Source organism: Nymphaea colorata, chromosome 3 (genome assembly GCF_008831285.2).
Source record: "Nymphaea colorata isolate Beijing-Zhang1983 chromosome 3, ASM883128v2, whole genome shotgun sequence".
Lineage (NCBI taxonomy): Eukaryota > Viridiplantae > Streptophyta > Magnoliopsida > Nymphaeales > Nymphaeaceae > Nymphaea > Nymphaea colorata.
Genome location: NC_045140.1, coordinates 7549837 through 7621925, shown reverse-complemented (window position 1 = coordinate 7621925; position 72089 = coordinate 7549837). Strand labels below are relative to the sequence as shown.

The following is a 72089-nucleotide window of genomic DNA, read 5'->3' as shown; positions in this document are numbered from 1 at the left end:
TGTCAAAAGTCTGAAATGCCCTTATAACGGCCTTTGCTAGGTGGGCTAGGAAAAGGGATGTTTTATTAAATAGGAAGCAACAAATGTATCAAAAACAAGACAAATTGATCACAGAGTATATACTAGCTTCAAGTCAATTTGTGATGAACTAAGAGCTATTGGAAAAGCTTATTAGATCAAGAGAAAGTATTCTAGATTATAAATGAAACATGGATCATGGTATGAGGCACTTATGACATCTATGCTTAAACTATCGATCCCTGATTACATTGATGTTGTTGCTTTACTTGAAATTCATGGGACGAAGAAACATCTTCATGGAAACTAGTTCAATCACAATGTTGTGTTTTTAAGCCAGCAAGTTCAGACTTCAAATAACTACAATAATAACAATAGAGGACAAGACCACATTCAAACCAAGAGGAACAAAATACGTGATTCATTTCAAGAGGTCTTAACTCCTGCTTCTTAGTCCCAATCCAATAACTTGTGTTCCAACTTAGGTCAGAACTCTGTTCAACAATAGGAATAGGAACCTTGTCAATTTTTTTTGTCTCAACAACCACACAACATTCAAATGCTATCATCAATTTAATTAAGCCTATCAGCCAGAGGACCTTCCCAATGCATTCACCACCTTGCAAGTTGTTGACCCTAGCGATGAAGATTTGTGCCCCGATATAGGAGCTATCACTCACATGACCGATGCTCTAGATAACTAGAAAACCTGGTTAAATACAATGGGTTGGATTTAGTTATGGTTGGTAACGGTCAATGCTTGAATATCACTCATATTGGAACTGTTGGTATTGATCTTGGACATCAAACACTTTCTCTTGATAATGTTCTAGCGGTTTCTGATATTAAGAAGGATCCTATTTTTGTTAGTAAACTCTTGTCATCTATGCCTTTATGCTTTTGAGTTCATTTTTTATTCTATTGTGATCGAGAACAAGCAAACCAGCTAGGTGATTGCCAAGGGAACTGGACCAAGTGATCTATATGCCCTCAAGGCCAACACCAAGCTGGTGTTCTTGTCAGCTCAGTTTCAATCTGCTTCCTTAGAAATATTGCATAGTTGATTCGGACACCCATTTGCAATGATTCTTAATTTTCTTTCATCCCATGGGAAGATTAGTTTGAAGTTATGTTTTATTTGATGAACAACATACTAGATGTCCATGGCTTTTTACCTATTGGTGCATTAATCTTATTTTTTTTAAAAATGTTAAATTGCATAGGATGATGGACACACAATATGGAAAAAAAATATTAAAAACATTCTAAAGTGACAAGGGACAAAAGTTTAATTGGATCATCCTTATCTCTTATCTTAAAGAGCATGGAACTAATTGCATCAAGGCATATTCTAAAACACCTGAATAGAAGGGGGTGGTAGAATGAAAGCATATGTCTCTACTAAATTTAGATTAACCTTTCTTTTTTCTAGTCAGCTACTTGCTCATTGTTGGGTTGAAGCATTTATTACAACAGTGCTGCTTATAAATAGACTGCTACCTCCCTCATTGAGCATGCAAAGTCCTTATGAACGCTTATTTAAAAAGGTGTCAGATTACTCAAGAATACCAAATACAGTACCTATCAACAAGCTTTTTCTCATTTGGTTGCCAATGTTATCCTCACATTAAGAGCTATAACGAGCATAAAATTGAATCTAAGCCCATGTCCTATGTGTTTATTAGATATAGTGACCACCGTAAAGGTTATAGACATCTTTATCATACAACAAATCCTCTCTATATTTCATGGCACAATGTGTTTGATGAGCATCTTTATCCTTTCCAATCATCCAATGCTAAGATGATGTCCACTTCTAGTTCCGCTGATGACCTGGTGACTTTCTTGCCTAATACAACTCAAGAAGTTTTTGCCTCGTCCATTCTAGTTGGCCCTTAAGAAATAGCCCAAATGCATGTTATGTAAACTATAACAACATCCATTAGAACCAACATCCCAACCATTATGTTTATTTGATGTGTCACCACCTTCATCACCTCCTCCTTTACCATCGCCTTCTCCCTTACCCAACATTACCACTAGGTTTGTTCATCCTACGACAACTATATCACAAAATGGTATAGTCAGACCCAACCCTAGATATCTCATCACTATCCTTGTGCCTCCCAAACGTAAACATTGTTATATAGGCTTCCAAACACCCAAGGTATTATCAGGTGATGAAAGATGAGATGAAAGCCTTAATTAAAAATAAAACATGGACATTGGTTCCTGAAGATCCATCCATGCATGTTATTGGCAGTCAGTGGGTTTACAAAACAAAATTGATAATTGATGGACAAATGTAAACAATTTCCTCATCATATTTGCATATAAATAGATTCTTGTATGGGTTGGAATAGGCTCCAAGGGCATTGTATGGCTGGATTGCTCTATTCTTTTTCCTCTAAATTTTCAAGCTAGCTCCACAATTTCTTGTTTATTTGTTTGTCGACAAGCTGCAAGTATTTTATTATTATATGTAGATGTCATCATCTTAATGAGCAGTTGCAAAATTTTATCTTAGACATTTTCAACAGCAAGTCAATCTCCCATTTATCATGAATGACTTAGATGAGTTACATTATTCTTTGGTATCCAAGTTCAGCGCAATGACTTGGGGCATGTTCCTAAATCAGCATCGATATGTTTTGGATATTCTTGGGTGAACTAAAATGCCATCTTGTAAGCCCACAAAAACACCCATGGTTGCTAATATCTCTAGCATGAGTACCTCTGATGAAGCCTTCTCTTATGTCACCATATACCACATCTTAGTTGGGGTGTTACAATATTTGGCTATAACTTGCCCTAGTATTTCATAGGCAGTTTAATTATGCCTCAATTCATGCATGCCACTTTTGGGTAACAACTTGAGGTGGTCAAACACATTATTCGGTATGTTCATGGTACTTCCTCCCATGGAATGCATTTTTCTAAATCTAAATATCTATCTCTCCGAGCATATTCCAATGTGGATTGAGCTGGTTGCCTAAAAACTTGACGATACACTACATGTTACCGTACTTTTCTTGGCCCAATTGTATATTTTTGGTGCTCTAAGAAACAACACAATGTTGCTAGATCAGCATGTAAAGCTGAACGTAGGACACTTGCTGCTGCTGCTGCCGCAGAATTAACATGGTTGGTGTTTTTTTAATTATATTGAACTTTTTTTTTTATCTAAACCACCTCTTTTACTTTGTGACAATTTATTTGCTCTGCAAGCCACTATTAATCCTTCCAATTATTCTCCTATGAAACACATTAAGCTGGATTTCCATTTTGTTTGAGAAAAGGTGGCCCTCATATCATTAGTCACTCAATGTATTCCCTCACCTAAGTAGCTGGCAGATTAATTTAACAAGCCTTTTCCTTAAACCTCATCTTACTATGTTTGTTTATTATCTTGATTTCATACAAGATCTGAGCTTGAAATTGAAGGGGAATGTTACCACACACTTAGTGGAGTCAGTTTCAAATATGAAAATTTCAATAAGGGTGATAACAATGAAGTTAAAGCTGATAATTCAGTTACCAATCTTAATAAAAAGGGCATTCAAGTTGGACCAGACTTGGTGAATCAAAGCACGTCATATATTATGGAAAGCAATCCAGGCAGGTTACAAGATATGAAAACTCATTCAAGGCAATTACTCTGACTTTAAAACTAGGGAAGGATAAAATTTCTAATATAATGAGCAATTACCTTCCAATTAATATATACAATTCAAGAAGCTAAGAAATACTCTCACTCTTGTCTTTTGGGTGAGCAACCGTGGACGTAGGATTTCAAAAATCTAAACCACATAAAAATCTTATCTTCCTTGTTTTCTTTCTTAGTATTAATATAAGTAAAGACATTTTTTAGGGGCTGGTGTGGGCAATTGCTCATAGCAGCCAACACATGCCTCTGCTGCTGCAATGTAAGGTGTGTGTGTGTGTGTGTGTGTGTGTGTGTGTGTGTGTGTGTGAAAGAGAGAGAGAGAGAGAGAGAGAGAGAGAGAGAGAGAGGTAGGAGTAGGAAGCAAATGTTAGCGAGCCTAAGGGCAAGGTAAAGATCACTTTAGAGATGAAAGGAGAAAGAGACAAATGAGCAAATATATGCATCTTTGAATATTTATTGTATTCTCCTCCCAAACCTGCCACGAGCACAAGATTGTCAATGCATGATAAGTAAAAAGCCAGAGATCTCGAGAACGGTAGAGAAGATGGACACCGAAGTAGTAGTCAAAAGGTCACATAAAAAAACACCACAAAAAAACGATAGACTTATTGAAATGAGAAAAATATCAATAAAACATTAAATATCATTAGTGAAAACTTTACTAATGTTTTCAGACGAATGCCAATCGAGATTATGTAGTGAAACTATTAGCAATTTTTTACATGAATGTTAGTATGACAAATATTTACTGAGTTTAGGCAAGTATTAATGTAGGTTGATCTTGTTTGGCATTCAATAATCGTTAATGAAAAGATGTCTAATGCATTGATACCTAAACAATCTCAAATTCTGCCGGTGGAAATAGTTACATTAATTAGCATATGAAACATATATCTAATAAACAAATTAACATATGATAGTGCAGTTCATTTTGTTACTCAAAATATGGTTCCACTAAGTTATGATTAAATAGTATGTAAATATGCAATTTCTCATGAGTTAAAGTGTTCAAAGTTATCAACTATACTGTGCCCAATGGACAACTCATTCAGATCACATTTATTCATCTTTTGTATTCACAACAACTTCTTTAGTATTTTTTTGACCTATTGAATCTTGTCATATACCTCAATAATATGTTGACAAAATGTCAAACACACATGCCAAATATTCTTCTGCAATAGAACCTTATGGTTAATTACTATTGTGTTACCTACAATACAAAAATCACAAAAATGAATTTTAACATGCATATGCATTTAACCTTTTGTATTTAAAATTATGCACTTCTCAGTGTGATAGATTCAACAATATTACATTGGTCCACCTAAGTAAACTTCATGGGCTAAATGAATTGTAAGATGTACCATGATGTCAAAAACTGTTGCTGGGAATATCATCTCTAATCGACATAGCATGAATGCAATTTGTTCCTTCATTCTTGCAAGTTACTATTTGTTATAGCCTTCCATACATAACCTTCTAAAAAACTGACATAATTTGACTAACTTGAGATTGGCTTTTGATAATTTGGCATAAATCTAAATGAATAAATTGCTGAAGAAGTATACGGAAATTATGACTCATCAAGTTTAAAATTTTTGAGTCCTCTTAGCTGTATCTTTCACAATATATTTGTTATATGGAATTTTCAAAATTTTCAACTCATTATAAATGATATTTTTTTCTGTTCTACCCATACAATAATACATAGCATGAAGTATCCACCTATCTAAATCATGTTGTTGGCACTCATTAAGTGATTGTCATATGTTCATTTCTTTCAAATGTAGCCAAACATTCAGATAACCTATTGATTTTTTTGCTTAGGTTCAATAATGTACTAATGACATTGACACATTTTCTTCAATGTACATAACATTTTTTTCATTTGTATGTGAACCTTCCATATAAACTTGAAGTCTCGCCCATATGATCATCTATCAATGTCATATCTCATAACAATTCAAACCTGAATACTGAAGAGGAGAATATGAGTTGGCCTCATTTCCACAATATTGTCAAACAAATGTCTATTTTTTGAAAATTATGACTTATATGGCGATGTCCTGTATAGTACATTTTCCACTATGCTTTATTTTGCAACTGTGTCTATATTTATTACAAACACGACACACTAGTTTGCCTTTGTATTCTATCTTACCAAATAAGTATATCCTTTAAAGTCATTTATAGTCTACAAAAAAGATCCATGCAGATGAAAGTATTCCCTCCTACATACATTAAGTATGCATACCACATTGATCTATAACATTTTTCAATTCATTTGCATTCAGCTATAGAGATACAATCTATCTAAAAGCACTTAAAACTCTTAGTCCAGGGATGAGTAACTATAACAAAATATATGGTTTCATCATACACATCCAAGATGGAAAATTATGTACAACTAAAGGAATAAGCCAAATACTATAAGTTGAGCTCAAGGTGCTTAATATATTCAAACCAATGTTTGCTGAACTCAATCATATATTCTAAACATCTGCTGCAAATGACGGGTGCATTTCATCAAAACTCTTTTATGCAACACCAACTACTAGACATCTCAACACTCCATACTTAACGCAGCTTTCACAATCTCATGTCATTTGTCATGCAACTTCAGACATTGTGAAAGTCTCTTTAAACATGTTGTAATGGAGAAGAGACACAAAGTCTTCATAGGTTCTAGTTGACCTTTTATAGATGTCTTCTTGTCCACTTGATGGTCATTTTCTTTCCATCATGATACACCACATCTTTTATCTTTCATAAACGACTCATTCTTATAAAGCATGTAATTATTTGAGCATGTATTTATTTTCTCATAATGAAACCCCAAGTCCATGATTATTTTTGTAGCCTCATACACAATTTTACACAATTTGCATTCTTGGAGGAACAGTTTTGAATAATAGTTCAAGCAACATACTAAAGTTTTGTTGCTTCAGCCACCTAAATCTTTAGATGAAACAAATGAATTAAGAAGCTCATTTTTGTAAATCTGATGTAGTGCCCTAGATAAAGTTGTTCTTTTGCATCTCCACTCAATCTTTCAAACTTGTTGTTATCTGATCATTTTTCATTAGCATAGTTAGGAGGCTTCTCAAAAAACTATTGATCTTCATGCACATCAAAGATATCTACAATCAATTCTTGCATGTTTTTAGGTACACCATTAGTTCCCCTAGAAATGCTAGTGAACATATATCTACATGAAGCCAAAATACCTAGCATGTTTGACCACATCTGTGACAGTTTGAGATCTGAAATGATTGGATTTCATGCAAGGAGACCTTATTCTTCCATTAGCTATGACATTATATGCATGATGTGGATGAAAGAATGAACCTCATTCAAATATTCAAATTTGTTTTGCTCTTTGTAATCTAACTTTAATCTTCCATATTCTATGGTGTTCGCATCCCCAAAATTTTTTTGTTTTTGGAGTGCTCCAAAAAATGAGGTTTTGTTTTGAAATGAGAGAGAAAATGACTCGTCCGTCGGTACGACGATCGACCGTTCGTGGCACCTTTACCGGGAGTAATCAATCCAACGGTTATACTTATCTTTGAAGCATCTCGTTTTTGCTTAAACATCTTTTTCATTCTAAATACGGTGTAGTGTTTGAAAAAATGTTGAAGATTTGATATTTCAAATTTTTGAAAAGTTTCGAAGAGTCTTTTAAGAATGTAAAACATTTTGATTTGAGAAAATCTTGAATTGAGATTTTTTTACAAATATTGTTTAGAAACATTTGAAAAACACTTTTGGAAATCACTTTGGTGTTCTCTTAAGACTTTAAATATGTTTGAGGTTTTACTCTAATTCGTTGCTACCTAGCTGAAACTCCATCCCATCATGCTTAAGTTCTTTTAAAGAGGTGTCTGTGATCATTTGTGATGTTAAGTGAATATAAATGTATGGATGCATTGGTCCTATATGATTAGAAGAAAATCATTCATGCCTACCATGACATTCATCTAAGAGCATTCCTACCGCCACATACATCTAAGTTTCTCATTTCACAATTGTCATAAATATTTTTATGAAGAAAGAAAAGTTTTTTGAAAATATAATAAGGTTGTAGACCATCAAGCATGATTCTAATATTAGGTTATTACTTAAGTTTTGGTCTTAGTGAAGTCGGCAAATGAGAAATTAAAACCTTAAATCATAGGAGAAAAATATTTGAAAGAATGAAAAAGAAGAAAGACTTTAATATGAATATAATAGGAAAAGAGAGAGAGAGAGTACACGTAATATATATATATATATATATATATATATATATATATATATATATATATATATATATATATATATATATATATAAGTTTCATGAAAAGGAAGTATCAAATCTAATGGAGAGAGAGAAGAAGATTTTAGAAAAAGAGAGAAACATAGAGATTTTAGAAAAAAATAGATTTTTAGAAAATGAGACTCTAGAGAGAGATATGTATATATATTCATGTGTACGTATATGAGAATTTATGAAAGAATGTGTTAAATCATAGAAAAAAGAGATGGTCGTGTGCACATATACGTATATGTCTTCATGGGAAATGAAATCAAGGAATAACTTAAAAATATTCGACTTCGATTTTTATGTAGGCCAGAGAGAAACTTGGACTCATGCAAGAGCCCAAGATAAGTCTCCAAGACCGCTTTGAAGAAAGTTTTTGTTTTTGAAAATTTTTTAGAAAACATAATATATTTTTTCCACCATTGGAGATGGAAGAAAATCAAATATACATGAAATGGAGAGCCACGTAGGAAAAACACTCGTTGGAGTTCCTAATTGTGTGATTAAAAAAAAAAACTACGCGTGAAAATGACATGAAGATGCACTTTAACATATACAAATTTGTGAAGGGATTTCCTGTGTTGGACAAGCCATAACATCAAAAATCAACATAATAATGAAAAGATCCTAACCCTAGACACTCATTATCGCCGTACATTTGCTCATCAATTAAGGAAAGTTAATGCATAATGCATGAGCATCATTTCAACCATAAATGATGAATGAAGCAATATAACAAGCATGTTTTTGGAGATAAATAAAGAAATAAGATTTATTTTGTCTTGCTCATACTCCCGGTGCACTCAAGAGTAACTCTCGACTCCTGATAAGAAATCTTTGAAACTTTCTTGCATGGCCATGGGGAGATGGCAATAAGAAATGAAAATAAAAATGGAGGATTAGATACCTTGAATATAGATGAGCCACCTCCTTTCAATGATCTTAGAAAACATCGCCTTAGATGAAGCTCCAAGATGATGAAAATATCCCTCTAAGAGGTCTCCTTGTGTTCTCTTGAAGAGTTTGAACTTAGAAAACATTGCTCTTAAGGTTGGAGAAGAGGAAGAAGGGAAGAAGAGAGAAATGGAAAGAGGGAGTTAAAGAACAATCTAGATTTCAAGTGGAGAAGCAATTTAAGTTCCCCAAGGGTTAGCTCATGCCCAAGAGAGAAGACTGTGAGGGTATTTATAAAGAGTTTTGGAATCAAAATTGAAAATTTGACTTTTTTTTTTTAATTTAACAAGATTTTCATGGGAATTTCAAGTATTTTTGAGTTATTTTAAATTTTTTTTAAGTAGACTTTAACCAAGTGGGGTTGGCCATTAGCCCTGCAAACACCCATTTGAGGTGTGGGCAGGGCTAATGCCCACCCAAGAAGGCCAAAACTGCCCCCAAATTTTGAACCAAAATAGGGCCTTTCTGCGAGCGCAAGGATGCGGGCGCAGCATGCTAGCGCGCGCAATTTTTTTTAAAAAAAAGTCTAACAAAACAAAATGAAATGAATTAAAACAAAGCTGTTTAATAAAAAAGCATGTGTATAAAATGGTTTTTGTTACAAATGATGAGGCCAACTCCGTTCTTAGTGAATCCGGGCTAGTTTTAAATATGGATTGTGTTTAATTGGTCGCCGAGACATTCTAATGAGTGATTTAAGCTCAAAAATACATTTTTTGCATGAGAACGAGACATATAACAAAGGAAAGGATTGTACAAGAATGAGTGCATGGACACTCATGGAATCAAATTTTATCATTTTGATTTCAATTGTGGATTTCAAGTTTGAAATGCTTGACTTGGATTTTGAATCTAATTTGGATCTGAAAGATGGTTTTGGATTTGAATCTCATGTCTAAAGTTGTGTTTTGAATTTGAAGTTTGTGTTTGGGTTTAGACAAAGGTTTAGAGATTCATTTTAGATCGATAATCGCAAATTTGTTTTGGGTTTAGGATTTGGCTTAGGGCCTATGAATTAAATTCAAATGAAATAATTGAGGTTTGAGTGAAAATGAAATATACCCCTTTTTTAAAAAAATTGGGGTGATGACATACGGTCTTCTATCTAAAATCCCAAATCAATGAACCTTTTGGATACATACAAAGCCAAATATATGGAAATTTAAAGGGAAGAATATTAAGTCAATTCGAGAAGTCTTATGGATGAAGCCGTCTCACTTTCTCAAGATTAAGAATACATATAAAGTCTTATGCTAAATATGCTTATGCACATACAGCCATATATACACCATTCATTGCCTTTGCTATTATATCTCATAACTTCATTTGAAAGAGGGAGGTCCTAAGGATAAGACCATTTCACACTCTCGAGATTAATATTAACAATGAAACAAGTATATAAAAGGACATTAATGCATGCATCTACGGATAGTTACTTGCTCCATTCTCTGCATAAAATGGATACAAGCTCATGGATTCATGTGCTCATTCTTGTCTTCAGAGGAAACATAATTTTTGCCATCTTGTTGCTTCCTCATCAGTGAGGCCACAAGTATTGGCAACCCACCAAAATTTGCTCACATACGAGAAACATATGAAGGCTTTCAAATATTGTAATATATGTAATCAATAAATACGTAAACATCATGTATATAATCTTAACATTCTTTTGCATCATAGTAGGCGTGCAAACCCAAATAATTTCCCCAAGGGACGAATAATTATAGTATGAAATGATCAAATGCTTTCATACTGTGAAATAGAGATAACATCTATTTACACCCTAAATTTTCTCAATTTTTTTTCAACACCAATTTCAAAATTTTCCAAGAAAATTACAGAACCAAAGTTGATGTCCGCCTAATCCAATTCTAGATCCAAGTCTAGGAACCAGTTGCAAAAATTCAATGAATTGCAAAAATTAAGATTATTGTCAAATTTAGGCAAAATCCAGTATTAAGTTTGAGGTCGATGCAAATCAATATCTAACTTAAATTATCATCAAATTTAAAATTCTCATTAGTATGGATAAAATCATGTTCGAAAACAAAGAGAGAAAAATAAGTTGTTTTGACTTTCACACAATCTCTCTCTCTCTCTCTCTAAAAAATAAAGGAATGACTCCCTAGAGTGATGATTTCCTCAATTTTTTTAAAGACTACTTAGCAAAACAATTCACAAGAATCCTAACCTGGATTTAGCTCAGTTCAAGCTCAATTAAGTTAATCCATTCCCAACTCAAGAGAGTCGAAAGATTCTTTCAACCTCGTCACGACATGATCATGACTAGATCGGCCATTACCTAGACCAATAAAATAAAAGGTGGCTCAACTGAGCATATTAAATTCAAAAAAATTTCAAATTAACTAATCGGTTTTGGTATTCGAAGAATAAATTGTTTTTCATCCTGACTAAAAGACTTCACTAGTTTCAAATTTCGAGAGAATTGAACAAATGTTTTGAAAAAACAAAAATTAGGACAGAAAATTTGGACGTCCCTATCCTTGCAGGTTCCAAGGATGGAACGGAAGCATTCTGGTTCAGTTGGAAGAGGAACCAGCCATTCAAGATGCTCCCCCTTGCTCTTCTTTTTCACTTGAATCCTAACCAGCTGGTTAAGGACCAAATCTCCATGGCTGACAAGAAAAGACTGTTGGGATTTCTCCCCATAACGCATATACAAAACCAAACGTATATACCCTTAACAAGATCATGCTCATGCTAAATCATTGAAATAAACGAAACCTTAAACTAAAGCAGAAGCGTACCTGAATCCATCTGATCTGGTGCACGGGAAGATCGCAGCAGGGTCTTCCAGGGTACGTGCGGCGCACTTGAGGTCTCTCTCAGATGGGGAAGAGAAAAACCCTAGAAACTAATGTTTCAGGCAACCATTGCACGACCACAGGGACCACTACCATTTTATAATAGGACAATTACGGATTCCACCCATCAAAGAGTCCGTAATTTCGTACTGGTATCTATACATTTCAAAATTACCTCATACCATCTAAAATAACGTAATATCCCAAAATGCAATCACTTAAGCGGATATTTACGTTAAGAAAGCCATAATGTCTGAAATTCTTCATAGACATATGCTGGCCCACCAAATGATCTTACAATCTCCCACTTTGGCCAAATATGTCTTAATACATTCAGACATTACACAAAACCTTAAGAGCTCATAACTGCTATCTTATTAAACGTCATTTCACCAATCTCGTCCATGATCATATCAACAAAGGACCAAAGCGGCTTTCGCTATATCAAAATTAGCTAAACCTTCAATGATCACAAATGTTAACATAACCAACGACATAGATCTAATATGGATGTAAAGCATGAGAATTACATGTAATGTGATTACAACATGTCTATTCTCAACTGGTCCAAGTTTAAAACCTTATGGAGATCAAAACATAAACACAGAATGGAACCAAAGAACTTTAAAATTTATTCTGTAGAAAACTGAATATGTGTCCATACATTAGATCAAACAAAATACAAACTCCCACTAAACCAACACATCATCCAAGGGTAACACCCCATACGAACAACATGTTCGTGAAAGACCTTATGTGTTAAACCCTTGGTAAGCGGATCCGCAAATCATATAGTTTGTCCCAATATGCTCTAAAGACATCTGACCATTCTGTATCCCATCTTTAACACCCCAAAAAATTAATGTCGATGTGCTTCAACTTTGACAAACTGTGGCTGTTATAAGAATACATGACTGTTGAATTATTGTCACACAACAACCTTAGTGGTCTTTCTATACCATACATAATACGCAGCCTCGTGACAAAATTCTGCAATCACAAAACCTGATTGGATGCCATTATCTTGGCACCCAGCAAAGTCAGAATCTGAATACCCAATGATCTCTCACTGGTCTGACTTCCTGTATGTGAGCATAAAATCTTATGTTCTTTTTAAGTACCTCAAAACTCTTTTGGCTGCTTTCCAATGACCCATACCAGGATCACTTAAGTATCTACCTAACATTCCAATGATAAATGCAATATCCAAACGAGTACAAACCTGAACATACATAAGGCTTCCCACAACAGACAAATAGGGAATCATTTCCATTTCTTTAGATTCGATTTTACTTTTATGGCACTGTTTGAGACTAAAGTTGTCTCCTTTAACAACTGGAGTATTTCATGGTTAACAATCTTTCATGTCATATCGCTGAAGCACCTTATCAATGTAGACCTTTTGTGATAATCCAAGAATACACCGAAAACGATCTCGAAATATTTGGATCCCCAAAACAAAAGATGCACAACCAAGATCATTCATGTCAAACTTTGTTGACAAAAAATTCTTAGTTTCATACAATATGCCTACATCATTACATGCCAGCAATATATCATCGACATATAAAACCAGAAAGATAAATTTGCCTCACTGAAGTTTTGGTATACACATTCATCAACCATATTAGTTTCGAAACAAAATGAAACTATAACTTGATGAAATTTGTAATACCACTGACGGAAAGCTTGCTTTAGCCCATAGATGGACTTCTTAAGTTTGCAAACCATTTTCTTTGCATTTTCTGAAGCAAAATTTTCTGGTTGCACCATATATATCGTTTTATCAATGTCTCCATTTAGAAACGTTGTCTTAACATCCATCTGATGCAGCTCTATGTCAAAATGAGCCACAAGTGCCATTACGGTCCTGAAAGAGTCTTTCGACGAAACTGAATAGAAAGTCTCTGTATAATCAATGCATTCCTTTTGAGTAAAGCCTTTTGCAACAAGACGTGCCTTATACCTTTCGATGTTTTCTAATGAATCCCTCTTGGTTTTAAATATCCATTTACAACAAATGAGTTTCACACCTTCAGGCAAGGGAACAACATCTCATACGTCATTGTCCATCATGGACTTTATTTCCTCACTCATGGCATCTATCCACTTATGAGATTTAGAACTCTTTATTGCTTGCTGGAAGTTAATAGGATCATCTTCCATTAAGCTCTTATCAACATCATGTTCTTGGAGATAGACAAAATCATTTGAAATTGTATTTCTCCTCTCTCTAATGGATCTCCTCGGTGGCACTTCTACTTGATTTTCTTGAGGTTGTTGAGTTTATTCTTCAATAAGGAGATCGACATCATTGCCTTCTTCTGAATATGTTGATGGAACAATGTTAGGAATGAATACTTGGCTATTACTTACAACATCTGTATGAGTGGACTCAGGTCCTTCCTCAAAGGCAATGTGTTTAACCTAATCACATCCCCCAAACTCAATATCCTCAAAGACATGAGCATTTTCCTTTTCAAAGAAAGACTTACTGAATGGATTATAAAACTTATAACCCCTTAATGTTTATTCATTTTCCCTTTATACATACAATGCAAACATTAAAGTCTACAAAATCAAAAGGACTCAAGAATTCTTTTTGACATAAGCATTTATATTCTCTTTTCAGAGATATGTCCTAAGCGCCAATGCCACAACATAATAGAATCATAATTTGCTAATTTTACTTTTAGTACCACTAGACGTAACATGCAAGATTTCATTATATGAAGCAACCATATCAAGCAAATAAAGGTTATCGCTACTAGACAAAGAACCAGTGGCAATCAAATTTGAGTACAGAAACAACTTAAATTTATTTCCTCCAAATGAACAATAATAACCAAATTTGTCCAGTAAAAAAATAAAAAAACAAATTCCATCTAAAAGACGGTACTGCATAAGTTTCTGTCAAATTCAAAAAACAACCAGTCTTTAACAATAACCCAAAAAATCTGCTATGGCTTCAACCTTCGCCTTCTTGCCATCGCCCACATAGATGAATCTTTCAGCATCAATTGGCGTTTGACAATTTAGGCAGTCTTGCATAAACACTATGTGAGTAGTAACACTGAATCTACCCACGAAGTGTTTTTGGGTACTGAAGTTAAATTAACCTCCGAACAAACCCAAAGTTAGAAGTGTACCCTTCTTTTCACGCCATGCGTGATACTCAGTACAATCCCCATATGACCTTCACCCTTGCAAAAGAAGCAGCCTAATAGGCATTCCTTGTGCTTCTTTTGTTTCTTAACGGATGATTGGTCAACTGCAATTTCCTTAACAGTCTATCTTTTCTTACTTGAAAAAATCAAATCATTTAATCAGGAATAGTACTCAAAATTTGCAAATATCATATAAGTAGAACTCACTGTACAAAGAACAAACCAAAGCATGCTCACAATCAATACATGTACAAAGATGAAACAACAAATATAAATGAATTTAAACACAATGGCCCAAAACCCATCACAAGGTACCGGTGCAACGTTAATATCCAATCTTTGGATTGAAATATTAACTTCAAGTGGTATTCTTGGTCAACAATGAATATAGATAATTAACCCTGTCAAACAACGAGTCTATCTTTGGATTGACTCGCTATTCACATGGAAACCTAAAAAATTATCACATATTCATTGCCCTGTATACCTTAAACTTGACCAAACAACAATACTCCTTTAGGCTGATCATTGTCCGCATGGATCAAGTATACTATCATCTAATGTTTAAAACAAGCAAATTCGTACAACAGAGGTCACTTTGGCGACATAAAATACAAACTTACTCATTTGAAACAACAGACATGGCCAAAGATCAAATTCATAATTCAAACATTCATCTAAAGCACATACACAATTTTAATAACATGCAAAACATGATACATGAATTAAAAAAATTTACATACAAAATTTGTCCTACATTGAATCCAAAACCAAAATGATCCAATAAAAGGGGCCCAAAAGTGTCCAAAATTTACAAACCGGTACCATAATCGTGCTTAAGAGGGTCAAGAACTACTGAATTGGCCTTAAAATGGCCCGTACCATTCTTAAACCACAATTAGAACACCCACATGCCCCTACATAGGGCTGAACCAGTCTAAAAATTGGACGTACCGGTCAAAAATGGACCGTATCGGTTCTAAAACCCACTGAACCGGTTAAAATTGGCCAAAAAACGGTTCCAGAACTCAATGAATCGATCTGAAAAGCCCTGAATCGGTCTAAATATCAAGTGAACCGGTCTGAAATCCACTGAACCGGACTGAAAACAACTGAACCGGTCTGAAAATGGTCTGAATCGGTTCTAAAACTGAATGAACCGGTCCTTGGAGCCATGAAACAGTTTGAAAATCAACTAAATCGGTTCTGAAAATCATGAACCGGTTTGAAAATCAATTGAACCGATCTGAAAAACAACTGAACCGGTCTAAAAAAAGGATACGAATCGGTCTGAAACTGAATGAACCGGTTTGATTCTTTACCGAACCGGTTTGACAATAATGGACCCGACCCGGTTCGAAAAATCAAACGGGGCTCGGGCGCGAGGCGGCAAAATTTTTTTTTTTTTAAACTGATGGATCCGGATCGGGTCTGTCAAGACCCGACCCGGTCTGACCCTCCCGCTCGACCGCGCGAGCGATCACAGGCGTCGTCTCCACCGCTCGCCTGCCGAATGGCAGGCGTGCGGTGGTGATCCTCCGGCAGGCCACCCAACTGCGTGGGTGGCCGCCGGCGAGTGCCGCCTCAACGGCCGGCCGTCGCCACTGCGATGGCCGGCCATCGCCCGCCCAAAACCGGCCGATTCCGGCCGGTTTTGGCCCTTGCCTGATTTTATCCCCTTTTTCTGATTTCCGCCCCTTTCGACTGGAATGGGCGGCTGAAACGGCAGCGGGCAAGCCGCGGGTGGGCACCGGTAGGTCGTACGGCTCCGTCCGACGACGGCGAACCTGCCGGTGGCCTCCCTCCCCAGTCGTCGCCCATCAACGGAAGGCCAACGCCTTCCATCGTCTCCCCTTTTCCTATGTGTTGTTGAGACGGCGACGAATAACCCACCGGCAGGCCACCCAACGGCGTGGGTGGCCGCCGGCGGGTGGCGCAAGGACGCTAGGTTCGGCCATCGCCTAATGGCCGGCCGACGCCCTTCCTTGCACCTCCATCGCCCTTCCCTATTCCCCCTTCCTGTGGCTGCAATGGAAGCCCAACGACTTCCGTTGCTTGCCCAATAATTTTTTTTTTTTTTGAAAAACAAAAAACTTGCAGTCGAAGAATCAAAATGGGGAACATCTGAATGGGAATAACGCACAAAATCATCAACAATCAACGATTTAACGAAGAACATAGGCTTTGATACCAAATGTTGGGATTTCTCCCCATAACGCATATACAAAACCAAACGTATATGCCCTAAACAGGATCATGCTCATGTTAAATCATTGAAATAAACGAAACCTTAAACTGAAGCGGAAGCATACCTGAATCCATCTGATCTGGTGCACGGGAAGATCGCAGGAGGGTCTTCCAAGGTACGTGCGGCGCGCTTGAGGTCTCTCTCAAATGGGAAAGAGAAAAACCCTAGAAACTAATGTTTCAGGCAACCATTGCATGACCCCAGGGACCACTACCATTTTATAATAGGACTATTACGGATTCCACCCATCAAAGAGTTCGTAATTTCGTACTGGTATCTATACATTTCAAAATTACCCCATACCATCTAAAATGATGTAATATCCCAAAATGCAATCACTTAAGCGGATATTTACGTTAAGACAGCCATAATGTCTGAAATTCCTCATAGACATATGCCGGCCCACCAAATGATCTTACAGAGACAACCCCTTCATGCTTGCTTGATTTCCAAGCTAGACAAGGAAGCCAAAATGGCAAAACTGATTGGCAAGGGAAAAGGTGCCTCTTGCATGCAACCTTTGCCTCCTCTCTATGCCAAAATCGTGGAGATTGCTCCATGGTTCCTTGGCTTTCCAAAAAATCTGTCTAATGACTTGGTGCCTATATAAACCATCATTTACAAGCAGAAAAGGACCCTTAGCAACCCCTTGGCGGCATTCTCTTAAGCCCTCTCTCAAGATTCTCTCAAGCTCCCACGCCATCCTCTCAAGCTCTCTCCAGGCTCTCTTGCTCCAGCCTAAGGGCCCAAGAGACTCTTGGCTCCCTAGCTGCAACAGCCATCAAGAGGAAGACGTCAGCCTTGGACATCAAACTTGCTAGACGCCAACTTAAACTCAGGCAACGTGCCATCAGCCCAAGCTTCCTAGGCAGCTCCTGCTCCAGCGAACCTTTGGCTCCAAGGTGTGTTTGAGGTAGGCGTTCATAACTCAGTTCAAAATCCAAGTAGTCTAGGTAACGGGTAACCCCTACTCTAGCCAACTTCCCCTACTCAAGCATCTTAGCCCAGCCAAGTGGTGACGTTGCCCAATATGCCTCAAGCCCAAAACCAGTTTCAGGCTAGGCATCCTTACCTTGGACGTTTCCAGCGTAGGTGCCAAGTTGTTTTCAGCCTAGGCGTCCATAAGCTTGAGCCGGTTCCAAATTGCTCAAGCCATTCCCGCTGCAACCAGATTCCAATCCCCTAGACAGCACCCTGCTCCAGCTGGTTGTATGCTCAAGGCGCCACAAGCAACCGCGTCCCAAGCCATTTCAGTCCAGCATAACTTAGCTGCTCAAACCGTCTTCAAATCGAACTCCACCAAGGTACTCTCGAGCTGCCTCTCGTTTGAGCTGATTCCTGCCACAACACCAAGTTCAACCCAGCACCCCTCTTCTGCCTTGTTTTGGGCAGCAGTCTATAATCAACTTTGCCTCAAGAATTAAAGGCAAATCAGGTCGGTTATCTCTCTACCTTGCATGAAATGTAGTTATATTGCCATGCATGTATAAGTTTTCCCAAAAAGAATGAGGATCAGACCTCATTTAGCTGCCACAAAGTGTCTGGTTGCTACCAGGAAAAGAACGACGCCACCATGGCCTGCTTTTCAGTAGCCACAAAGTGTCTGGTTATCTCTCTACCTTGCATGAAATGTAGTTATATTGCCATGCATGTATAAGTTTTCCCAAAAAGAATGAGAATCAGACCTCATTTAGCTGCCACAAAGTGTCTGGTTGCTACCAGGGAAAGAACGACGCCACCATGGCCTGCTTTTCAGTAGCCATGATGAGGTCGATGCCTTCTTTCATCAAAATTTAAAAACCAGGGTTAGAATACCCTTAGTTTTTAACGTTCTAACACCTAAATCAATGGGTTCCATTTCTGTTATTCAGTTTGATTTTCAGCTTGCCAAATGTTGGTTTGAGGTCTTGGCCAAGCCATTTAACTCAAGGATGGCATTTCTCTTTTGCTGTTCTGAAACAGCATGATTTTGATCATTCTAATCTGCATAATTTGTGAATTTTTCTAAGCATTACTTTGTTTGAAATGATGGACGTTCATGTATGCCTCTACATGGGAATGATGAATGGAAATGGCAAATGAATTGTGGGGTTCGATGCTGGGATTTCATTTGTTTTTTAAAAGCTGGGAATGATGTCCAGCTGGGTTAATACGAAAATAATGTGTGTGCATTCTCACGATCGTCTAAACCTATTCGAACCAAATTCTGTTTTTTCAAAAATAAAAAATGATGTTTTCAAAATCTAATTTAAAAAATCTCATTCATGCACCATTAGAGGAATACCATGGTTTGGAAAAGAATGTTACCCTTTTATCTATGTAATTGAATGAATGAATGCAAAGAGAGAGAGAGAGAGAGAGGAATGAAGCTTGGATGTTCTCTTGAAAGTAAGTTAAATTGGAACTCACAAAACTATTTTATCAAGGATTGGATCTACTCCGTGAACGAATCTGATCCCCTTTAAAATAGAACAAATCAAACAAAATGGACTCATTTCAACTTATCTCATTTCTGAAATACTCAAAAAAATTTCTAAGATTTTTTAAAGAATCAATATTTAACAAAGTCATCTAGTTGGGTTTCAAAAGAGCCCCTAGGTCCAAAACAAGTGCTTTAACCAAATCCAAAACTCTTAGATAAATCCAACTATCGTCAAGAATTATTTGAAAAAAAATGAATTTCCCAAGATCCCACCACTTTCCAATCAGTTACACAGATGTGAAGCTATTTTCAACTCAAAACCAATCGTACAAACATACCAACCTTGAGAAATTTGATCCAATACCAAGAATTTTCAAAAGTAAGGTTCTTGATCTAAGAAACCTACCTTGCCAACACTTTATGCAAAAAAACAAGTTGAAATCAACTTGTCCAAACTCAATCCCATTTCTAAAACAAAGAATCAATGCTCTATTCTAGAGAAAATTGCAAATTTTCCTCACCTAAAGAGAAAATTTTCTCAAAATCTCCAAATTACTAGTCTTGATCACTCAAACTCATCTTCACCAAAGTTCTAAACTCACTTTGGCATCCCATTTCCAAACCCAAATTTTCTAAAATTCAAGCTCATGGACATTATCTCCAAAAGCTTTTCTTGATTATAAGAATAATTTTGGAGAGCGTCATACATTTTCCATCTATAAGATGGACCTACATCCATGTGAGATCCCATTAACATTATGCATGAAGTAAAAGAAAGTACAACATAAATGGACATATAGTTTATAAATGTGTGCATGCACTCATTTCGCAAGTGCACCCATCTCACTTTCGCTAAATCTAAGTGAGTCAAGTTGGAGTCGCTACTATGACCAAGTCATATTGCAACAAAAACTTGAACACCCAAATTATTTTGCTGTGAAAACACATTTTTCTAAAATGATTGCAAAAACCTATATTTTCAAAATTTCAAATCCATGATTTGGATTTTCTCCAAAAATCAAACTAATTTTCAAGCCCAAGTCAAGACAATTTCCTATGATCTTGATCCCAAAATCAAATATCTCAAAACAAAGCAATTTCAATCTTCAATCCAATTGTCAATTCTATCCAATTTTCCAAACTCACCAAGTGAGTAAAATCAAGTTGTTTCCAAGATTTCAAAAAACTAAGTTCAAAATCCCAAAACAATAGTCCATTTTTGGTCATTCCAAATTTAGAAATATTAATCTCTAAGATCCAATTTTCTAAGACCAACATTTGTTTTCAAAACCAAAATTCAAGTCAAAGTCTAGCTCAAAATTCCAATTTTTAATCTCCAATTTTCAACGTCCAATTCAAAATATTAATTTCAAAATCCCATTTCAATCCCCAATTCAATTCAAAAAACCGATTTCGAATCCCAATTCTGTTCAAAAATCAAATTCTAAATCCTAATTCCAAAAATTCAATTTTCTATCCAAGATCAAAATTCTCAATTTCTCATCGGATTTTTGGACCAAATCGAAGCTTAGTTCTTGGGATTAATTCAAAAATCCCATACAATTTCCAATCTCCAAAATTTCCAAAATATAGAAATATTCTCAATCTAAGTCTTGTTCAAAAATAAAATCAAACATCCAAAATCCAATCTTTGCACATGCATATAAGAGTTTGAGAAAATCCAGACTTTGGATTGATTATTTCTCTTAAAAGCGGTAGGAACGGTTGATCCTCGTATCAACGGGCAGATTCCTTTCTCCTAAAATCCATTTTCAAACAAAACTCAATTTTTACAACTTCACACGTGGCCTTCCTTCGATGACTTGTAGTATGGAAGATCAAGGGTGCAAACAACATCCTTTTAAACAACTGCTAGCAAAGTGACAAAAAATTAGTTTCCGTTAGTAATAAACATTAGTTAATGCTACCACAAGTTTTGGCCATCAATTGTTCATTATACACTCAAGTATAATGGGGTAAATGGTGACCTCAAGAGTTTATTGGCAATTTGCATTATTTCCAATGGCAAGCCACCTTATCACTAGTGGTGCATAGATTTTGTATATGTCTCATTTGGCAAATGGAAATAAGTTGTTGCCTTCTACAACATTCTAGAAGGTAGGACCATAGGTCCTTATCTGAAACTCATCTAATTTATTAAGATAGTTAATTCCATATGACATGACATCACCAAATGATATGATATCTTACTTTTACCATTTAATAACATCACCAAATACTACAATTCCTTGTAATTCTCATATGATAATTTGATAAAACAAATCTTGGTTTTCATTTTCCTTATGAGTGTTTTAGCAACTGCACTGTTGAAGCAGTAAACTAACCATGCTTCTAATTCTCAATATTAAATTAACATTTAAATATATTTGCTACGGTATGAGCATATGATCAAATATATTATTATAAAAAAGAAGCCTAAAAATGCAACACCTGAAATATCAAGAACGAAAACAGAAGATCACTAGAAAACCAAAGCTTGGGATCATTAGCAATTAAAATGAGAGAGAGCACTCACTTTTAGCCACCTCTGATGCCACAACCTGTCTATCTAGTGTCGCATGCCAGATAGAGAGAGAGAGAGAGAGAGAGAGAGAGAATACTGCTAGGCTTTGGGTTGCCGGTAGGAATCATTCACTGGAGGGATTTGGGTAGACGGTTGGCCTTAGTGTCAATGGTGGCCGTGCAGTCGTGAGATAAGTTGTTGGAGGTGAAAGGAGGCGAGAATAAAAAAGGAGGAGGACAAAGGGGAAAACATGAAAGAAAACGGGCAGCTTCTAATTAAGGTTGGAGTCCCATTGATGTGAAAAGTCCACGTCAGTGAACAATCGTATTTGCTGAAGTGTAGAAGCAACATCAGAATCAATGATCACAATAGCCAAACTTTTCTAATGTTGGCAAAAAACAAGTGAATTATAAATTCTGCAATGTTGAATGTCTTTATAAATGAAATCATTACTCAATATTGTTAAACATGATGAGGTGAAGCGAAATGTTGAACCTAGCAGAGGCATGGCATAAGCTTTGAGGTGATGAGTTGCAAGCATCAAGATCAAATTATGGAGCATATAATATATAAAGATAATGAAAATTTTCAAAAAGAATAACTAGAATAACAAGTATATAAGTAAGGAAGAATATAAGAAGCACAACAATCAACTTATGTTCATATGTAGTGTAAAACAATATAGAATAAACTCTGTGTTCCTCAACTACTTGTGCACATTTCACAGTTAAACAAATTAAACGACATGTGTGCACATCTCCACAATGTGAGAGAGAGAGAGAGAACCCTTCAAACTTTTTGCTTCAGGCTCGACATGCAAATCATGGTAAGGCATGCACTTCACCCCATTAAGCACTTGCTCAAGTTAACATGCACCTTAGTATAAGGATTTGAAGACGTTCAATTCGAAGCACATGTACTTAGCAGCAATGCCATCAGTGAGGTTACAAAGCAACATCAGTAATTTTGGCTTATTCAACATTAGTGAAAGCTGGCACGAAAAGCTTGTTTAACTGTTAGTAAACATGGAGATAATATTGTTGTTTCTAAAGAAACATTTAGGTATAGTTTGATCCACTAAAATTGTGAAACTGGAATGAAATTTCCAGAAATTTCACTCCTTGAATGGGTGGAATAGAAATAAAATACAGATTTCTAAAAGCCTTTTATGTTTGCTAGACATGGATCTGTAGCCCTAAGACAATCGATAAAAAAAAATAAAATCATTGGAACTGAAGTCGTGTTTTAGAATTTTCTTAGGAATCGTTAGGCATCTAAGTATTTTTTTAAACAACGTCCCAACAATTTGAAATATATGTAAAACGCTGGGACTGAATGAAAAAGTTGTCAAGTAATTGTCTAAACAAAGGTTCAATGGTTTTCTTTTTTCCGCCTCTCTTCTCTTCGCTCTTTCTCCACCCTTCTCACTTCTTCTCCGTGAAACCAGACCGGCGACCGATGGCAGCCAACTGGAGCTTGACGAAATGAATGCTGGCATTGCATGGAGAAAACTCAACTGTTTGCAGGTGGGTTCGACGTTTTTTCCCTTTTCATTTTCACCTTCCTGTCTCTCCCACCTCTCCACCCTTATCTATTAACCAGACTGGCGATGGTCGACCGGAGCTTCTCTCTCCCTCTCTCTCTCTCTCTCTCTCTCTCTCTCTCTCTATAGAGAGAGGGTTTGTCTACCGGAGCTTCTCTCTCCCTCTTTCTCTCTCTCTCTCTCTAGAGAGAGGGTTTGTCTAAAACCCTCTATAGAGAAATTGTCTGCATCGAGGGTTTCAGAGAACGTAGAGGCAGAGGTTTTCTTCTGAAACGCTCTATCCCGAGGGTTTAGAGAGCCGCCCTCTCCCTCCATGATCACCCGTGACACGGAGGGATTTCATCTGAAACCCTATGTCCTTGCAACCCTCGATACAGAGGGTATCATGGTTTTTTTTTAATATTTTTTGGCCAAAAAATGAGGACGTGTAGTAGTGTTTTCTATTAATGGTTGTCCTTTCTATCCACTCTGTTCTACTCTACTCTCTCTCTCTCAGCGTGTAGAATACATTGCATAAAAACTTGGACAAAAAGGCTTTCAGGCAGCCACCCTGGGTGACCAATCGTGGAAAGCAACAATCCCATTTTTGATCAATGAATTCTCCATCCGACCTTCTGGAAAGATGTTTCTGGAATGGACGCCAACAGATATAAGTTTTATCCGTTGTTTGATAAACAGGGATGGATGAAATTTGCTTCCAACTCTACAGTGTATTTCCCGGCATCAAAGGGGCCCTTACTGAGCGGCGGTTGCAAAACACTCTTACTGACGTTTATGGAGAGCCGTTAGTAAAGTGTAAATTCTCATGAACATTAATAAAATGTAAAATATTCTCTCATGTTTGGGCAAGAACATTAGTAACTATTGGACTTGGCCATATTTCTCCCTAGACGTCCATAAAAACAAGACTTCACTGACGTTCCAGTAAAAATCAAGTTTTATTGACTTGCTCCTTTCCTTGCGTTAGTGATTTTTTTTTTTTTTTTTGTTTGAGGACAAATGGCAAAAGGTTGCTTACAAGTCCCAACAGTGCTAGAAGGTGAGTGTCAAGAAGTTGAAGGTGGTGAAGCAGCCAAAGGGCTTGGCCGTTGAGCTACTTGACGACTCGAAAGTGGACGGTAATACGAAACAAAATGGAAACCCCAAAAAGAGAGAGGGACATCAAGATCAAGGAAGAGGGGAGGGCAGATAAAATAGCTTGCTAGTAGTGCACGATGGCCATAGACAGATAGAGTAGCATAGGCCAAACTTGTGCGAAAGAAAACAATGAGGGAATCAGAGGTGGCCAACCTCCAGCAGTAGAAGTAAGGAAAAGCATAACCTTGTCTGCTGAGGTTGAGGTTGGCAACACCTGCACCACCCAACAAATATGACCTACTATGGATATTCCATTGGGTAAGACAGCAGGATAGACATTTAGAACCCCACAAGAAGCAACAAAAGATGCAATTAATCAAGAAGGGGTGGAGGGAGAGAGAGAAAGAGAAAGAGATTCTTATAGAAAAGTATATGAGGTTGCCTATTGTTGAGGAAATTATAAAGCAGAGATTGGGTAGTAGGGTTTGGAAGAAAGGCCATCAAAAGAAACTGGTTGGTTCTACAATAAGTTTCCAAACCAAGTTGGTTAGATGTGAAGACACAAGTTCAATGGATATCACAAAGAAACTTTTGAGAGTTCACGCTCGACCAACTCAAGTCCACACTAGACAGGAAGCAACTACTGTCGTGTAGGAAGCGACATCCATCCCACACATTTTCAGCCGTACGTTTTAAGTTAAGTATCTCACTAGAGTGTGTTCAACTGCGTCCAGTGGGGGAGCAGATCTCAAGATCACCGGTCTTCTCCCATCTAATCACAAAGGAAAACCAATTTGTATGGATCTTAATATCTGTAGTCTGCTGACTTGAAATCCTTTTGGCTAAATCATGGAAGTGAAACAAATCTGTCACAACCGCTTTGGGCTATGCTGGACCATGCCCAAAAGCCAAAATCCAAGTACAAATTCGATATCGGGTTGGATCAGGATGTTGCTGTGGCTACCAGAAGCTTGAGGTTAATCTCGTACTTTCTCAGCAGTGTAATAATGAAAGACGGAACTGCGATTGCGAAAAGCAGCTGAGGGAGTAAAAGGTGGGGAAAAGGGGGAAAAAAGGCTAGCTACCGGCTATTCCGTCGGTTGGTCGCCTGCGGAATCCCGACCCAATTCACTTCTCAGTCTCCCTGATCGATCTCTAGTCCCTCCGTTTCCGCGGATTTCACTCTCCCTTTGGCGGGTTCCGAATCCGATCCTTCTTTCTCCTGGTTTGGCTGCCGATTTGCCGAAAGCTTTATCTCATTTCGGAATTGCTAGGGTTTGCAGTGAAGGTGGTGGGCGAGATGGACTCGGAGGACGATATGCACGACGTGGCAGAGGTGGAGTCGCTTGAGGACTTCTATAGCGGGGACACGGCTATGGCGAGCGAAGACGATGAGGCGGACTATGAGTTCCTGGACAACGACAGCGACGACTCCGATGCTGCCACAATTCGCCGGCCGCAGGTAAATCCCTCTGTGGAATCATGCTAGGGTTGTTATCAACCTCTTTTTGTGCTTTGTTGGTTTAATTTGGGGTTTCTGTTCGATGCTTATTCCTTTGGTTTATGTGGCTATGGACAAACTTTGACAAATTTTCATTTGTTTTTAGTGGTTTTTTGGTGTTAAAATCTCTGTGGGTTTTCTATGAGATAATTGAACTCTTTCCTGCTTTGAACTCTTCCCTCTATTCTCCTATATTTGACTTTCCGGTTTCTTGTGTGATAGTGTCTTATAGCGCTTCCATCAGGGTTCTGATCATGTATGATGGTTCTGTCATTTTTTATCATGCTGTATTGGTGAATGCTCTCTGATTTTGAGTATGCTGGTGCGGCGGTCATGTTCGTATATTCTCTTAAAGCCTTTAACGGGACTTAATAGTAGGACTAAGAGATGTTATCCTGAGCTTGGTTATCAGTAACTGAGGCTTCTATATCTTTGCCAGTAAGATATCTATCGTGCTTTGGTTCATGGAGGAAGACTGCTAGGTTACAATAGTCTATAAGAAATATGTTTGTTCATGGGAACCACTGGTAAATACTTGAACCGTAAACACTTATTTATTGAGTGGTGGTGTGCGATGTCATTAGGGTCCCACCCTTTCTGTAATATGTGATCATGCTAGTCAGTTTTTGTACTGCAGCCGATTGAATTTTTTCTTGTGTCATCTTTTTATCTATCAAAAGACTTTCTCATGAGCAGGCATCATTGTGTTTCTTTCTCTTCTTTCAATAGGAAGCGTATCTTGAAGCAAACTTGATTTTGTGATACTCGCTAACATGAGGAGGTTAAGCATTCATTTGATGTTAAGCTAGTATAAGAGTTTGTATTCGATGGCTGCACCTATTCAAGGAAATAGGCATTTGGACTGCTTAAGCTTCAATAGCATCCATGGTGCTTTAGGTGGCACTAACTCCCATGCCTAAGTTATAATAATTTGGCCTACAATGCCTGTCATGTGGCACAATAATCTCGGGTGCTGCTGGAGGTACAGGTGCTACACTGACTTTCCAATTAAACCAACAGCCACATCAAGTTCAGTCAGCTATTATACCTGATGAATGTTGGACTTGATTTTCACTCAATCCTTGTGTATAAGTCATAGTCACTTTAACTTACTCCATAAACCTTTTATATAACTTGTTTTTTATATGTAACGTTCCAAACTTTCTTTTCTTTCAGTCTTTTAGTATTTGAAAATGACACATTTATATGTTACAATCTCAGCTGAATTCATAATTGCATCACATCTATGTGGAAAAAGTTTGTCACTGTACATTTTGATAGGTTGCAGCTAGCAATTTTGCAGGTACTGATTAAAGGAGGATTCAGCAGTAGTCTAAATATGTAGAACAATTTTTTAATGGACACTTCTCTTCTCTATCTCAAAAGAATAAGGGAAGAATAATGAAACCCCAGACACTCTGTTCTGAATTCTTTTGAAAAAACAAAATTAAAAGAAAGGAAAAATCTGTTAAGACTGAATTCCATCATGATTTTGGCTGCTTGATTCCTTTTCTATAAATTAATAATGCATATGAGCTCTGAATGCATGGACATGAATCCCAGCATCGGTTACCTCGGCATTCCAGAAGGCATTGTGAAACAGACCAGAACAAAGTGCTATTTGCAGTTTCCAAATGCATCCCTATGTGCTTTCATTCTTAATTGCACAATGTAATGTAACAAATCATGAATCATGCACGATAAGGGATTATGCTAATGTGCACCTTAGACAATTTTAAAGGTTCTTATAATTAAACTAATTGTTCCACAAATATAATTTAAAATCTAGAAAGTAACGGTCCGTGACAATTACTAGATTGATGAAAACCAGTAAGTACGACATAATATCCGACAAGGTTGATCTCATACGTGAGTTCTGGACAAAGTACAATTTCCATCTTGTTGAAAAGAAGCGTTTGTTGGACATATTTATCATAGCAAATAATAAACTGCATTTCTCTTGGTAAGTGATGCTTCCTATTCACCGAATGATGTGGCTCTACATGTTCTCATTGATAAAGAAGTTGGTTGAGTTTGTTCATGTTCTTGTGCTCTTTCTTTCTTTTTTTTTTTTTTTTTGCCCTGACTACACAATAGATGGTTGGTGGCAAGTAGTAAATTCTATATTTTGTAATGCTTTGTATTGCACCCTATGCTATGAGCATTACTATATTGTTGTTATTCCTGTTCTCTTATGTTATCTGAGGTTATCTGAATTGCTTTTTTTTTTCTCCTTCTTTTTCAGCAAAACTATACCATTTTGAGTGAAGATGATATCCGCCTCCATCAAGAGGATGACATATCGAGGATATCCACTGTGCTTTCTATTCCAAGAGTTTCAGCTAGTATTCTCTTGCGCTATTATAACTGGTAAAAAATTTGGATCTGTTATAATCCTGGTTTAGAGAAGAATGATTTGTACTCGAGGATAAGCTTTGTCATTGTTAATCGGAAATATAGAACTTATCTATAAAGTATTCTCTTATTGTTTTTAGAAAATGGTGATTTTTCTGTGTTTTGATGTCATGGGTAAACAGAGACTTCTGAATATTTGAGATATTGTGTTTAAAAAGCTGGTTCATGATAGCAAAACTTACAGGCCTTTTGGCTCTGCAATACTGAGTAACTGACAAACAAAAACATGACTTTAAATACACGTACACACACAGACACACACATAGAGGCTCTTGGTGTGCTGTTGAGCAATTTTTTTTTTGGCAGGGGGTTGTGTTGTGCTGGGAACGGGGGAAGGGAAGTTGAACTGCATGGATGGACTTGGAATATCTGTAAATGTTGGAATTAAAAAAAATATCAATTTTTGATGTGTAAACGATACTTTATGATCCAAGGAATTTAAGATTTTAAAAATCCAAGTGATACATCCAAGATTCATGAATTTCTTTTGGATCCTACATTTTTGGATCAGTAGAACCCATTTATATGGTTATATATTAACCTATTTATATGGTTGGGTTTATCAGCAACTAAAAAGTGCTGGATGAGTGCTATATATATATGTGTGTGTGTGTGTGTTAGGTGTAGGTCCAAAGATATAGGGATGAAGATTGGGCAATTCAGGATTGTGCAATCCAACAACGTAAAAAGGAAGAGAAGACTTTTATGTGGCATTCAATGAAATGTCACTATAAGATGTCAAAACTATTTATTTTTGCATTGATCTTCGACTCTTCACTTTCTTTTCTGCTCTGTCACACGGGGAGGAGTACCCGCACGGTACCGGTACGAGACAAGTACGGGTACGGCCCTAGGTACGGAAAGGGTGCTGCGTTGACCGCACCGGGTGTGGTCAACGCACCCAAGGTCATTTTTGACATTTTTCAGACTCGGTCAAAGTTGACTGAGTCCAAATTTGTCGGATTTTAATGTTAATGATTTTTACATTTTAACTTTTTAAACCATTTTAACGTTAAAATTTTCGAAACCCTCATTTTAATGTCCCACTTCCCTCTTTTTTCTTTATTCTTGCTTCGTAGTGCTGGGATTCGTTTTTTGCTTCGCTAGCTCTTTTATCTTGTTATGTAAAAGTTTATGTTGTTCTTTTGTTTGTGCTTATGCCACACGCATGATTTTCTTCGGCCTCAGTTGAGTAGTAAATTTGCGATTGAGGAGAATGGGAATCAAGAATGATAAATTTTGGATTATGATTTATGAATATGTTATTCTGTTTGTAATTTTTTGATATATATATGTGCGAATATGTTATTTTGTTTGAAATTTTTTGATATATATATGTATATGTGCATGTGTGTGCACGGCCGTACCCCCGCACCCAAGTTTTCTAAAAATGGTCAATACCCGTACCCGCACAGGCACCCACCCGTACCTATGTGACATAGCTTCGCATTTTGCTTTTTTGCATAAATTTCCCTCCACATCTCATTTAATGTTCGCTTCTTGTAGCTGTTACATAGTTTTAATTGATGTAAGGTTCTTGTTAATTAATGGTGCAAGTGCAACACTTAGTGTGCTTTTATCATTATTAAAATGTTAGATATGTTTGTCATTATTGTTAAAACTTGATGGCTGTTTTAAAAGTTGCCTCTGCATCCAGGCCGATACTACATTCTATTAGATGACTGATGCTACATTCTCTTGGACTGCTAAATATTCCCAGGGTTTGCTTTACATTTTTAATGATTTTACTAAGTGTTTATGTATTTAAGATATTTCTGATGTACTGGAAGACTCTCATGTATTTTCAACCTATTTAATTCACAGGAGTGTCAATAGGGTCAATGATGAATGGTTTGCTGATGAGGATAAAGTTCGCAAGGCTGTAGGCTTGCTGGACAAGCCAGTCGTTGGGATAAATCAAAATGCTGTTGAAGTAAGTAACTGTATATTTGTGCATAAAGTGGTTAAAATTCCATCGATCTTCTGTCTTCTACAAATAGATCTTTTTAACCTCGTTTTTCTGTTAGCATCATTAATTTTTTCTTTGTTTGCAGCTTACATGTGGGATATGCTTTGAGAGTTACCCTCGTGGAGTAATGCATGCTGCTGTCTGCGGTCACCTTTTTTGCACTTTTTGTTGGAAAGGTCTGCCTTCGTTAAATTACTTATTTATTTTTTAACTCTAATAAAACGTAGCCATGTTCTTATTTTTAAGAGACATCCTTCTTTTTTTTTTCCTACTGTCAAGACAGTAAATCCTTTAAATGCCCATACATGTTGTGCTCTTTTGTGCCAATTAGCCTAATTTAACTATTTCTGTTTTTTTGTCCCTTCCATTTGTTGCTAGGGAGAACCTGGGCCTTATACACCTAATGTTCTGGTGTATAGGTACTCATTATAGGAATTAAATCTTCTTACTGGCACCTTGTGACTATCTAAGTTATGCTATGTCAGAATGCTTTGATTGTTGATGATTCCATTTTATGCCCTTCTTGTATTTGCATTTGTAAACCCTAGGGTTTCTGCAATTCCTTGATTTAGTTTCAGGTAATAACTGTGATATGATAAAAACCATAAAATTGATGGAAGGACTTGCAGGCTGAAATGATCCATGCTGAATTTGACAATATAACCAAATCTATTGCACACTAGGCACATTATGCATGCTCACTGTGTACTTTGATTTGGTGCTGCATTTCTTGACAGGTTTGTTGCAGCCTGAATAGTGAACCAGTTTATTTACAATGAGCAGAAACAGTAGAGTAGGTAGGTCCCCAAATTTCTAGGAGTAGTGGTTGAATTGGTCAAGGACCCTGATTCCTGAGTTTGAACTTGAGTTCCATTTGGATTTTAATGTAAATGACATTTTATTTTGTATTATCCTTAGCCATGAATTTTGTTTCCTTTTTACTTCCATTAGTTTGATTGGTATTTAAATTGTTTTGAATTGCTTTGTGGACATTATCCATTTACTTGCTAACTCGTTTACCCCTTTGTAGTCCTCTAAAGATTTGAACGGGTTGCTTGCATTGCTTCTTGCTCTTGATTCCCTTCTCTTGACAATTGTGATCTAGCTATGGCTTACATGTGGCCTTGATATCAATCTAAGATAATTAACAGCTTTGTGAGAGTAGGAAGCTTAATATCCAAGGAAGAAACCACAAGTAATAATGGTAGGTTGATTCGGAAGTCCCGTTCTGCTTGGATTTTGCAGTCCAATTGGACTTAAACTGAAATAATGCAAAAACAATCTAATTAGCTTTTATTAAGAACCGGATCCCCCCACCTCCCACCAAAATAAATAAATAAATAAAAGAAAGAAACAAAGAAAGAAAGAAACAAGCTAGAGCTCTTCTTGTTTACCTTGTAAAATTGTAATTTTCTTTGTATAACTACATGGCTAACCTTTAGTAGAAAATGCTTTGTTTATTGCATTTGTGGATGTTTTAAAGGAAAATTAATTTTAAACCTTCATTTTAAAGGTTATATAAGTACATCCATAAATGATGGTCCTGGATGCCTCATGCTGCGGTGCCCTGATCCTGCTTGTGGTGCTGCTGTTGGCCAAGATATGATCAATTTATTGGCTTCTGATGAAGATAAGGAGAAGTATTCACGTTACCTTCTTAGATCCTACATTGAAGACAACAGGAAGGTACTTGCCTAATGAACTTTGCGGATGCCTTTGTTTGTCTACATTTTAATCAATTTGCTTAAGCTGTATGATTATGTGTGAACTAGAAAATTAAATTTGGTAGGCCTGAAAGTATGCGACAAAATTCTCTCTTTCAGTTTGCATGTGTTTGGTCTTCTCCTTTTAAGATTGTCATTTTTACTTATTATTTTCAATCTCAGGGCATCCTAAAATTTCATCTTGTATAATAATACATCTGAAATATATTTGTAATTTTAAAAGTTTTGTAACTTCCTATGAAAATGGTTCTTCGCTCTCCAATTTCAAAGAATGTAATAGCAATGGATAGTTAACTGGCCTTGGAGTTCTCTGTTTTCATGGGTGGGATTAGAGTATCTTACTGCACACCTGTCACATGGGTACAGGTGCAGGTGCCGATATGGATACGGTTGTGGAGCAAAATTCAGAAAACTTGGGTGCGAGGACGTGGCTGTACATACTCTACACACAGAGACACACAAACACATATATAAAACACTTTAATTCTTATATAGTTACATAAACAAAAATGACCTCTTCTGTTTAGTGTTAAGTGTTAACACTTTTCGTCATATAATATAGAACCTAATCAGGCGAAATAGAAACGTCTGATTAGGAAGAACTTCACATGATCAGACGGAACAATGGGCGAAGAAACTGAATCTAATAAGGAATCGGAATCTGAAGCACAATCTGATACAGTCAGAAAAACTCTGATCTGATGACACAAAAAAATCTGATTTCAAGAGAAAATAAGAAATGAATAGAAGGCCAAACTTCAGCACTTTACTTGTTAACAATTGGTGAATTAGTAGACATAAAGAATAGATGTAAAGATTACAAACATGTTGATTCGACAATAGCAGATGAACTGCAACCAGAAGCAACACAAGGATTAATGGAGTTAATCAAGATCCTTGAGGAAGAGAATAGAAACGAGAAAAAGATTATAAACGAGAAACTAAATACCAAGAAGAAGAAAAACCAAGAACTAGGAAGGAGAAGAAGAGGAGAAGCAAGAGGTAGAGTCAAATAGAGAACCCTCTTACAAAACAAGGACATATCAGAGCACAAGAAAATAAGAACGAAGGGGGTTTATAGAAGATCTGGAATGAAGGTCAAAAGATTAGATAGGGCCTAGAGAGAGCATACATGAAAGTTGGCAAGTTGCTTTCGCTGGAAAAGGTAGTCACCGCACCGGAGCAATTTGCTAGACGACTGCGAAAAACGCTCGTTCGTTGGAGGGTTTTTGATGCAGCGTAGTTTAGAGTTAGATCAGATCTTATATTTGGATCTGTTTCAGTTTATTTTGACATTGATGTTATTTTTCTAGATTTGGATCTTTTCAGTTATTTAACCCAAGATCCAATTTCGGATTTAAGGGTTAGGCCTTTTAGAAAGGCCTCTTTCTTTTGTTTTCTTTTGTTTAGGATTAACTGTTGTTGAAAAAAAATCTTGATTCCCTTTTGTTATTGAATTTCTCATCTTTTTTCGTGCTTTTCCTTTCATTATTTGCTTTCTGGTGCTTTTCCCAGAGGGATTAAGTCATTAAACTTTAAAGTGAGGAACTGTAATCACTGCATCAGATCTGCAGTGCAACAAGATTGTGGTGCCTTCAACTTCAGTTCATGGCTGATGATTTTGTTGTGTATATACAATATAGACAGTGAAACTACATACTGTCTCCACACTTGCATACCTGTACCTGTGTTGGGTCTTGTCGACATGGTTGGCTTGCCATTTTGCAAGTGTCTGTGTTACATAGCTGCAGACCCAGTTGGAAGCAGCTTCTTGTGTCTGTACCTATCTTTTTGTGTGATTGTTTGCATATTCTCTCCATTTTAGAAGTATGACTTTGAGCCATTAGCGTCTCTATGTTTTCCCAATATGGGGTGGATGTTGGGTGGATGTTTCTTTAATTCTTTTTAACTACGTTACGAATGCAATTTTCTTGTTAGATGGCTTTATTGGGATGTTCATGGTTCATTCCTAGTTCTGCTGTAGCACTCCACTTTGACTTGAAAAAGTTTATTAGTCTCATATCTAAGATTGTAAGGAATCTTATGGTACTGATAATGAGGTTTTTGTGATTGGTTGTCCTCCTTTCTAACCTTTTTGGTGATGAAACTGAAGCTGCTAGGGGGCAGGTTAGGATCTGTTGGACCAAGGGTCTGAGTCCTGTGTGGGTGTGTGGGCGGGGTCGTGACAGTATCAGAGCTGGTTCAATATTCAGATCCAGGGTCTCACATGTGCGGCTGTGTGCGTCTTAAGAGGAGGGGTGGGGTGGGTGTTTTGTGACGCACTTTGGAAAGTTGTCCTATATCTAAAATTGTGAAGAATCCTAGGGATTTATAAAGAAGTTGTTAAGTGATTGTTTGTCTTGGTTCGTAGTCTTTTTGGGGATGAAACCAAAGTTGGTAGGTGGGGGTTGGGATCTGCTGGGCTTGGGGCCAGAACCCACTGTGGGAGTGGACATGGTCATGACATCTGATCAACTAAATTTATTTTTATCCTCTCCTGCTCTCTCTGTGTGTGTGTTTATGTGATGTCAAAATGGGGATGTCATTCTACGGTGCATGCTTCTTTGAAGCGGCTGAACTATATGAACAACTTATTTGTGTTTTTTGTTGCGGTCCTTCTTAAAACTAATAACAAAAAGGTGCTCTTACTGTTTAAATATTTGTGGTTTCTGTTGGGGATCCTTCTTGTAACGGATAACAAACAGGTGCTTTTGCCGTCTGAATGATATGTCCGATAACAATAACAGCTTCAGTTGTTTAAACTAATTTATGCATAATAAGTGGAAATCTTCGAGGGAGAAGGCACATTTTTGTATTCTGCTAAGATTTCTTTCTATGTGTATATAGCTGTTGGTTTAATGTTAATGATGATGATGATTTGTGGGAGTGTCTAACAATTTTGATACTTCAAATTGCCTTTTTTTTTTTTCGATTTGTCAAAGCAATTAGTTCCATCTTGTTGAATACTTGGTTTACAAATCATAAAATGAATCAATTTGTTTATTTGTAGTGGATTGCAGGCAGTTTCTCATAGCTTATGAAGCATTGATGTTTCTGTTTTATTTATGCAGACCAAATGGTGTCCTGCTCCAGGCTGTGAGTATGCTGTAGAATTTGTTGCTGGCAGTTCAAACTATGATGTTACCTGCAATTGTTCTTATAATTTTTGTTGGAATGTGAGTGCTTCCCTGAATCTCTGACATTTTTTGTTAGCATTGAACAAGGAAAACAAGAAATTCTAAACCCATTCAATTTAATTTCAGTGTACTGAAGAGGCACACCGTCCTGTTGACTGTGACACAGTGGCCAAGTGGATCCTAAAGAACAGTGCTGAATCAGAGAATATGAACTGGTAGGATTGATTGTTTTAAGGAAGTTTCAGTTATTTTAATATTGAGTCAGGTAAATCAGCATTTTTAATATCGCAAAGGCAGTGTTGTTAAATGAAGTGCTGGCTTTTCATACATTTCGTTGTTGGAGGTGCCTGATCCAGTGAATATTGGATGCATAACCCAGCTAGCAGGCCCATAAATGGTGTAGTCCTTGATTCTGTGACATTACCTTTTCTCATCATAGGTCTGTCAAGTCCATGTCACTTCTATGCACACACAGACATGCATTTGCCACACACAGTTATGGTTTGGGAGCACCTGCGGAAGGGAGTTGTATTGAACTTCTGTTGAACAAGTTAAAATTTAGGTTTTGCAAGGAAAGTGTAATTAAGTGAAGTATCTGAACTTGTCTTTTGTTCGCACATTAGAAAGCCTGACCCGTGGAAGTGAGCAAAACTGAGCTAGCATCTTGATTGACATTTATGTTTTCTGGACTTAGGTGTACCAAAATCCACTGCATGTCTGTGTATGTGTCCACACACAATAATTACGGTTCATTCATCTCTTAACCATACTCTAGGAAACTTAAAGCTTTCACAATGTTGATCCTTTGGTTGTCAAAATGCTGACTAGTCGGCCAACTGGTCAGTTGGTTATCATCTGACGTGTTTCAATCCATTGACTAGGTGGTCAGGCCAGTCAATTAGACACTAGACAGCCTAGTCGTTGGTCTGCCTACTAAGCCCTGAGCTATGTATGCTCATTCTTTGTACAAATATGTTACATTTTATATTTGTTTCCAAATATGTATTCATTTCAACCTACACTGAGTTAGACCAACTAGTCCCATTAGTCTTTTGAGGGCTGTTTGGTGACAGTAACACACTATTCCTGTCCCATGAATCTGGACTTGTTAGAGTGTTTCATGAATCTGTCCCATTTTTTTTGGGCAGATTCATGGGACAGTGACTGCGTTACTGTTGCCAAACAGCCCCTTAGGTTGTTGAGTGACTTGTGTCTGAGATTCGATTTGACAAGTTAGGTTGTCTCAGCCAAATTAAAATTCACTTTTGTCTAAGTTTTGTGGGTGTGAGTGTGGGTATGATGGTGCAGGTGCAGATACAAAAATTTTGAAAAATGTGGGTGTGGGGGTGTGTAAGTGAAGAAAAGGCATACATTTTTCCAAAGTTGGTATGACCTACTTGAAATATATGTAAAATGTTAGCCAGTGATTTATAAGTTTCTAGTAGGGATAAATGAAGTTTAAAATAGAAAATGAAGGGCATGACGGGGTGGAAGACTCTTCCTCCTTAGCTCTCAGTATCTCTCTCTCTCTGGCTGGTGCCCTTCCCTTTTATTTCTCTTTCTATCTCTCTCTCTCTGCTTTTCCTGTTCTAGAATCACTGAAGGCCCTTCAAAGCTGAATCTTGATCCACCTGGAGACCTCCAGGATTTCTTTCCCTCCCCTCCAAACGATCCCCACAGCTTTCTCATTATGATTGCAAGCGGGCAAAGAGTTTGGTTAATTATGTTTTAGAAGTTAGTGTTTTGGATCGGGTCTGTCCCAGACCAGGTCCAAGAAGTGCCAACTTGCCCCAAGTGTACCTGTGTCAAAAAAGGGTGTCTGGACACAGGTATTGTTAAGTTATGGTTTGGGTCAAGTCAGACTTGACCCATTTTCACCACACGCAGCACATGGGCAGTGACTAACATGTAATATTTATTGTTCTTTTGTGTATTTTATTTGTGAATGTTGTGTAATTAGTTTAAGTAACGGTAAGTGGTGGGTGCTAACCGTAAGGCCCTCTTTTTTCTTTTCTCTTATTCCTCGTGCACACTTATTCTCTTCTCTTTCTGATTTCTGCCCATTTCTGCCCTCATCTTTTTTATTTCTGCCTTAATCTGAAAACTGCTATTTTCTGCCCTAATTTCCAAAGTTGTCTACCCTAGTTCCTAAAACTGCCGTGAGATTTTTTTTTTCTGTCCTAATTCCCAAAGTTGTTTGCCCTAATTCCTAGACCTGTCGTGCCTTGATTTCCAAAGTCACCTACCCTAATTCTTACTACTGTTGTGAGAGTTTCCAATTTCTACCCCATCCATGCATGTTTAGCCTGAAAACCCAAATATGGATCAAAACTGAACTATCTTGTCGACTAGCTTTCTCTCTCAATTCATCTCACAAAACTGAACCATACCAACTATTTGACATGGAAACGTCAAATAGTTCCCTTTATCAAGAGTCATTGTCTCTATGGACATCTCAACGACACCACACCTGCGCCACCGGAGTGGATCATGCGAGAAGTGAAGAATGTTGCAGCGCAAGTTTGGGAAACCATCACAGAAAGCAATCCTAAATATGAGACGTGGATGGCTCACAATCAGTCTCTTGTTGCATACATTACCTCTACGCTATCAGAGGAAGTTCTGGCGGGTGTCGATGACGACTTTTCAACACTCGAGTTATGGAATGTACTCGCTACTATATATTCTCAAGTATCAGAAGCAAAATTTCTGCAACTCAAGAGGCAGTTCTAAGTTATAAAGCGATGTACACGATCAACTTTAGAGTACATGTATGAAATAAAAAATGTCAGTGATCAACTTGCCATCATAGGACATCTAGTTAGTGACAAGAACAAGGTACAGCGGGCTTTGAGCAGATTGAGGTCAGATTTTGATGTTTCCTGCACTGCTTTAGAGGTGTTGTTTGTTCTTCCTTCTTTTGCAGACTTGAAAGCAAAATTGATTCAACATGAAGCAAGTCGTATACAAAGACAACACTTGCCTCATTCTGGCACTCACAATGTATTGGTCACTAGTAGCCACACTTTGCAAGGAAGTAGTTCTAGAGTTTGGAACGCATAGGCAGGGACAGGGAGAGGTTTTCTTCCTACACCAAACGTAAATGCATGGGCAAATGCACTATGAAGAATATTCACTTGTTTTTATTGCAATAAGAGAGGTCATGTAAAGTCAGAATGTTGACATAACCCTCAAAATAAAGGAAAGCAGGTTAGGCGTGAAAATAAGTCAGCCGGACCACCTGTATCAAACACAATAGCAGCACAAAACATTCCTCTTGCTATGCAACAGATCTTAATGTTAGCTTTGTCCAAAGTCAATCTTAAGCAAAATGAAGAAGGATTATGGTATGTGGATTCTAGTGTCGCTGCCCACGTGACTGATGATGCAGGTAAGCTTTCCTGTGCTCTTCCTTATTTAACTATAGGCTCAGTTGTTACAGGAGATGGTTCTCATCACAAAATATCTCATATTGGAAACGCACATGTATCCATGGCTTATTCTTCCCTACCTTTAAAGAAGGTTCTTGTCGTTTCGGATGTTAAGAAAAATATTATTTCCGTGTCAAAGCTTATTGATGATACTCATTTTTCTATTGAGTTTACTGGTCTTCTGATTATGTCAAGGATGTTCGAACCAAGAAGACATTCGCTGAGGGCGTTCGTAAAGGAGATATGTACGTCCTTGAAGAAGCTCCAAATGTGTCCAAGTCATGTGTTTCATATTCATCTTTTCCTAGTCAAAGTAAAGTCAATCTAACAAAGTATGATAAGTCATCCATTTGGCATGGTCGTTTAACACATTGTAGTCGGTCTTTCATTCAAAATTTTGTTGTAAATGGACTATTACATAAGTCTAGTTTGAATCATATCAATGAGTCTAGCATGTGTTCAAGCTGTCATATTTGTAAGAGCCATGCCTTACCTTTTCAGTCAATAAATAAGCTAGCTTCGAAGTTATTTGACACTATATACTCCAATGTTTGGGGGCCTGTTCCTATTTCTTCTTCCCTCGGGAGCAAATATTATGTTATTTTTATGATTCTTACTCACGCTACACATTATGTTATTTTTATTGATTCTTACTCACGCTACACATGGATCCACTTTATGAAAAGAAAATCAGAGGTTTTTCGCTTGTTCAGCCAATTCCATGCCTTAGTCCAAAACAAATGCTCTTTCAATATTATGCATTTCGAATGTGATAGTGGGAGCGAGTTCATTTCCAATGAATTTACTGAGTATTTACTAAATCATGAGATCACTCGACAGATTTCCTGCCCTCACACACCACAACAGAATGGTATTGCTGAAAGAAAGCATAGACACATAGTTGAAAGTGCATTAAGTATGATGCATAACATAGATGTGCCCATGAATCTATGACTGAAGCTTCCCATACTGCTGTTCATATCATTAATCGGCTGCCATTGTCTCTACTTAAAGGAAAATCTCAATTCTTTATTTTACATCAAGAGCAGCTAAATGATAATGAATTATGTGTTTTTGGATGTGTCTGTTATGTCCATGTTGATGTTTTCTTGAGAAATAAGTATCAAGATCGAGCTGTTATGTGCAGATTTGTGGGTTATGCAGAAAATTATAAGGGCTATAGATGCTATAATATGAAGACTGGACGCATGTATATTTCACGATATGTTGTTTTTGATGAGCATAAGTTGAAGGACTTAAAGGAGCCACGTGCAACATTTAATGCAAGGGGTGATACATATCATCCATAACTAAATGTTGAAATATTAGGCCAAGGAGCTGATGCATGACACACACACAGTGACAGGGTTATTGATGAATTCGAGGCAGCCTCATATGATCAGATGGACAGCACGCCTCCATCTATTCAGATGGACAACACGTCTCCACCTAATCATTTTTCACGAATGGTACATACTCGATGACAACCACACCAGAAACTATCATTACTTGCCCATGTAGATCAGAACGTGTGCGATACTCTATTGATAGGTGGGTAAGTTAAGATAACTTCTCTTTAGATTTCCAGCTTTTTATGACAAGATTGAGCAAAAATGTGGAGCCAAAATGTTATGAACACGCATGCAAAAACAAATATTGGATCGAGGCTATGAATGAAGAAATGACTGCTTTAAATGAATGTTAAACTTGGGAGATTGTTCCTCGTTCAGATGATAAGAATGTAGTGAGTTCAAAATGTGTGGCTAGAGGTTTCACTCAAACTGTGCAGGGAAGATTATGATGAGATTTTCAGTCCAGTTATCAAAATGGGTACAGTTTGGGTTATCATTTCTCTTGCAATCTCACATGGATGGACCTTAGATCAGTTGGATGTTAAAAATGCTTTTCTCCATGGTTTTCTAAAAAAGAATATACATGGAACAACCCTCAAGTTATGCTACCAATGATCCAACTCAATGGGTGTGTAAGTTACAAAAATCATTATATGGGCTTAAGCAAGCATCTCGTTCATGGTTGAATGGATTTTCTCTTCATGTTCAGCAGGCTGGTTTTATCAAAAGTTCACTTGACCATTCCCTATTCATATATCATATAGGTGAAATCACAACTTGGCTACTTATATATGTAGATGACATAGTTCTTACAGGAAATTCTCCATGTCACATATCTCATGTTAAGGAAGTGTTGAAGCAACAATTCAAGATGAAGGATCTCGAGAAACTCCAGTATTTTTTGGGTGTCGAGCTTGATACAGAGGGTGATATGTTAATTTTTACTATACTCTTGATATAGTGGACAGAGCATGTATGACAAATTGCAAGCCCATTAATACTCCTAGTGTTCTCAACACAAAATTGAATGCCTTTGATGGGAGTGATTCATACTCAAACCCTAGCGTTTATCGGAGTATAATTGGCATGTTGCAATATCTCACATTTGCACACCCAAACATAGTATATGCAATGAATCAAGTCTCTCAGTTTATTCACGCACCCACAGAAGGACATATGGATGCTATTAAACATATTTTGCGCTTCCTTAAGGTTACTTTTTTGGGGATGGACTCGTCTACACGAGGAAGTCAACTGTTTTGAATGGATATACTATTTCCACTTATATTGATGCAGATTGGGCATACGACCCAGATGATAGGCTGTCAGTTTCAGGTTATTGTATCTTCCTTAACTCTAATCTTATTTGCTGGAGCAGCAGAAAACAACGTGCAATTTCCAGATCGAACACTGAGGCAGAATATGTGGCCATGGCTGCCGGCACAGCTGAGGCTTCATGGTTGCATCATTTCCTTGGGGAACTCTCTCTTCCCATTGCTCGGTCATCTTTATTTTGTGATAATTAAAGTGTCATCAAAATTGCCTTCAATCCTATCTTACATAATTGCACTAAGCATATAGAAATTGATCAACATTTCATTCGCCAGAAGGTTAAGGAGAGCGAAATTGTTCCTACTTATATACCCACGTCTCAACAAGTGGCTCGTCTATTTACCTAGGGTCTTACAGGGCATCATTTATGGGAATTGAAAAACAAGTTGTACATGATCAAACATCATACACAACTTGAGGGGGTCTGTTAAGTTATGGTTTGGGTCAAGTCAGACCCGACCCATTTTCACCACACGCAGCACATGGGCGGTGGCAAACTGGCAAACTTGTAATATTTATTGTTCTTTTGTGTATTTTATTTGTAAATGTTGTGTAATTAGTTTAAGTAATGACAAGGGGCAGGTGCTAACTGCTAACCCTATGGCCCTCGTTTTTTTTCTCTCTCGTTCCTCGTGCAGACTTATTCTCTTCTCTTCCTCTCGTGTCTTCTTTAAGACTCCATCTAGTGGTGATTTATCAAAAAATCTTACGTGCATGGCCAATACATGTACCCATGTTACTTAGATTTTTGGTCTCCTAGGAAATGAATTTAAGTTGACATGGAAACTTGGTCGGTGAACTTGTATTTCTGTTTGGTTTTCAACTATGGCCCTTTTATTTATTTATTTATTTTTAGTGCAAGGGGGTTAGGCAGACATTATGCCAACAGACACTGTCATATTGGACGCTTAAGCTGCTTCAACTTTGAGGTCTCAAAGTCTAAAACAATGACCTTGTAAAGGGAACTCTTGTAGGCCATGATTTAGTTCTAATGATGTTGCAGATTTTTATTTCTGTTTGGTTTTCATATAAACTTGGTACTAGGACTGCAGATATCTGAATGATCCTGCTTTATTTTACACATATATTCCATAAGGGTGTGATTGTAGTGGATGTTTTTGATATCTGAATAATTCTGCCTATGTCACGTGGAGGTGGCACTTTGGGTGTTGCTCTTGCGTCGACGTTGTACCATTTCTGGTAGGGTGTCGCCCTCCCCCCAAAAAAACAAGAGACAAAAAAGGAAGAGAAAAGTGGATGAGGAGGAAGAAGAAGGAAAAGTAGTGCTTTTAAAAGCTTTCTCATTGTTGACCCTTTGGTTGTCAAAATTGTGACTAGTCAGCCAACTAGTCACTTGTTTGTCAATTGACCTGTGTTTCAAACCATTGACTAGTTGGTTAGACCAGTCAATTGGACAGCCTAGTTGTTGGTCTGCCTATTAACCCCTGAGCTACGTATGTCCATTTTTTTTGTATTCATTTCCATACATGTACTTATTTCGACCTAGACTGAGTCGCCCCAACTTGGCGTTTTAAAAATCGATTTTCTTTTTCCCTCTCTCTCGCGCGATACCCTTTCCCACCTTGCTCTCTTGCCTGTCACTCTCTCGATCTCGCCTTCTTGCCCCTCGCCCCTCACCCTGTGCCTTCTCTCTCGCCCTCCCTCTCGTCCTCGTGCCCTCTATCACGCCCTGTACACAACAAAAGCAGCAAAAGAAGACGCCTCGCAAGGAAGAACACTAGGTCCATTTCGTTCCCACTGCAGGTATTTTCTTTTGCATTTTCTTCTCTCGTTTAGAAACACGATCTGCAAGCACGGGAATCGATCTAGAAGACTCTTCCTCAGCTCTCTGTCTCTTTCTCTTGCTGTTGACCTTACCTCTTCCATACTCCCTCTCTATGTGGTTTTCCTGTTCTAGAATGACCCCAAGGCCCTTCAAAACTGAAACTTGATTCACCTGGAGAATCACCGGGATTTCTTTGCCTCTCCTCCAAACCATCATACTGACTCTCTCTTTTAGACCATGAGCAGACATAGAGTTCGGTCGACGTTTTAAAAGTTAGTGTTTTTGGATGGGGTTTGACCCAGACCAGGTCCAAAACATACCAACCTGCCCATGTGTACCAGTATTGGAAAATGGTGTACAGACACCAGTATGGCTGCCAAGTAACATAACCTTGTTACTTAGATTTTTGGTCTCCTAGGGAATGAATTTAAGTTGACATGAGCAAAACTACAAATGATTAAAGCAGTCATACTATTTTCTTGGAACTTTGGTCGCTGAGCTTGTATTTCTGTTTGATTTTCACATACTTTGGTACTTTCATTTTTTTTTTTTCTTTAGTGCAAGCTGGGTTGGGCAGGTGGTTTATGCCAACAGGCACATTCTGACATTGGATGCTTGAGCTGCTTCTACTTTATGGTCTCAAGTCCAAAACAATGGCCTAGTAGACGGAGCTCTTGTAGGCCATGAATTAGTTCTACTTCTAAGGAGGCGAATTTGTTTTTCTGTTTGGGTTTTCATATAAACTTGATACTAGGACTACAGGTATCTGAATTGTCCTGCTCTATTTTACACATCTATCCATAAGGTGAGGCTAATGGATGTTTCTGATACCTGAATAATCCTGCCTATGTCACATGGATGTGGCACTTTGGGTGCTGCACCCACGTCGACATGTCACCATTGCTGCTAGAATGTGACCCTCCCAACAAAAAAACGAAAAAAAAAATAAATAAAAAGAAGAGAAAAGTAGAGGAGGAAGGAGGAGGACGATGGAGGAAGAAGAAGAGGAGGAGGAAAGATGCATACCTGGTGCCCGGGGAGGAGGATGAAAATGGTGCTAGAGTTTTTTATGAACCTTTTTTGTTTTAAACCTCCTGATCCTCCCCTTTATTATCATTTCCAAAAAAGAGGCCTGTTTCTTTTTAATTTTTTATGGCATTGTTTTCCAAATTATACTTTATTACAATAACAGACCTTTCTTTGCTTTAACTTTTTTGGCAGACATATATTTATTTACCGCCCTACCTGTGCCCAATTTTTTTTTTACGAAAAGTGTAGCACTGTCACCAGCATGCGCACCCATGTGACATATGATCCTGCTTTACCTTGAGTATCTATTCATGGTGGCTAATGTTTCTGATTCTATTTTTAGGATATTGGCAAATTCAAAGCCTTGCCCGAAGTGCAAGAGACCAATTGAGAAGAATCAGGGTTGCATGCATATTACATGCACACCTCCTTGCAAGTTTGAGTTTTGCTGGTGAGATGACACGTAAAGTTTTTTTGAGTAAATGAATTTAAATGTTTCCCATTCTTTATTGGCTGTCAACAAGTAAGTATTTGCAGGCTTTGTCTTGGTGCATGGTCTGATCATGGTGAACGGACAGGTGGTTTCTATGCATGTAACCGTTATGAGACCGCGAAGCAGGAGGGAGTGGTATGAATATGTTCTTTATGAATATGGTTTTTGTGTCAGCCAATAAGTAGGTACCTTTTTGGCATGAATGAAGAGCCTAATTTGAACTTATCCTCATTTGACAATCTTCAGTATGATGAGGCTGAAAAAAGACGAGAAATGGCAAAAAATTCATTGGAGCGGTATACTCATTATTATGAGAGATGGGCCACCAATCAGTCGGTCAGTGGGATTTATGTTTTCTCATTTTCTGTTTCCTTTTATTCTAAAGATCGCTATACTTTTCTACCTTGGCTAACAACAATCTAGAAAATATGAACTTAGAATGAGGAAAAATAACCCAAGGCACAGCTGGAACGAAACAAGTTTGAAATGTTTTTGCTCCTAAGATGTAGTTGCAGGTTTGATGTGTGCTGTTGCATGCGGCATCTCCATGGAACTTGAAATTTTGGCATCTTGCTGCAGGAATGGTTTCTGCATTTATGGTGTTTTATCTCATATATGGTTATAGATGTTTCTATTTGTTAGATATGTGTATACTTCACCTACATAACCTTAACTGTAAGCATCATTATTATATTCCAGTACACAAATAAAATAACGGTCACTCATGTATCAATAAGAACTGCAAATTCTACTGAAGCAAAATGGAATCTAAACTTCTGTAGTTAAAAGTGAAGTAAGCAATCAACGAACATGATATAGTGAATTAATGAAGGTCACAAAACAAACGGTTCTACAGTAGCTTTTATTATCAAAAAAGCAAAAGAAAACTAAGAAATGCTGCATTCTTGATGCATATCAATACAATTTTTTTTTTTATGAGAATGAGGTAGGAATCATGGAGTTTATAATGCATGTGACCAACCCAAATTGAGTGAAAGCTAAGTCGATTGTACCTATATGTGTAAAATTTGAGTTGATGCTGTTCACTGGACCTGATATTGCATGATACAGGATCTGGTATGTCAGGCTTGTTGCATCCTCTTTAAAAGATGATTTGTTGGTCCTGACCATACCTGCCATATGTTACATAAACCCTGACTCTGCCTACCAAATAAAATCTATTCTCTCTTTTTCTCCACACTCACACACACATATTTATACATGCCAAAAGTATTTTTGTATTTAACACATAAGTCTTCCTTGGAACAACTAAAAATTTCTCTTTTTTTACTTGGATAGCATGAGTGTGTTTATCATGGCAAGGGTAAATGGAGGATAAATTTATAAAATCTAATTTAAGGAGAACAGATTTGGACTAGGACTAATAAGAGAGGCCCTTGGGGATTATTGTGGAAATAATTGGAAATAGAACCATTTAATATGTAGCAACTAAGAGATTGATAATAGCAAACACACACCTATAATAGAAGGTTAAACAACCTTCACAATAGTAAGGAGGAAAGAGCAATGACAGAATGCAAAACATATATAACAATGAATAAGAAATGAATTTGACATGAGATGACAAACAGAAAACATAAGTTTAGTAACCAAAACAAAATGTTGCAGAACGATGAGGATCTTGTTTCATGGTAGCTTTAACAGTGATGCTTCCTGTAGCTCGTGTTCTTAGGAGCTTATTAGATAACAATTTACTGAAACAATCCGATGCTTCTTGCTGTCCAAATTGAAGTAGTATATACACACAGTTGATCTCACTGTAATTTTCATGTAGTGCACCTCATTGTGAAATAGTTTTTCTTTTTCTCTAATATTTCCAGACTTGCCCAATTCTTTCTTCTGATATAAGAAATTGTTTGCACATGGTTCTCAAATTTTGTTGTTTTTGTTCCAGTCAAGGGCAAAGGCTCTTTCAGATCTGCATCAAATGCAAACTGTTCATGTAAGTGGTAATCTGTAGACTACTTGCAACACCTTTTATTCTTTGATAAACAAACTGACATGAAAGTACTTGAGAATGGAATTGTTATGACATAAGCTGTGCCATTATCATCGGAATTCTTACATCTTCTTACATCATGTGAAGGATTGTCTATAGCTCTCCTCTCTCTATTTTAGTATTGTTGCATGGTCACTTTTTTTATTATCTGATTCTTTTTAAGACCTTTCATGATTTTATGAAATTAAAGTTCATTTGAGTGAAATATAACATGGACTGCAAAAGTTTTACCAAATATTGGTGATGCTGCATTTGTTTACTTTGTTATAGTTGATTTTTTACATTCTTAGAGAACACAAAATTCTGGCAATTACCAGTATATCGTTGTAATTCATGAAAATTATGTTAATCCTATGAAATATACAGATTGAAAAGTTGAGCGACAAGCAGTGTCAGCCAGCATCTCAGTTGAAATTCATAACTGATGCTTGGTTACAGGTAAACCTCTTGTTTGCCTCAACTTGGTCTTTGCTCTCAAGTGTTTATTACCGTCATTTGTTGTGAGATGTTCTCTGTATCTGATACTGTGGTCTACAGATTGTTGAGTGCAGGCGAGTACTGAAGTGGACATATGCCTATGGCTATTACCTTCCTGAGCGTGAACTTGCAAAGAAGCAATTTTTTGAGTATTTACAGGGTATTTTCATCTTCCTTTTACTACCGTAACCATTATTCTTCCTTTCCATCTTCACATCAATTTTGGCATGCACATTTTGTTTATTGTAGGGGAGGCTGAGTCTGGGTTGGAGCGACTACATCAATGTGCTGAAAAGGAATTGCTCACTTTCCTAGAGGGTGAGGGTCCATCTAAGGAGTTTAACGAATTCAGAACCAAGCTGGCAGGCTTAACCAGGTAGATGTTACCACGACTGGTTTGTTGTGAAAGTCATTGTTTTGCTATTGCCTGCTATTGAAGTCTCATTTTTTTTCTTGTTTTTCTATATGTTGGGTTGTCATAGTCAGGTTGATACTCCATACCCAAGTTTGTTAAATTGCCATGAATTGCTTGATTGTTAAAAAGCTAATTGACTGCCTTAAAAAAGTCTTTGTGTGTGTGTGTGTGTGTGTGTGTTTGTTTGTGGGAATATATGGGCAGATTAACTTATAATTGTTGTTGCATTCATGCTTGTGCCAGTAGTTGTGTTTGTTCTAATGAATTATTGTGCTGTTAGTCATGGTTGGTAAACTCGTAACTCGGACTGGGATAATCTGAAAACTAGGTCACTGGGTTAGAGAGTTGACTTAAGGGGTGTTTGATTCACTGGGAATCAATTGAATTCTAGAATCAATATTTCTCATTCTTTAAAAATGGAAATTGTGTCATCAAACAAATAATTTTGATTATGGACTTATAAGTTCATTTCAGAATCAAAATTTTAGAATTAAAATTATGATTCTAGAATTTTGGATTTTTTTTTAATCTCTCTTTGAGGCACAAAGCATGAAAGCCTTAATTCAAGAATCCTAGAATTTTAATTCTCTTTCCATCAAATAAGTTATTTTTAATTTAGAATAAAAACTCCATGCTATCAAACTCAAAGGAAAAGTGGAACTATGGAACTGGTATTTTCATTCCTATTCAAGGCAGTGTTATTCGTATCGCATGATGCGGGCCCATATCATGTGATATATATCGTATAGGTTCGAGAAACCTATACGATACACCTGTGTATCGTTGCTCCTGTATCTTACGATAAAACCTGGACAAAACGGAAAAAAACCTTGTTTTTTGTTCTTTTTAAAATATCTCCTTCCACTTTCTAAATATTTCTAAGAGCTGTGGGAGGGGGACGTCTTACTAGTTTTCTAAAAAAATCAATCATATGTTGGCGAAGACATTCCATTTGAAGGCGTTGAAAATGGAAATTTAAAACAATTAACAAAGACAATTGATTCCAGGTTGATGTGAAAATTTTATTCTAGAATTTTGATTTTCCAAGACATCAAACATCCCGTTAGTGACTCATAATTGTATAGCTTTCTTTTTTTTGAATAAATAGATGAAGAAGGTAAGTCTGTCAGGACTTCGTATTTGATTTTTTTTTATCAACTAAAACTGAATATGTACTACGAGTATTTATGTATGATTAGTAAAGTTTATGATATTTCACAGTTCAAAAAGTAACAACTGCAGTATTCAGTAATACATGGCAAAAAAACATGTAATTAGTTGACGATCCCAGCTGACTCGACCAGTGACCCAGTATTTGGATGATCCTAGCCGACTTCGGCGTCTCACGACTTGGATCAACGAGTTTGCCAACTATGCTGTCAATTTATTCTCTTATGCTCTGTATATTGTCCCCGAATGCAGTGCACTAGAGAAAGTGTGTCTGCTATGTTCTTGTTATTGCAGGTTTCAGTGATGTTCCATCTCATTGATCCTACTGTTCGATTGGGTACTTCTTGATTCATGCAGTGTGACTCGCAATTACTTTGAGAATCTAGTAAAAGCTTTGGAGAATGGGTTGGCTGATGTCGATTCCCAGGGAACCAGCAGTCAAAGTGGAGGCTCCAAAGCTGCTGCTAGCAAAGGCAGGGCAAGCAGGGGAAAGGCTGCTAGCTCAAAATCCGGTTCAACGAGGACCCTGGATGACACAGGTCGCTGGTCTTGTGACCAGTGCACTTACGCTAACGTTAATACATCAACCACGTGTGAGATATGCCACCACCACAGGTGAATAATAGAAGCCCTAATGCACATAACTCGTGCATGTGCCGTCGAGTGGCTTTGCTGCATGATTTTTCAAGTCATACGGGCCACGAAGGCTCCCTTGAAAATTTGTTAGATCTGCACCTACCTGTGGCTTATTTAGTGAAAACCGTTAACAGTTCTCATCTTGTAAATATTCTTGTGTTATTATAGAAAAGCCAACAAATATAAATGTAAGCATCTATTGTTTATGTCTCGATCGTCAATGAGATTCGACGATCTCAAATCCTCGAGTTCCGTCTGATCTTTCAGTATCATAAGCCTTTAATGTACGCCTCCCATTTACCCTGTTGATGTAACGAAGGGCAAAGCTTGTTCATGGATCAAATTTCATATTCAACAAGACTCATGAAGGTTCTCCTGTTCCTACTCCGTGCTTACTGTACATTTTTCCTTTTGAAGTTTGGTTGAATTTGAATGCTTTCTGCCTCATCTGCAAGGGGTGCAAACCTTCTGAGTTCTGTTGAAGCTACCAAAAATTTGTATGATATTTTTTCTGCTATATAAACATGGAATCCATCGGGGGCATGCATCAATTACTTGGTGTTATTGTCTGCATTCGTTATGCCACCGGTAATGCATTGCCTCTGATTTCAAATTTGTTCTTTGCACATTAAATGCGATTGAATACTATCCATACCACCACTGGCATTGTCAAAATGCATGTTGACCCAAATCTTCAGTGTGTTGCATAAATTCTTGTCACATATGATATTAGCTATGCATTTTTGCGCTTGAGAGCGTTTTCGTAGAAATATGGTCACATTAGGAATGAGTGACAGATCCTTCGGCCCTCTGATTTATGCAACTGCAAGACGCGAAGTGGTCCAATATGTGCACGAAACAAACCATATCATGCAAATGCCCTTGGGATGAAACTGGAATCAGTGAGGGGAACCTATCACAACTTTTTCTTGGTAAGAAATTTCCCGGCGGAGCCCATCAAAGACTGTCTATGGTGGGTTGGAACCCTCATCTTCCACAGCTTCTTGTCTGCAACTTGAAAATCTTCACCGCCCTTTATCGGACCTACTTCGAGTGGACGAGTAACTAAGGAAGGTTCAAGTCAATTTTTAAGCGAGTCCTTCCTGGATCCCACTTTCTGATTTTATATCACCTTTTCTCTTCTTGAACAGCATTTCTTTCTGTTCATAATGGGAACCACAGACAGAAATTTGAAGGTCAATTATGAGGCCTGAAAGGGGGTGCGGCGTAGGGAACCCATCATGTTGGGCTGTCTGACAGGACAGACAAAGATAGCAAACTGTTCTCTCAATGAGGGCGTGGTGTCTCGAGGTCGGCTACCTTTTTTCGTTTTTGTTTCTTCTGAAAACCACCTTGGGATGAGAGACTTGGTCCACTAGGAGGAAAGCAATCAGGGGGCATTGGATTACTTCGGATTTAAAATCTATGGATTCAATTTAGATCTGATGTGTTATTGATAAAAATTTGACGGTAAAAATACATGGTTCATCAAACCAACCAAACGAGCAGTATTTTATCTTTTTGCATTGAAAAAAAAAAATATATCAATTAAGATCAGAGATTGAAACGGTTGATTCAGAATCCTGCAGACACTAAATCAGGAGCAATCAAACGCCCTTAGTCCCATCCGGCACGCCAAGCCCCCCTTGGGGCTGAAAGGAGTATACTGTTGAAACACTTCCATTCAATGTCTGAAAAGTGCACTACTTAGAATCTCTCTCTTCACAAAGAGCTAGCTCATGCACACTCTATCCCACCTCAGACTAGATCGACTCACCTAGTTCCTGAATTTTGGGGCTTAGGGAGCAAGGGCCAAGGAGATGTCGAGGGAAGCTTTTTTTGCTCTGTAAATGGCACGTAGATTAAGAGGACAGCAGTCCAGACTCCAGACCAATGGAGTCGGCACTCATCCCTCTCTCTTTAAACGCCATGCATGTGCATGGAAGGCAAGAGTAACCCGTGACCTTTGGAGCGCTTGGTTGTCTCCATAGACGACACAAATTCATGTTGGACGCCTCTCACAACAGGCCGCATCAGCCTGTTGAGCGTGTTTCAAGGCGTCCACTCTTATTCGGGTGGGCAAGAGGTTCATCCCACCGCTCAAAATGGGCTGCGTGGTGTCTACTCTTGTTGTTTCTCATTAGGGATTTATAAGTAAGACTAGACTAGAAAGTAAACGTTAATTTTCTACAAATATCAAGTAAATACCACGTTGGTGCATCTCAATGAAACCAAACAAGTATTATTGCTTAATTTTCTACATTGTTAACAACCAAACGTCAAGCACTACATATAGTAAGAATTGAACACACGCACAGACAAAAAGTATGTGCTTATATTGTAATTGCTGTAGATATGCATGTTCTCTTCCTGTGTCAGTAATTGGAAAATGACTTGAAGGGAAATAGCCGAGTCGAAATGTGGGAAAAGGAGGAGAGGGAGAGGAATTGTTTTTCTTTTTCTTCTTTGAAATGAATAAATTCATTTTGAAAAAATGGATTAGCTTCTCAAAAATAGACTGGATGTCTGAAAAAGTTATTATTCCTGATTTCTATTTAATGGAGATTTCCGGGAAAAAGTCATGGGTTCCCCGAAATTTTGAAAAGTAATTAAAATATCTCACCAGCTAAAAAATAAAATTATGAAGTACTGTAGATTCACGCACAAATGGTTCTCTTTCTCTTGGCTCTCTTCTTGGCATTCAAAAAACATTTATGAGTTAAAAAGTATCATCGAGGATTTGTTAAACTTTTACATCAAGTAAATATCACACCTTCTCTCCCTCCCTCTCTCTCTCTCGCGTCAATGCCAGCTGCAAGCCAAGGGGTTTTTGTCACAATCGACGAGTATTACTAGTCAATATGCTTCGTATTAGTGCATGTGAAGTCTTGAAATATTTCAAAAGCTTGTTAGAAGACGAGATATAAAATTTTCTTTATGTTATGCATTTTTTACATTTTCAAACTGGCCTAAGCAGGAATGGGATTTAGTGCATGACAATTTTCATGTCCTTATAAAGTACCACAACATGATTTCGAAGCAGGTTATATGTCAAAAAGATTTGTAAGTAATTAAGCACATGAGTTGCACTACAAAAAACCGAGGTATTATCGATGGCCAAAGCATGTTGGTGAAACACAACTATGAGTCGGTAATGGTTTTACATCAGTTATATGTTTCAAATTGCCTATTCTTTCCGTAATCCAAGTTCAATTATCCATTTTTTTGGTAGGCTTATACAAGCAACTTCAATATGATCAACTCTTCTTATTGTGAATGCTATATTTTAACCATTTGGTTCTTGATTCATATGATTGAATACTTATTGTGTAGCTTGTCATGCAATTTTTTAAACAAGTATGTAAACAATTTATTTTGATAATCCTGTGCATTTAACAATGTCATAAATTGACACATTTAAGAAAGCTGCAACACAAATACCATCTTATCTGTAACTCAAGGATTATTAATAAATGGTTGATTGCACCACTCAACAATGAAACATGCTGCATAATTCTTAAATGACATTATAATTCAATTGGTTCAAGCAAATTATAAGTTTTCAGTCGTTCCAACAATTCCCCAAACACTTGGTGAGTGAGTAAAAAGAGTAGGGACCAGAAACATCCAAACATCCAAAAACGTATTCGAATGACAAACACTCAATGTAATGTTTTGTAAATAAGTATATATATAGCTGAATTAGACGTGGGAATCTGGCCACAATACACCGGAATCTGGTGAGGATAAAAATTAAGAGTTTTGTGCTTGTGTTCACATGTTATGCAATTAATATATCAAATTGAAGGTACTAAGCTCAACAAATATTCTTGCAAAGTTTTTTTGTTAAATTCTATAAAAAACTGCGACATCTCACGGGAAAATTTCAGATCCATACCCTACAAGTATGTGACAACTTAAAATCATAAACAAATAGAAAAAAAAAACGGGCGAGGAGAGAAAATGGAACCAACCTTTTATCTTTTAGCTATTCAAAAAGGATGAATAACACTTGCACTTACTGGAAAATTGCATAAACCACCGGTGGAAAAAAGAGTGAAAAGAAAAGAAAAGAGGGAAGAAGAAGAAAGGAAAAAAAAAAAAAGGTTCGGGTGGAACTAATAAGTCGGGGAAGTATGGTGGGGTGGAAGACGTCGGTAAAGGCCTAATTAATAACGTTGGTAAAATTAATGTTGTAAGTTTTACCGACATCCACAGGTAACACATCGATAAAAGCTCAGTTAGACCGACGAGTTAACCAGATATCACTAATGTTTCACAAAACAAAACAGTTCACCTATGCGAGAATGATCACGTAAGTAAAACTTGCATTTTTATCAACGTCTACGGATTGGACGTCAATACGAGCATGTATTTGGTAATGTTTGCAAGAAAAAATTTTCACCAGCGCGAGAACGGTCACGCGTTGGTAAAACTTATCCTTTTAGCAATGTCTGTGGAATGGACGTCTAGTAAAGTTCTTTTTAACGACGTTGGTAAAAGTCATACTTAATGCCAAGCGTCAGTGAAGGTTTTTTTTTTCACTGACGGTTCTTCTGGATGTTGGTGAAGATTCACCAACATTTGACTCTAGACATCGATGCTTCTCACTAACGTGTCCTTCCCACTCATCTGTGAATCTATCTTTTTTTGTAGTGCTGAGCACTAGTTATAAATTTATGGTACTTAATTATGTGGGAAAAGGTAAAGAGTTGTGAAGTCTGATGTATCATAATTATGATTTATTGATGTTAATATGTTTTCAAATTTTCACAGGGAAGATTAATCTTTTACGTCCCTGTCCATGGAATTAGTAGGCTTCCTTCAGTTTTTCTGGATGTGAAGCCACACAAAATGAGAATGTTAACATACATATTAAGGATGTTAAAGAATTTTGCTTTGCATTAGATATATTTTATGATTTCAATTTGCATTCATGCCTAAGCATTCACATTAAACTTAGCAAACCGGTCTTTCGTAATTGTGGAAAATTGAGTTGTGGTGGATGTTAATTTCAGTCTATAGTGATTCTCATGTAAACTTGGACAAAGTTATCATTGGTCTGCAACCAATTGTTAGCGCATTTTCTTCATATTTTCATTTACGGATAATATTTTTTTGGTTGGTATATTTTGACTTGTATGTGCTAAATTTATTGTTTGGTACATCTTATACATTATCACATGTCATTTACATTGTGGTAATTGCATTTATGCATGCACATTAGATAATACATTGGTTGAATATCACAGGTGTTATGTTTCATTACATGATCTAAAGAATACATTTGTTGCTCATATATATATATATATATATATATATATATATATATATATATATATAAATATACTCAGTTACGTTACAATTTATGTGTGTGCGTGAGGGGCAGAGAGAGAGAGGGAGAGAAATGAGAATGATGACTGCTAACGACTAGTTCCGTTCAATACAAAAACGTACGATCAGTTTATATATATATATATATATATATATATATATATATATATATATATATATATATATATATATATATATATATATATATATATATATATATATATATATATATATAGAAGTCCCTTAGAAGTCCCTTCAGTAGCTTGGACTGGTCTCGATTGCTTCTCCAAACAGACATTCCTACCATCTACTGGATCAGTGATATAGGGCGCAGGATGATATTCCATCCGGAAACATGCCCTCTGCTAAAAGCTGAACGCGAATCTCATGAATTTATGGGAGATCAGGGTCCTACGCCTGTAGGGGCCCCCCTTTACTACCTAACTAGGCAGATGCATTGATGGAGCATCATATCATATAGATATATACCCTTCAGAAACATTACATGTACTTCATGCATGGGCTCTCCATAATTCTGTTTCATGTTCATTGGATTAGGCCAGAAGAAAAGAATAATTAGAAAGGAACATGTCCTGTGGCTTTGTTGGTAGATCTAAAACATAATCAACTCATCTCATGTGATACAAGACATGGTAGGGACACTTTTTATGACCATCGTTGTGAGCTGTCAAATTTTGCCTACCTCCTGTAACCAGACCTCAATTTTGCCACAGTCGTTAATTAATCCCATGGGCAGGATCGATCGTTTTGTTCCTGTGCCGATCCACTTGAAGGAGTGCCAAGGCACGTACCACAGGGTCCACAGCTAGCATTCTTCTCTTCCACAGCCCACACTTGGTCCCTACCTGCTGCTTCCCTTTCCCTGTATCGGCATGGCAACAAAAAACGAAATGATCATGATGGTGAGACACCTCCAACTCCAGCTTCATCCTGGCTCTCTGCCCACATGACAAACAAAAGCGATATCGATGGGTGTCCCCAAAACATGACCGCTTTGAACAGGACCCATGAAAGTGAATCATGAACAACAACTTGTTGGGGGGCGCCATGCCATCTTAGAAACAATGTAATATTGCATTTCCTGACGCCCCAAGCATGAGGTTGGAAATCTTTCATCTTTAAAATATAGAATTTCAAAATTTGGAAACTTCTTTCTGTAGTCAGGATATGACAAAGAAATGCAAACTTTATCTGGTGCTTATGTACAAGTTCCTCTTGTTGACCTTGTGAGCTTGAGTGAGGCGAGTCTGGAAGCCGTAGGCACCACATGCATGTTTGGGCGTTGTAGTCAAGATCAAAATTTTGTGATAATTATGAATATTGCAAGTGTACCGTCTTGATCATATATATATATATATATATATATATAGAGAGAGAGAGAGAGAGAGAGATGAATTTTAGTATACAAAATCAATTGCTATCGAATGGAGATAAATGGGTTTTGATATGGTCACTTTAATTAATCACATCCTCGACTTTGTTGTTAGCATATAAAATTATTCAAAATCATTGATATCCAACCAAAGCCAATCAGTTGAAGTGGCCGGAAAACATTCTCCATCCCTCTTACGCTGGTCGGTAGGCCGCAGTTTGCTTACAGATCTTGGCCTTAGAGTTGGTAGCTAGAGGTTCTCGATCTAAGTTGAAAATTCGAATCCAAATTAAGCTTATATTACATTAAAATATAAGGTTAAGTAATTAAATGCCAGATTAATTTCAAATTGTTTGAACCTTCTTTTTCTTTTGCTTGGATGATCTCGTTTCACTGCAAAATCAAATCCTAGTCAAACCATGGTAGAGTCACCGACGTCTAGATTGACATCCCTCTGGATGGCAAAAGTAAAAGAGTGTTTCAAGCTTTAAAAAGTCATATTCCTAAACAAAAATCATAGTTTAAACATAAATATGGCGATAAAGACTATGAAGTACTTCTTAGACGATAAAAACTATGGAGTACAACCAAGTAGTACAAATATATTTTTATGCATGCATGTTCTAATTCTAATTCTAGTTCTTATTGTCTCCCACTGTAAATCCAAGTGGTGGAAAGCTTAGCTGGTATAGCCCTCAACTATCAAAGGACGACAAAAAGAAGAGGAGGACACCCTCCAAATTGGATGGCTACAACACGGGAAGAGGCGTCCTTTGTGGCCTGCTTTCATACCATGCATTCAACCTTATCGAAGATCCTGATACAATAAAAGGTGACGATAACAACAACGGTAACAAATCCATAAACAACTGAATGAATAAGAAGAAGGGAGGGGGCGACTGCGAGATGAGATTCTCTTTCTGATCAGCACTGGAAATCCTGATAACAAACAGTGTAATCAACGCTGCCCTTTGGCTGGGACATGACTTGGTGGGGACAAGACAGGAGGGAGGGGAGGGATTTTAACGCGGAGAGTAGTGTGCAGTGCTGGTGGGTGGTGTGGCAAGTGATGGAGACAAGGCGTTGGGGGATGAGCGCCGACTCACCCCTCCTGATCTTCATGGTTTATGCAATTTGGCCGATTGCAGGTAGGAGTGGGATGTCGTGTGTCTGTCTCTGTGGGATTTGGCCGCTCCCTTTGGACGCTTTGTTGGGGTTTGGACCATCTCTTGTCTCCACTTCTTTCCTTCTCCATCTTCGTTCTCTCGCGCACAAGCAGATGCATATCCAACCCATTCATTTCCCCTTCTTTTCTTCTTAGGGTCGTGTCAACGTCATAATCACATCATTTATATATATATATTTATATATATCACTCAGTTCATTTAAAATAAATAAATGGTTGAAAAAAAATATAAATTAATATTATATAACAAAAATGTTAATTACTTTTTTTCTTTTCACCGTGAATATATATATATATATATATATATATATATATATAATGTGAATACTACGGCCTATCATACATTGAATTTAAATCCTCATATATAGGATGTAGATTTCTCTATCCTCTCACATATATGCATGCACGCACGCACGTATAGTAGATGTTTAATATTGACGTAGAAAAGATAAAAAAGAAATTAAAGAGTGAAAACTAAAAACTACCCCACCACTCTGCATTTCTTTGTTTTCTTAGTCAAAGAAACTGTGGTAGTGTAAAACCGCACCCCTAGTACCTTCGTAAAAGCTAAGGGTCGCTCCCACTACACTCGAATCCTAAACCCACTGTCCATCGCTCTTTCTCTCTCTCTTTAAAATTATACATCAACTCTCTCTCTCTCTCTTAAATGGGTAGCAACATTGGAAGTTTGGTACAAACCTTCTTTAAAAATATACAGCAACCCTCTCTCTCTCTCTCTTAAATGGGTAGCAACATTGGTAGTTTGGTACAAACAAGTGCAAATACAAGGGTCGCCACAAGACAAAGTCCATCCAAAAATTCGTACGGTCAAAGTTTGCTTTTGGTAAATTGACAAAACATGCCTAGTAACTACGTACGTAGGTGGGGTTGGAGGTACTCCCGAGGGGCGGTACCTCACCAAAAAAAAAAGAAAAAAAATCAATCGCCATTCATCATGGCACCGGTCTCAACCAAGACATCCACGATTGCAAGAATATATATGATCAAAAGCTAAAGCTGTGAACGGAATGCAAACTTTAATGTATAATGCAGGAGGCAACTCTGTAAACTGCAAAAGTTAAAGTGAGAGAATACCAATTTTCGAAAAGAAGAAAAAGAATGTCAATGGAAGTAAAATTTATTGAGCATTATTGAGTTTGAAGATAAAAAGATAGGGAGATGGATGAAGAAGCATAAAGTAGTTTAGAAGAGAAAAAAAGAAAAAGAAAAAAGAGGCGAGGCTTTCTTACAATGAATCAATGGAAGAAGAAGCTTCCTATCAATGAGAAGCGAGTTACTCCACATTAACTTTCTCCTTTTCAGGTGGTGCATGGGCCTTCTCCAATAGGGGAAAAAATCGCAGTAATTAAGACAGTCCCAAAAATATGTTCTCGCTGAAATAACATATATATAGATCAGCTACTCTCTCAACCTGCTGGGTGCAGTTTCCAAAGCAAAAATATTAAAAAAGAGGAGATGTAACCACTGAAATTTGAATGCACCATGAATCTCACATAAATTGATTAACATCCGAGTTACAAACCGTTCGACACGAGCTCGGAACAGATCGGATCTGGTACATTAGAAATTGACAAAATCCTCACACCAGTTCCTCACTACTTTTAACCTTAGCCCTCAACAAGCTAAGGCAAAGACAAAATGAAAAAGATCCAATCTCCAAACCTATATATGCCGAAGAAAAAGTTGAACCATATCAACTCATTTTCACCATTCATGATCAATAGTTAGAAAGCGTCACCGTAGGTCATTGAATAGTAAAAAGAGAAGAGACATCACTTGGATCAGTTTTACTCTATATTTGTAAGTTTTATATATCTTGTGGGTATTGATTCTCAAGAAAAAGAAAAGAGAAAACAAAGGGCAAGTAGTCCATGCAGCGGTACGGCCCAGCTACTTTTCCGTTCGGACTTTGATTCTTTCATAGGCCTCATTTTAACACCGCTAAAGGTAGAAAGAGTGAAATTGGGACAAAGGCGTATGGAAGAAGAAAAGTTTACGCTCCAATTGGACTTAGATTTCCAAGTTGAAGGAGGTCCGTGAATGCTCCCCCAGTGACTCCGGACCCAGCTGTTCTTGACTTATGACTTGGTGGGTCAACTCGGCCACTCAGACCGAGTCATGTTAACTGTTTTCTTAAAAAACAATATATAACTTGTCTTTTAAACATAAAAAATTTGTAAAATCACTTAATTACAGTCATACGATTAAAAAAAAAAAAAAGTTAAACTATCACAAAGTGAAGTCACAATTAAGTTCATTCTCCATGAATTGTTGCAATTTAGCATGTTGAATGCAAAAACATTAAGAAAACTCAACCAATTTTGTTAATATTGTTTGACTTTGACAAACTGAACTTGTATCTTTAATAAAGTAAAAAACAAAACTTATATGATCGTAACATGTAATCAACTATAAACAATAATAAAATATTAAAAAATGAAGTAAAACGAGTCAACCTACCGGGTTGGCTCGTTGGGGGGGCGAGGTCACCGGTTTGACTCGGCAAGTTTTTAAACGTTGTGCTTCCCAGCATGTCTATTAGGGGAAAAAAAAATTGGAATTGTTTATAATATTCCCTTGCTGATCACGATGTTAAAGTTCGTGAGATTCATGTTATGAACTGCACCTGCATAGTGTTCCACGGCAAAGCTAACTGATGATCGGGGAAGCTGGATCTATCTTAATCAGTTCTGAGACAAACGTAGGATATATCACTTCTCAAGTCTTGATCAAGGTCGATTTCTGACTAACTTGAGCGGAAAAAAGGACAGAAGCAGTATCATAATTAATGTCCCCACAGACTAATTGTCTGTAACAATTTTGCCTCCTGCCAACTCCTCCCCATCTATGATGCCTTCATATGTACAACGATACTTAGGTAGAAGACGGCATGGTGTCTATGTCATGCACACTGACATGTCCCTTTTACTGTCTTGTGCGCTTGCCTTAACGACGAAGATGTCTAGATCTTGAGATTTTGTTTGGTATCTCTCAGTAATGAAAACTTTTAACAGTTGCATATCCTCTTGTTCTTTTATTTATTTTTTTCCCAAGACATTCATGGGGACGTACACAATGTCTTATCTCGTGTATATATGTGCATCTATAATTGCAACTTTCGCTTTTTCATGTCCAATTCGTATAAGAATTTTGGTGTGTATATGTATTTAGCTGTCCCGGATGTAATCCTTTGCATCTTTAAGTTGAGAAAAAAGAAGCACTTTGCCACTTTACAAGTTCAAAAAGCTAGCTACTTAAGTTATGTATAATAGTGAAGCCATAAATTTCTTGTTGAAGGGCACTAATATTTCAAATTGTAACTTTTAAGGGCCAACCAGTATGTAAATAAGTAAATGACTATGAGGTATTGTCATATAAATCAACGATTTGTGTAGGCATGTGCGGCCAATTGCACACACATGCTCAACAGGTGTCTCTACGACTGGTTGTATATGTATGGGATTTGATGCATCAGAAGCTGAACATCAGCCTTAAATTAAATTCGAAATCTACATTTATGATCTGAATTTGACGATGTCCAGTTATCAAATATCTATATATATATATAATCTTACAAAATTAATCAAATCCAAGTCAAAACTTCATCTGACTAGGTCAGATGTGGTTGGATAAATCTTAGTAAAGGTTAGATATGACCTTCTTCTTTCCAACTTACTGGAGTATGGAATTTGATCCTAATTTAATAAACTTCCCCTATTCAATGCAAAAATTAGGCGTTAGGGTATTATTTCTACTTCGTAGTGTTCCCCTAGACTGCATGTTAAAGAGAAGAGGGCCAACATTGTTTTTGCCTTTGTTTTTATATGGACAACTTTGGTCTTTCCGAACAATATAAATCTTGATGATGTTGGATTACTTCTCTTCTTTTCGATCTCCAGAGAGCGAGAGGGCATCCATTTTAACACAATGGGCCCATTTAGTACGGTGCCTGTTTATACTACATATGCTTACAGGCGAGTAGTTGGCATCTGGGTACATGAGCCTATATGTGTTTTTCCATCTGTGCTGTACTAAAAAGCAAATAAGCCCTACCAAGAAAACCCTGCTAACTGATAAACAAATAAGAACAAGTTACATTGATCACCAACACCAGGGAGAACACATGGGCTTAAAAACAAGTTTGAACAGACCCAAGAGTTAAGACCCGATTCTCCAGGACAATAACTTTGTTTCGGTTGCTTATGGACCAATAAAGAATTTCTTGATGCATTCCAAGGATCTCTCGCAATCCTGCAGCCTGCTTTCTCTTTTTATAGAATTTCCGCACTAAAGAAGTTGTTTGAGGCACAGAATGATGGTACGAGAAACATAATAGGGATTCACAAAAGGGGAGGGCCAAAATTCAAGGTTGGTGCCATGTGGGTGAAACCATGGGCTCCAAGACCAAGCTTCTGTCTTGACAGTACAGTTTGGTGTTGTTAACTAAGAGGGTGCTTTTAGCCTGGACTGGTTAGCTGGATATGGTTTGGCTGGTTCAGTTTGCTCGATATGCTGAAAGCTAAGGTGATTCAATAATATTATTTATGGCAGATGCAATTTCTTTCCCAAAAAAAAAAAAAATTCTAGTACATGCCATAAAATTATCCGTTTAGCAAAATATGTACTTTCTAAAAGCTTGATAATTAAGAAGAATTTAATTGGGTTGCAGAGTGAATCTGGGGTTTCTTGGTTAAGGGTCAGTGAACTTTGGCTTGTCTTTTCTCGTGGTGCGATTGCTTTAGCTTGTTCTGCGGGAGTTTGCAATAAATGCTGAAAGAGCATGTGTTGCTTAGGGAAGATGGTGAAGCTTCTGCGTAGAAAGATATGGGAAGGGTGTGCTTGTGGGTCCTTGAAAAGTGCACAGGAGGAAACACGCTATTTAAATTTCATGTGCAAATGCAATTTTTTTTTTCGGGTTCATTATATTAGTATCACAGTATTCTTTTCACCACAAGGGAATGAATAGTTCTTTGAAAGAAACAAGGTTTACCTTTAAATTAAATTAATGGAGAAAGCGAATTATGAAAGTAACACTTACCAAAATGTAATTACAACAAGCTTCGCCTAGAAATAGACTGTATTAACAATATATTTAGATGATTACTTCTTATTTAATGTAGGTCTTAGCATACAGAATCCACATGGATATGGTCAAATTAAAATGGCGCATCCTTGTGACATGGTTTCGGGGTTTTTTTTGGCAATAAGCTTTTCCAGTGCGTCAGACTACCACTTTTCCTTAAATTCCGGTTTGCATAAACTTTTGCATAGTTTTGAAAATATAATACACAGTAATACAGCTAAAAAGCAGGTAAATCTGAGCACAAGGGCCCACCTAAAGGCCATAACCACTATATAATGTCCTCATTGTCCAAAAGCTGATGCAATTTGCAACTTTAAGGCGCCATTGTTTATTCCATTCTATACATGCCGATGCTGAAAGTTACAAATTCTATATATACGTAACCCACCAACTCCTCCAAAGTCATTATAAGCACCCTCCAAAGCAGTGATGTCACCAGCTCGTTTCCTGAGAGCACTCAGTGTTTGCAGTATCTTTTTCTTTTCAACCTCACATTTATCTTCCTAGCTTTTTGTTCTCTATATGTCAAAACATCAGTTTACTTGTGTTAAACATTGGTAGAGAGAGAGAGAGTATTAAATCACTCGGCGTTTGAACTACTTAAGATCAAACACTAACAGTGAACAGTACTGTTCAGGGTTCACCTAAGAAGAATTTGTTGCTTGGGCAACAGAATTGCATCATGAGGTATGGTGCATGCTTCTAAGAGTCTCTCGATTAAACTTGAAAACCCATTTTCAACAAAGAAAATATACCAAAAGACAAGCTGCCCATTGAACTCGGCTCACGTTTGAGATGCTGGGACATGCACGGTTTCTGCGGCACCTTCCCTAAAACGCACTGTCAATGGCAAAGCGTTTTCTTCCGACAGAAATCAAAGTGAAAATTGAGATACGTGGATCGCATTTGTTTATTGAAATAAAAAGCAACAAAAAGTGTCCATAAAATCATGCCACTAAAGAGTGCTCTAATCGAGCGCAGACTCTTGGGCTCTACGGCAAGCTTTCATCAGTTGTGCTCTGAATGCTTGGAACAGTTCTCCACTTCTCCTAGTGTTCTGTTCTGACTGATGCCACCTCCTGTTCCATGGGGCGCCAGTGTCAGATCTATGGACCTCGGTTGTGCTCTGAATCCTTGGAACAGTTCTCCTAGCGTTTTGACTGATGCCACCTCCTGTTCAAGGCGGCGCCAGTGTCAGATCCATGGTGTTCCACTAAGGCCCTTGTTTCATGTTTTCTATCATGGGCATGTGGCTTATGTGAAGAGCAACAAGGAGAGTCCATGCCTTTCTTGTTCTGAATGAATGTGTCCCTTTTGCCCTTTTGAGCTCAAACAATGCTGCATACTGGTAAGAACCCATGTCACGAGCTTTATCAGCATGAGAGAGAGAGTACATGTGACTCGGTAAGAGGGAGACGTTGGTACTGCACAGTGTGGTGCCCGATTCTTTGACGTGGTCCCACGGCTGCGTGTGGGTCCCCACAAGCTCATGTTGGCTTCTTGTTCCATAGCGGATAGAAAGAGATCTTACATCTTTCATCTGGACTCATCTGCAGAGGGGGGCCGGAGAGAGGAAGAGAGATAGAGGGAATCTGTGATTGATTTCACTGCGCAGAAACAGCTTTTGCTTTTTCCAGTCAGTGTTCACCGCACCCTTTCATTATTCAATTGAGTTCATCAGCGGCTTCCCTCTTCCCCCCACGGTCTTCTCACAGGCAGAAAAGCCAGTGTGGGACAGCACTATAGGTGAGGTGACCCGCAGCTCCTTTCTGCTTGGTTGGTGCAGCAATTTTCCGTCCACCCCTATCCATCACTCAGCCAAAATCTTCTCATTTAAAGTTTCATCGAAGAGAAGGCCAATGAAGATCTCCAATATTCATATACCAAACACAGATCTCCATGACGTCTTGGGATCCCTTCTTTACCCCTAGAGATAGACAAAAGCATGAATTTGGGACTTTAATGAATGGCCAAACCCAGGGAATGTTGGATTCCTTGTGGGGAAAACAAAACCGCCCCCACCTTCTTCTTTTTCTTTTCTCTTTAATCTTTTCTCACTTTCCTTTTTTTTATTTCATATTACAGCGCACGTTCACCCTTTTCCATGCAATGTTTTGGACGATTAAACCGGCAAGTGATCCTCTACACCCCCACTCTACTCCTCCTTTTTAAGTGTTTCTCTTCTGACCCAGTAAGCGCTAAGCATGCATATCCTCTCTCTCTTCCTCTCTCTGCAAAGTTTCTGCAAAGTAGCTGCTCTGTTCCTTTCCACCTTTATTCTTTGCTTTATTTTTTTCTTTCTGGGTCTGGCAGAAGGCATGAATGAGTGGGTTTCTATGATGGACAGAAGCCTTGGTTTTTGGTTTTTACAGGCCAGGAAGAACATGAGTTTCTTGCACAAGTGGAACGTTTGGGTGTTCATCAGAAGATCTATTGATCATCAGAGGTGGGTTTCTTAACAACTTGCAGCTCCAATGGCGCGTCTCTCCGTTGACAGTGTAACTGCGATGGGGTTGGAGAGGAAAGCACTTGTTCTCGTGGTAACGCTTTTCTCCTCCTGGTTTTGGAGAAGTGCAACTGGGCTGCTCTCGCCGAAAGGTGTCAATTTTGAAGGTCTCTCTCTCTCTCTCATATTAATTTTGCTTTTCCTTTTTTGAGCTGATTCTCTGATGCTGCAAAAAATGAAGTGTCAATTTTAAGTTGGTTTTCAATTTATTCTCTGTTATTTAAACAAAGAATACGCTCATCAATTTTCAAGTTGCGCTTCAAATTTCTTCTTTTATTTAAACAGATGAATGGCCTTGTTTTCCTCTTTTTGTTTCCATTACTTGAAGATTCTGAGCACAACTTTTACGTTCCAATTGATAGAGTTTCCCTTTTAGTTTGTTTCCATAATTTGAATGTGGAAAATTTAGTTATAACCTTATTTTTCTCGACTTTCATATAAGCCGTTTCTTCCTTTTTGGTATCTTTCATTTGTGCATCTTTCTGATGAATATTCTTCTCATTAATGCGTCATGCATCAATTCTGAAATTCGTTTTGTTAATTAAGGTTCTTCTCTTCGCCTCTTTTCAAAGAAAATTGCTATTGATTATGTGAGACTAAATTTATTCCACTAATTCTTTTGGCTCAGTCCTTCGCTATGAGAGACGATATTCTCCGTTTTCTTTCACCTCAAAATTTGTCGGCCTTATATCTCGTCAAATTATGTTCGCACCGTGGGATTGCTTGTTCTTTCTGAATATTAGCTGATGCTTTTCTTTTCCTTCATTCAGTGCAAGCTTTAATGGGAATAAAAACTGCTTTGAGGGATCCTCATAATGTGCTTGATAACTGGGATGGAGATTCTGTTGATCCTTGTAGTTGGACGATGATCACCTGCTCTGCTGAAAATCTGGTCGTTGGACTGTAAGTTAGAACACGAAGTCGAAAGTGTTTGAAAGTTTCAGTTTTTCTGAATTTTGGCTTGTGATATTTGCGTTGATGTGCAATAAAAGTATTTAAGTCTGATTGCTTCTCCACATTTTCTAATCATTGCAGAGGAGCTCCAAGTCAGAACTTGTCTGGAACTCTTTCTCCAAGCATTGGAAACCTCACAAACCTGCAGGTTATGTAAGTATCAGACTGGTCCGTTTTGTGATAATAATCTGTCATTACTTCACTGAAATGGAATTTTCACAGCCTGCTACAGAATAACAACATATCAGGACCAATGCCCCCTGAGCTTGGAAAGCTCTTGAATCTTCATACACTTGATCTTTCCAATAATCTTTTCACTGGACCAGTGCCAGAGTCTTTAGGCCAGCTGACGAACCTTAAATATCTGTAAGCGGAAAAACAAGAACATTGTCTTTTGGGTTCTCTCTCTCTTTTCTTTCTTTTTTGTGTGTGTGTGTGTGTTTATCATTTTGCTTTTCCTTTTTGGAATTTTAAGTTGTAAAATCTGGTACTCAATTTTTGAATATCTTTCTTATCTTAATCCAGGAGGCTTAACAATAATAGTCTTTCCGGGTCATTTCCATCATCCTTGGCTGATATCGAGAAGCTTGCATTTCTGTAATTTCTCCATCCTGCTCTTTTGATCTCTAACATTTATCGTGGTTTTTGTTGATCTGAGACGCTTACTGCTTTTCACGTTTCAGGGACATGTCCTTCAATAATTTGAGTGGTCCTGTCCCAAAGTTTCCTGCAAGGACGTTCAAGTATGTCTTCTGCCATAGCTTGTTCATATATCCTTCTTTTGTTTTTGGCCTTTCTGATGACATATACTGTCCATCATATTCTTTTTGTCACAGCATCGTAGGGAATCCTCTGATCTGTGGGAATGGGCTTGAGCAAGGTTGTTCTGGAAATGCAACTCCATACCCTCTTTCCTTCACTTTCAACACATCACAGAGTATGGCTTTCAAAACTCGTCTTGTTAGATTTGTAAATTTTAATCGTTTTCCATCTTTGCTATTCTAGTGATGATGTGGTTCATTTTAGCAGATCTCTCCATCTTGCCTTCTGATCCACTATCATTATTCTTCTCTGTTCGATCTATGACTAGTTTAATAGAACCAGACTAGTTTAATAGAACCAGACTTAACTGCATTAATCTGGTTTTTTGTTTATACCTCCTAATCTTCGAGCAATCTATTTTCATAATTGTCTTCTCATCTCTGTTTTGGTACTTCTGAAAAACTTCTAGGTGGCTCATCAAATGGTCAGGTGAAGAATCACAGGTTGGCCCTTGCACTGGGGTCAAGTCTTGGTTGTACATGTTTGCTTGTTCTTGGATTTGGAATCCTGTTCTGGTGGAAGCGCAAATGCAACCAGCAGATAGACATTCCTTGTTAGTATGAAATTTCAAGAACATATGTGAAACCACTAGTTCTAAGATAATTGAGACACTGATTTTGTGCTTTCTTTGAAAAATTGAAATTGCTCAGATCAACATGATGAAGAAGTTCGCCTTGGCAACTTGAAGAGGTTCCAGTTCAGGGAGCTTCAGGTTGCTACCGGAAACTTCAGTAGCAAGAACATTCTTGGAAAAGGTGGTTTTGGAATAGTTTACAAGGGTCATCTGCAAGATGGATCAATTGTAGCTGTGAAAAGGCTTAAAGATGGAAATGCTGCTGGTGGAGAAATTCAGTTCCAGACTGAAGTTGAGATGATAAGTTTAGCTGTTCACAGGAACCTTCTTAGGCTTTGTGGGTTTTGCATGACAGCAACTGAGAGGCTGTTGGTATACCCATATATGTCAAATGGCAGTGTAGCTTCCCGTCTAAAAGGTAACCATAGCAATCTCCCGGTGCCATATTCCGATTCTTGCTTGAATGCTGATATGCTGGCTACCCATTTCAAGCTTACAACTAGTTTCTCTTGCGTACCGGTTTAATCACATCTCCCTTTTTTATTAGGAAAACCGCCACTAGATTGGAGTACCAGAAAAAGAATAGCTCTTGGTGCTGCTCGAGGATTGCTGTACCTCCATGAACAATGTGATCCAAAAATAATTCACAGAGATGTGAAGGCTGCCAATATATTACTTGATGATTATTGTGAAGCCGTTGTTGGAGATTTTGGTTTGGCAAAGCTCTTGGATCACAGGGATACACACATAACAACTGCAGTCAGAGGAACAGTAGGTCACATAGCTCCTGAGTACCTCTCAACCGGCCAGTCGTCCGAGAAGACGGATGTTTTTGGTTTTGGTATCCTTCTTCTTGAACTAATCAGTGGGCAGAAAGCTTTAGAGTTTGGCAAGACAGGCAACCAGAAGGGCGCTTTACTGGACTGGGTAAGCATCAAGAAGATGGAAAACAAAACCATTGTTCTCTTTTATCTGCTGAGCTTAAGCACTTTTTTTTCTTTTTTTTGTAAATGCAAGTTACTTTTCAAGTACTTTATTTTTATGTAAGTATGTGGTTCAAGGGTCTGGCACCTAGTCAGAGTTCGTATTCTATCGCTCTAGCTCTGGACTTTTGGTTCTCATGCATATGCCTGCAAATCAGCCAGCTTAAGTTCAATTAGATGAACTTGTGAGTTGCAACCCTTGCTATTCAGTAAACTTGGTCACCAGCCCTGCTGCTTAAGACTTCTGATTGGTCGTTGCAGATGCAAGAACTGTTCAACAGAAACATGCTGAGTGATAAGAATGGCCTTTAGTCCCTATCGTTCTGCTTGGCTGGACATGACACAGTAGAGCACTGTATTATATGATATCCCCTGATTTTCTGCTACAACAATTGAGACACTTTGATTGACAATACCAAGTTGTATGTGATTTCAGGTGAAGAAATCACACCAGGAAAAAAAACTTGAACTTCTTGTTGACAAAGATCTAGAGAAGAACTATGATCGTATAGAGCTGGAGGAAATGGTTCAGGTGGCTCTCTTGTGCACTCAGTACCTTCCAGGACACAGGCCCAAGATGTCAGAAGTGGTAAGAATGCTAGAAGGAGATGGTCTAGCGGAAAAATGGGAAGCTTCGCAGAAAGAGGAGATGCCAAAAGGAAAGTCTTTCGAGCTCTCCTCAGAGCGATACTCGGACCTCACCGATGATTCATCTTTGCTAGTGCAAGCGATTGAGCTTTCTGGCCCCAGATGAATTTCAACTTAAGTGCAAGCAAACAGGGATCTTATCAATTTCTAGTTCGTGAAGTTATCAAACTCTGGCACTCATTATCCTTACATTTGTATATTGAAATTGATGGGGGCTAAAGGGAATGCAAACGGGGATCGTATCATTTCCTGGTTTGTGATGTTACCAATCTCCAGCGATCTTATCCTCGCATTTGTATATTGAAATTAGAGGTGCTAAGGGAATTGTGTACTAGTGTTCTTGAACATGTACAGTATATATAGTTTTTTTTTTTTCTTTTTTACTCAGGACCAGCCTTAAAGGTGTTGGATGCTGGATTTGCAAATTGTAAGATCTGTTCTTCCTCTCGAGAGGAAAACTTTTGATGGTTGAATGGCACAGATAACGAGAAGCGAGTTGCTTGTTTGGCCTTGGACACAAAATTGGTATGTTCGGGTAAACTGCCATCACTATTGATTCATTGTCACGTGCATTATAGAAGTTAAATCACAATTAATCCTAGTAAGTCTTTATGTATCAGCAAATATATATATGCATGATCTCTTAATATCGACATGTATTATTTCACTACACTATTATATACGTAGCTCCGTGCGTGCATAATAAAATCATATACGTTAATTTGTTGTTGTTTGCACTGCAAATCCCTACTTAACAATGCACGCACATGTTAAGTCGCTTCACATTGGTAAAAGCTTGCTGGACCTTATTGTTTACACATGTGGTAAGTTGCTGCTGTTCTATTTTTATGTGGATGGTATGTTTTACTTGCACTGTTAACTCATTGTCATGTTAAGTTAAATTAATTAGTCGTTGGTAAATTTTCGTATTAGTGAACGTATGTGTTAAATCACTTAATATGCATGCATTCTATATTATTTTGCTACGTCATTATTCAAAGAATTTGTTTGATGCATGAAAATCGATGGCTGTTATCATATATGTTGTTCATCGTTATTTGCACTGCAAATTGCTACTTAGCAGTGCACATATATGTTAAGTCGGTTCACATTGGTAACCTTCTTGTTTACATGTATGGTAAGTCGCTGCTCTTCTATTTTTATGTGGACACCATGTCGTATCGTACATAACTATTAATCATTTGTAAATCCTTACGTATCAGCAGACATGTATTAAATCACTTAAATATGTGTAATATATTATTTTTCTACATCACTACGTACATAGCTTGATGCATGCATGGTAAATTGCTATCGTCATATACGTTAATTTTTTTTCATTTGCACTGCAAAACACACTTGTAAGTGAATACCTATCCAGGAAAGAATCTCATTTTGGCCCCAGCCGTCTGCCGACGGCCCGACTGGGAGATTTTTTGGAGTCAGTATATCCATAGGATAGGATTTTAGTTTGACCCCAATTTTTTGCTGTAAATATCATCCTATTTCTTTTGAATAAAAGGTTTGGAGGCTTATCCCCCTAGCAACTATTCTTCGAAACAAACTATACATAAATGAAGGTGCCAAATTATGGTTGTGACCACGAAAGGCAGGCAAGAAATATTTTTTAGTAGAAAGCTTAATTAACATCATTCCTGGATAAATCACATCTTAAAACTGGCTTACACTTTATTAGATTTGCACTTGATTTCTTCCAACTTTTCTTAGAACAAACAAATATCTTTATCACAATGATGCACATGTTTATCCCAGCCATTTTATGGAGCATAATCATTGAAAATTTGTATGGGCGACCTCATCATTAAACTTCATTCCTTCTGTTGGAATATAATTATCAGTAGTATTCCGAGCACCACTTGTATTGTTCATACAGCTGGAAAATTACTAGCATCTTTGCTTTCAAGTAGGTCATTCATCCTTATAAGATATTTTCATGTGAAAAAATGCTTTCAGGTGTGTCGTTTGGATAGATGCTTTCTTTAACATTAGAACCTTTCACTAATTCAGATTGAGATTCTTCATACAATACATGTAAACACTCGGTGAAACAATGTAAATGATTCACTTGAGAGATGCATGTAGCAACTAAGAGTTACTAATGTAAGTGCGAGTAGGTTGTACCAACCATATGGAAATAGAGGAGCATAAACTTACGAAACATGTAAACAATAAGGTCCAGCGAGTTACTAATATGAAGTGATTTAACTAAACAGAAGTTGGCAAGCATTTGAAGCATGCCTGCCAAGCAGAGCGTAGATTCTGTTAGCGAAGAGTAGGCCACCAAAATAAGAGCCAAGACTCCAAACAGCTTCAGACAATGGTTGGCTGAGTAAAACTCTCCATATTGGAGGCTTTGACATTGATTCTGATAGGCCAAACAAAAGATTACAAAGATGCTCTAGACACTTAGCTAGTGGCCAAGTCTCATCTTTAACATCCCATGCAGTTGCTCCCCAAATAAAGTTACCTTTCTTGTTCTTGGCCAGCATAAATACACCCTTACGCCTGAATTTCCCACAATGACATCAGAATGAGAATCCCACTGCCAAATTACCCCGCATCAAACCAGATTCAAACCATGTCTAGATTTGAGAGTTCTCATAAGAAGACCAATTCCAGCTAGATATTTGATCTTTGCACATCTGCCACGTCTTTAGGACTCCATGTTGAGCTGCTCTTCTTTTTGTGTTTATTAGAGTTGTACATCTTTCATATACACCACAAAATGACATGAAAGCGTGATTTTCAGCACTTCAGGGTTACTTTGTTTCAAAACTTTTTGCTGAGCCACCATTTGAAAGCATTAGTGACAGTCGAAGCTCTCCTCCTACTGCAGCCGAACTGTTCCAAAGCCGCTGTCCAAACCATCACAGTCTTTGGACATTTAAAGAATAGGTGAGAGGCATCTTCGATGTGCCGTTTGCAA

At 37.6% G+C, this 72089-nt stretch overlaps 2 protein-coding genes across 6 annotated transcripts; both read left to right on the top strand.

The window, feature by feature from the left end:
- The first annotated feature begins 23525 nt into the window (after nucleotides 1-23525).
- LOC116249969 (probable E3 ubiquitin-protein ligase ARI8) lies at nucleotides 23526-50022 on the top strand. Its single transcript, XM_050076645.1, has 16 exons — nucleotides 23526-23657; nucleotides 26026-26213; nucleotides 28498-28622; nucleotides 30492-30600; nucleotides 30722-30812; nucleotides 32150-32322; nucleotides 35432-35536; nucleotides 35624-35712; nucleotides 44771-44878; nucleotides 44965-45055; nucleotides 45167-45256; nucleotides 46836-46883; nucleotides 47307-47378; nucleotides 47478-47577; nucleotides 47667-47793; nucleotides 49360-50022. The coding sequence occupies exons 1-16, from the start codon at nucleotides 23633-23635 to the stop codon at nucleotides 49619-49621; spliced, it is 1803 nt and encodes a 600-aa protein (XP_049932602.1). The 5' UTR covers nucleotides 23526-23632; the 3' UTR covers nucleotides 49622-50022.
- Nucleotides 50023-64425: 14403 nt separating this feature from the next.
- On the top strand, nucleotides 64426-69487 carry LOC116250695 (protein NSP-INTERACTING KINASE 1-like). Of its 5 annotated transcripts, none has more exons than XM_031624526.2 (12): nucleotides 64426-64785; nucleotides 65028-65268; nucleotides 65932-66064; nucleotides 66197-66268; nucleotides 66338-66481; nucleotides 66641-66712; nucleotides 66799-66858; nucleotides 66952-67052; nucleotides 67347-67490; nucleotides 67588-67929; nucleotides 68059-68438; nucleotides 68931-69487. In XM_031624526.2, exons 2-12 carry the CDS (start codon nucleotides 65130-65132, stop codon nucleotides 69246-69248), a joined length of 1905 nt encoding a protein of 634 aa, XP_031480386.1. In that variant the 5' UTR covers nucleotides 64426-64785; nucleotides 65028-65129; the 3' UTR covers nucleotides 69249-69487. The 5 variants fall into 5 exon arrangements, with proteins under 5 accessions (XP_031480386.1, XP_031480385.1, XP_031480384.1 ...); XM_031624525.2 differs by having other exon boundaries at nucleotides 64426-64846; XM_031624524.2 differs by having other exon boundaries at nucleotides 64779-64904.
- Nucleotides 69488-72089: the final 2602 nt, after the last annotated feature.

What these genes read in the sequence shown, in the direction of transcription:
- LOC116249969 (XM_050076645.1), top strand. Translation starts at nt 23,633, where the DNA reads ATGGAGAAAACTCAACTGTTTGCAG. An exon ending in ACATTGAAGACAACAGGAAG is followed by an intron (nt 32,323 to 35,431) that starts GTACTTGCCTAA and finishes TTATTTATGCAG; the next exon opens with ACCAAATGGTGTCCTGCTCC. An exon ending in ATTTTTTGAGTATTTACAGG is followed by an intron (nt 47,578 to 47,666) that starts GTATTTTCATCT and finishes TGTTTATTGTAG; the next exon opens with GGGAGGCTGAGTCTGGGTTG.
- LOC116250695 (XM_031624526.2), top strand. Translation starts at nt 65,130, where the DNA reads ATGGCGCGTCTCTCCGTTGACAGTGTAACTGCGATGGGGTTGGAGAGG. An exon ending in TGTAGCTTCCCGTCTAAAAG is followed by an intron (nt 67,930 to 68,058) that starts GTAACCATAGCA and finishes CTTTTTTATTAG; the next exon opens with GAAAACCGCCACTAGATTGG. An exon ending in AGGGCGCTTTACTGGACTGG is followed by an intron (nt 68,439 to 68,930) that starts GTAAGCATCAAG and finishes ATGTGATTTCAG; the next exon opens with GTGAAGAAATCACACCAGGA.